General features: G+C 40.5%; 1 protein-coding gene and 1 long non-coding RNA gene across 3 annotated transcripts; both read left to right on the top strand.

Moving 5' to 3' along the window:
* Positions 1-38683: 38683 nt before the first annotated feature.
* On the top strand, positions 38684-60548 carry LOC148008685 (V-type proton ATPase subunit B2). The gene is made up of 15 exons (XM_087674078.1): positions 38684-38953; positions 40270-40341; positions 40439-40494; positions 40680-40778; positions 52608-52667; positions 52808-52919; positions 56419-56618; positions 56704-56832; positions 58041-58178; positions 58252-58402; positions 58487-58569; positions 58655-58702; positions 58785-58838; positions 59764-59847; positions 59937-60548. The coding sequence occupies exons 2-15, from the start codon at positions 40290-40292 to the stop codon at positions 60120-60122; spliced, it is 1452 nt and encodes a 483-aa protein (XP_087530204.1). The 5' UTR covers positions 38684-38953; positions 40270-40289; the 3' UTR covers positions 60123-60548.
* LOC148008686 (uncharacterized) lies at positions 53672-56412 on the top strand. Of its 2 annotated transcripts, XR_015689974.1 has the most exons (4): positions 53672-54061; positions 54500-54592; positions 54883-54906; positions 55007-56412. It is a non-coding gene; the product is annotated as an uncharacterized LOC148008686 (long non-coding RNA). The 2 variants fall into 2 exon arrangements; XR_015689973.1 differs by having other exon boundaries at positions 53672-54592.
* Positions 60549-72089: the final 11541 nt, after the last annotated feature.

Below are 72089 nucleotides of genomic sequence, written 5' to 3'. Positions count from 1 at the left end.
TCTATGTCCATTTTGTTGAAAAGGTTCATTGTCCAAATACATCTTATGGTCTAGAGTGTTGTTCTCATCTAAAAGGGCCCAATTATACAAAATTTTTAGATTGTTACCTTGTTGTCTTCCATTTATGAGTGTCCAAGATACCCTTGAGAGGTTTCAAGTTTGTGTTAGGATTATCTCACAATTCTTATCCAAGCTCTAAGGCCAAAGCTTATCGCCCTATTGGACAAGGTGAAGTACATATGGCCAAGGCCTTCTAGTAGTGGTTGTGATTATGATAATTATGGTCTAATGATTATGGTCCAGGTCTTCTAAATATGCTCGAGTATGGGTGATGTGGACATCAAAGCATGTTGGGGCCAAACAAGTTCCTCAATCCAAGTGATATGGGGTGGCTGAGGCAAATGAAATTGATGTTAATCGCTTGAACTATAGGTCCCAAGATGGTGTGAATCGAGATCTTAATGGCCAAGTTGGTAAGGACCCAAAAGGGCTCATTCATAATGATCTTGGGCCTTCAAGGTCAAGTTGCTATGGGCAAGGCCGAATTATAGTGTCTAAGGCCTATGTGGTTGAGCCCAAGTTGGGATGGCTAAGGCTAAGATGGTCGAGGCCAACATGCCTAAGTCTAAATGGGATGGCCAAGGCCAAAACAACTAACTGAAATGAGGAGGGGTATGGTTATTGATGTTGACATCAAGACCTTACATGTTCAAATACCAAGCATAAATCCTCTTGGCCTATGATCATCAAGGCAGTGTTTGTATTATCTATCTCAAAGCCTATGAAGGTCAAGAAGTAGGCGAAGGAATGAGAGGTAGAGAATGGAGCAATAGAAAGATTATTCTATGCAAAAGAAAGCATCAATACAATAGGTCAGATAGAGGCTATGAGGCTCATACCTATGTTAGCCTGAGATGGAGTGGAGTAGGCCTTCATCATAGTCGAATGCGACTTTACCTCCCTTGATGAACTATTGCGCCTCTTCTTCTTCTCCTCCTATCTCGTTCCTTACTCTTCGATGCTACTAAAGATGATTCATATCATCAAATTGAAAAATCAAGTCCAGAGACAAAGGCTAAGCCTTTCATTTGAAAAGCAAAAGCTACAAGACAATTAAACCCCCAACTTTTTCAAACCCCTACTTTTACCCTTGCTTTTTGTTTATCTTTCTATGGAAAATTAAAATGATTTTTAATCTTTAGACCTTAGCTCTCACAATTCTTCCAAATCTAAGCTTAATTTAGTTAAACAACACAAGCTATGATTTTGACATAAATCTAAATGGACTGATTTTCTTGCAATTCACCTTCCCAATGCTAATCTGCACAATGTTTTAGAATACATGCTCCTATTCCATTGCTTCACATAGAGATTATGCATTGAGTTAGCCAGTTCCATTGGTTTGGGCAATGGAACCAAAATGAAGGAGCACTTCTAAACTCAATGTCAAAGTTGATAGAATGCTTATTGATTCAAGTGCTTTGAACAATGTGGCTATGGCTATCTCTCACATAACCATTACCCACTCTCACAAATACCGTAGTGAACTCACCAATTTACCAATGTGTTGCAATCTATCTATAAAGGCTCGTCAATGGCTCCATAATTCAAGCGACGCTCCTTTATGTGTGCTCGACCTCCACCTCCATACTCCAAGCTTGCTCCACAAATAAGAGTAAGAAGAAGAAGAAGGAATAGGAGAAGAGGTGACAGTGACAATCGATGGAGGTAGTCCTATATGTCAACCGTAACCATCGGCATAGTACCCTTGAGTATGTAGGAGGGTTTTAGGGACCTTTCATTGCTTTGTGTCAGCTCTTTATCAATGCTTATGATAGTTAGCTCCATGTGTCCTCCTTTGTTTTGTTCGAGCTTTTTGGTAAATTTTTCATGGTAGTCTTGGAGTCTAATTTCATGCCCTTAGCAATGTTGGCCGTGTTATTTGCTTTGAGAGGAGTCATGCTAGTTGGTTTATTATTTTCTTCTTGCACTTTAAACAACTCCTTTAGCATTTCCTTGTTCTCCTCACTAGGTTTGTATTTGATTCAAAGAATGTTGACTTGCCCTTTTCTCTTTGATGAGTAGGCAAGATCACCTACACTAAAAGCTAAAACTATATGAATATTTGGCAAAGTCAAGTGTATTCATAATGGGATCATCAATGCAATCTCAATATCACATTTTGTCATATACTTGAACGGTCTTCGAAATAGAACTTCTTTCCATGCATCCTCATGGTTGGGCAGCACATAAAACATTGTTGGTCCACTTGTGGCTCTCCCATTGCTTGGATTGTGGATAGCCAAGCTACACATCATATGATTGGACTTTATGATATCTTCAACTCCCAAGCCCCTGCAACTAGGAATGTTTGACATTAGAATAACTCCTTAGCCAAGATTTAGGGTCTCATTCACATCAAGTCTAATAGTGATACCGACTTTGGTCTCACCTTATTGGATGATGATTATTGTATTTTGTGACTTGGGTGAATCTTCTATATCTATATCATCTTTGAGAATTAGGGCAACCATATGTTTTTATACTAACCACAGTCAATGTGGAATAGGCTCCGCCTTGGTTGTCATTCATTGGCATTTGGCTTCAAATTGCATGTTTAGGACCGGTTTATGCCTATTGTCACTACTTAACATTTAGGCTTCTTGCATTTATGCTTTGGTCAAACATGGATGCCACTTGGTTTGCCCATGCTTGATAGTTACTTGGAACTTCGTCTTCAGATGTATTTGAGAATTTTGGACCTACTGGGCATTACATTTGGTTGTCAGTTACATGCTCTTTGAATGCTTTCAGGCTTATGCTTTACGGGTATGAGAAAACTTGGGATTTATGCTCCAGATGTACCCTACTGGGATTTCACATGTCTGATGCTATGTATTCATCGTATTAGAGTGTTGCTTGCTCTCTTTACATCTGACTTCACTTCCAGTGGGAGCCTCTTGGTATATTTGGATGTACACAGAGTCTTATTTACACTTGAGCTTGAGCTTGTGGGACAGTTACATGCATTTTCTCTCTTAAGAGCTTTATGTCTGTAGTTAGTCTATAGTGGGCTGATTTGATATGCCTATTGGGGCTTGCACCTATCTTTGTCACAGGTTTGTCAATTTTGTATGCATCTTGGATGGTTATGCATTGAGCTTCTTGCTCTATCAGTTGTGCTTGTGCTTGGTCTCTTCTCTTACCCCCAAGACCCATTACATGCATGACTTCTACACCTATGAGATGTCTCTTGCCTGATAGGCTATCGGTTTGACAATTCTTGGTACTTTCTTGCCCCTTGATACCCACTCTTAGATGTATCTTGCTACCTAGCAATTGCAGTGACATATGTATTAGTGATTGCTTCATTTTGGAACAGTTTTACATACTATTGTCATTTATTACAACAAGCTAAAATCTGTAGATTTTGAGCAATTCTATGAGGGTAATGCTTACTATTTAATGTTATCTTATTCATATATTGGTGGACAAGTGCTTCTTTTGGTAATATCCACTCTTTCAGTCACTTTTAGCAGTGGTCTTAGTGCATTTTTTGCTAATTACAGCAACCTACAATTTTACTTTTTTGCTTTGATTTGGGGCAGTATGGCTAGTCATTTGAAAGACACTGCTCTCTTTAACATTGTCAACTTGGATGGTACCAACTATGGGTATTGGAAGTCCCAAATATGGCAGGTTTTGGTGCAAAAATTGCATATTAAACCCTTGCATTTCAAGGGTGTTAAACCTGAGGATATGGATGATGATGTTTGGATGGAAGTTGATGAGCTATGCAAGTCTACCATTATCTTGTCACTCTCAGAAGAGGTCCATCATAATGTTGTTGAAGATGAAAATCAAAGTGCATGGGATTTATGGGAGAAGATTCAAGAGCTTTATGCTCAGCAGAGTCATGTGTCACAGATGTATTGGCTGAAGCAGTTAATGGGCTTTTGCATGAAGGAGGGGACCTCCCTTTCATCTCATCTCAATCAATTTCATGCTATCTTGAAGAGTCTGTTGTCACAAGGTATTGAGTTCAAAGACAACTTGCACCCGTTGTTTCTGCTTGGCACATTGCCTAAATCATGGGATGTCTTCCGTACTGCCATATGCACGAACAAGCTTGATGGGCTGAAAAGCAAAGATGTTGAGAGTGCTTTATTGACTGAGGAAATCAATAGGAGAAACAATGATGCTTCCCGCTCTTCACATGCATTGACCGTTAGAGGTGGCAGACATGATAATGATCATAAAAGTAGGGACTCTCACAAGTCTAGGTCCAAGTCACGTGGTCACAGTAAGTTCCGTGGATGGAAATCTGATCTTACCTGTCATTATTGTGGGAAAGCAGGACATATTAGGCTGCAGTGCCATTAGATGCGTAATGACAAGCACAAGGAAAAGGGAAAAGAAAAAGTGCAGGAAAAGTCTTCTGAGCGCAGTATGGTACCTGCAAAGTCTAGTGTGAAGATAGAAGAGGTTAATGTCATGTAGGCCACTTGTTCAGATGATGATTACATACTTGCAGCTCCTTCATGCGATGCCTTATAGGCTTCTGAGATACATTCTATGTATGCGTAGTGCTGGCTCTTGGATTCGGGTGCGTCATTTCATGTGACACCCTGTAGAGATTGGTTTCATACCTATCGTACCATGTCTGGTTCTGTGCATCTTGGTGATGACATGTCTCTTGACATTGTGGGCATTGGAGATGTTAGGCTATAGTTTCCTTTTGGCAGTTCTTTTGTTTTGCATGATGTACGCCATGTACCTGCATTGACTCATAGCCTTATGTCAGTTGGACAGCTTGATGATACAAAGTATTTTGTGTCTTTTGGAGACTCTGCATGGAAGATTACTCATGGTAGGCTTGTGCTTGCAAGAGGTGCCAAGTCTGGCAGCCTCTATACCCCTTACTTGTATCTAGAGCTACCTTGGATCATGTTTTGTCTGTGGGTTCTATTCCCCATGTATCTTTTTCGCATGCTCATTTGGGGCATATGTTCCTTAAAGAAATGAAAATGCTTCGTGCTTTGCAGTATCTTCCACCTTTTGACTCTTCACATTTTGATTCTTGTGATCATTGTTTGTATGGCAGGGAGACTAGAAACGCGCATAAAAAGTCTGGTAAGAAACACACGGGTGAGCCCTTGGCTCTTGTCCACTTAGATGTATGTGGGCCCATGCCATGTCAGTCACTCAGTGGGGAAAAGTACTTTGTTACTTTCATAGATGATTACTCACGTAAGGTTTGCGCTTATCCCATAAAGAGAAAATCTGATGTCTTAGACACATTTCAGTGTTGGCTTGCATTGGCAAAGAACTAGTCTGGGAAAAGGCTAAAATACCTAAGTTCAAATAATGGGGGTGAGTATGTATCACGTGCTTTTGAGCGGTTTTTTGATTAGCAGGGCATTAAGTGTCAGTTGAATGCCCCTTACACCCCTCCCCAGAATGGTATGGCTGAACGCATGAATAGGACCATTCAGGAAAGGGTCCATAGCATGCTTAGCTAGGTTGTCTTACCGTAGCACTTTTGGGCTGAGGCAGTTACTACTACAGTGCATCTCGTTAACAGGTCACCTAGCATTGGCATTGACTTTCAGGTTGCAAAGGAGGTATGGGCAGGCAAGCCCCCCTCTTATGATCATTTGCGTGTCTTTGGATGTGAGGCATTTTACCATGTACCCAAGGACAAACGCAATAAGCTGGATCCTAAAAGTGTCAAATGCATTTTCATTGGCTATAGAGATGCAGGAGAGATGGGTTACCGTCTATGGGATCCGCAGGCGCGGAAAGTGATCCGCAGCCATGATGTCATCTTTCATGAAGACAAAATGCATATACAGCCTGAGAAAGTGGTTGAGGTATGCAGAGTTATCTTTTAGGAGGAGCACCTGCTCCCGTTCAGCCCACTCCATGGCCAGCTAGACAACGTGCAACATCACCTGATGCTCATGGCCTAGATGCTAGACATGCTGATGTTAGACAGGATGCTGGTCAGGCAGCAGAGCCTAGGTTGAGGTGTTCTTCTAGAGATAGACGACCTCCTGACCGTTTTGTGCTCTCTATGGATTATGTACTAGTTACAGATGCAGGAGAGCCTCTCACTTATAATGAGGCTATGCACAGGGGTGATTGTCACTTTTGGGAGAGGGCTATGCAGTCTGAGCTTGACTCATTGCATAAGAATTAGACTTGGGATTTGGTTTCCTTGCCTCAGGGTAAGAAGGCTTTGCCATGCAAGTGGGTGTACAAGTTGAAAAGTACCCTTGGACACCCCAAGCCGAAGGAGGGTATTGTAAAAGCTAGCTTAGCTGATATTTTGACGTATAAAGAACCTATTGAAAGTGCAGCTATTATAAGACGGAAACTAATTCTACATCCACAATTTCATGAGAAGATGAAGGATAAAGATGCTACCTTGTTCTTTTATGGCAGTCACAGGAGAGTGATGAAAAAGGGAGGACTAGGTTTTGTCATTATGGACACTAAAATTTGAGAAGCCTTTTCTGGAAGTCAAGAAAGTAAAGAGATACAAAGTAGCAATGAAGCTAAATATGCAAGTTTACATGCTGGCCTGAAACAGTGTATCTAGGATATAGGAAAATAGTTGCAAAAGGAGATGCTATGTTGGTGACCAAACAAGTTCAAAATGTTTGGAAAGCCAATAAAGATATTTTGAAGGATTGGCTATTTAAGATAAAAGGCCTCGTGAGGCAGCTACCAAAATTTGAAATTTGTCATATTAGCAGGGAGAACAACCATAGAGCTCATGAATTGACTGAAGATGCTCTTTCCCAGTATGTTGCTGCCATGAGGGTGGATAATCCTAGATATGAGGGCAAGGAAAGCCTTCCCCTAATTGAAGAGTTTCTAAAAATTGGGGAGTTAAAGTCATTGGCTAATAAATACAAAAGGTATGCCATTGTCAGAAAGGCTAGGGCATATGTGCTCATTAATGATTAATTGTACATGAAGAGAGGGAGAGGGGTTCTACACAAGAAAATTAGCGTATCAAAGAGAGAGAGAGAGAGAGAGAGAGAGAGAGAGAGAGAGAGAGAACAATCTTTAAATCTGAAGAGAAGGGAGAAATTTGATGCTCAGAAGAAGAACAACAAGTTTTTAGAAGAAAGAGACCGTGCAATTGAAGTTATTGGAGCCGTAGAGCATGATGGCAATATATTAAAGACGGGGCTGTTGAAGCTAATGGGTTGATGCAAGTTCTCAGCTTTCAATCGATGGTAATAAGATTCTTCCTTTTGTCTTGTTTTCTTGTACTGTTGCGTGGGGCACATAGTATGCAGATCCATTCTGATATATGGATATGAGTGAGAGACAGCAGAGGGTTGTTCTTCATCGTGTTGAGACTGATGTATGTTAGTTTTTTGCATAAGGTTTCCCATCATGAGAGAAGAATGAAAGTAAAGGATCTCTACATCTAAAACTGGGTGTGTGGCAAAGAATATGTATTATGGGTAGGCATTGAATGCACAGACTTGAGTTAGTGGGAATCTAGAAGGATTTGTAGCCAGGAAAATGATGGATCAGAGCTCATAATGTCCAAAGCTCTGTAACTCTTCATCAATGCAAGATATGATGAGATGTATCTGTTGTTATGCTGAAATGATAATCTGAAATCAAAGAAAGTGTCCTCCTGTTTGCAAGTTTGTGCTTCTTGGACCAAATAAGTTATGTGTTTGCTACATAGACTAGCAATGTATTTCTGTAGTGCCCTATGAGGCAATTTCTATGTTGCATGCGGCAACAAGTGAATTCAGTAGCATCTACACCACCAACTTGGTTTCCCATGAAAGTTATCATGATTATCCATTGCTATATCAATGTAAACTCTACTTTATTGCAGTAAGGGAATGTCTACAACAGTGAAATACTTGTAGTAGTTGAATTGGCATGAAAAATTGATGTATAAAGCTTTGGTTACATGGGTTTTTGGTTTGTATTTATGTGTGCTCTTAGAAAAGAAGAATAGAAAGTATCTACAACTGATTTTGCACTACTTGAGGCAACCACACTTTGTGGGGCAATTTTTGCATGGGGTGGAGTCTCGGCCATGGTTGTTTCCACATCAAATTCTCTCTAAAAATGGTAAATTCTAAGCTTGAAGGTTTAAATTGCTTGTGTTGAGTTGAAGTCTCAGTGAGGAGTGAGTGATTAGGAATATTTGATAATGTATTCAGTGGTGCTATCTCGTGGGTTTTGTTGAGGGGAGATCCTTGATCTTTATCCTATGGTGTTGTCTTGGGGGTTGTTAGAGGCCAACTATCCAATTCACCTACCAAAAAGCTTCAGCGAAAATCTTAATAAACAAGTCTTTTAGTAGTACGAAGGAAGCCTTCTCCATGGCATCTAGACCTGTGAACTAGGTGTGCCCTTTTTCACCTAGGCAAAGCTCGAATGCTTTGGGCTTGCTTGGCATTGCCCACAAGGTTACTTTCTTCGCAAATTATAAAATTATTGATGTTTGTCGGGTTGTTTGGTCACTAAAGGGATTTCTTTTTGGACTCTATGGGTCAGGGTGGTTCTTATCCCAATCAAAATGGTATTTGCAATATGAGTTCTAACTTGGAGCATATGGCTCCCAAGTTATCCATAGCACTTGTGGTGGTCCCCATGGTCTCTAAGCTGACTAGGTTGATGACATGATTAATGAGGTTGTGTAGAAGTGTGTTTTCTAAGTCAAGAGTGTGACTAGGACTTAGATCCCTATTGTTAGGTGGATTATAAAGCTTGTGACCACTTCTTAAGCACATGCAACTCTTGTGTTGATCCTACTCTATAAGTCAAAAACATGTAGTGGTGGTCACTTTGATCATGTGTGTGAAATGTATGATTTCTCTTCTAGGCATTGTTGTTTGATTTTGTTGTTTTTATTTTGTTTTGTTTGTTGATGTGGCTTAAATTTTTTTGGTTTTGTTGTTTTGGAATAAATTTTAAAAACAAAACTTTCTTACAAAATATACCCCGATTGTTGTGACATGCAAGGCATAAGAGTGTGTGTGTCACACAATGAATGAATGTGGGCTAGTTCAATGCCATGCATGTACCTAGGCATGTAAATCTAGAAGAAATTGTAATGTGTCTAGGATGCAATGTTTTCAATGCATGTGCATGCACACGGGGTACATGTGGGCACACTCACATAAGCACAAAAACTCACAAGGATACATGAATGCACAGACACAGCTACACATGTACACTAATGCTCACTCGTATTCACCTTGTGGTTATGAATGCACCTAAGTTCTTGTACGTTTGTAGGGTGCTAGGTGAATGTGTATGCATTATTGAAACTTTAGTTATGCAAGGCCAATGCACAATGTTTGTGGGGGCACTTAATGAATTATGCAAGTCTACTTATGTGAGTTATGATATCTTATGTGCAAAATAAGTGATCTAATTGCCATGAATCCTAGGGTGAGTGCTAGCTATATGCACAATGTTCACAAGCACACATGAGTTTCCACAAGTATGCATGAATGCACATTAGTGCACACACTTGAAGATGCATGGTTACTAGTATTTACTTGGGCTCAAGGGTGCACCTAGGTGTATGTTTATATGTAGGTGCCTATGTGCACTTGTGTTATAGCCAGGGTTCCTAGTGCTCACTTGAATACAGAAAGGTTCATATATTTGTGTTAGAGGTGGGTACCAATTATGATGATGAAGTACCAATGGTTTATGCATGTGTAGTGTTTATTGTTGTATGCACTAGGTGTATGCATTGAGTGAATGCACTATATGTGTAGGCAAATGCACACAATGTATAGTGGGTGGATGCACACAATGTATGGTTTGTGTAATGATGGATACACTATGTGTAGGTGGAAGTACACAATGTAGGAAAGTGGATGCATTGTAAGTATATGAGTTCCTAATGATTTTGTGGGTGCAAGATGGGTTTTTGGGTTCCTAAGGTGTGTGTTTATGGTTGCTCAGTATACACAGTGGGAATACTATGAGGTGGATGAAAAGTGGATACTCATTGTGGATGCACTGTGTGTTGCTATGGATGCACTAAACAGTGAGGGTGTATGCATGGATACACATGCATCACACTAATGAATCACCAAAATACTACATTTCTTGCACTTCTTGCTATCCTCTCTTTTGGTAGGGTGGATCTAGGTAGTGGAGAAGGGGTTATTGATGTGCACTAGTATGAGAGGTGCCTTTGTGTGTTAATGCACCTTGTGGATGTAAAGTATGTGTAGTCAATGTGTATGTATGGGGTGTACATGTGGGCGGATGCACTATGCAAGGGAGTGGAATTCATAGTGCTATGTATGTGTGCTACTATGTGGGGTGAGTACATAGTGTGTGCAATGGGATGCACTACATGTGCTTATGGATGCAATATGTGCAAGTGAATGCACAATGCATTATGGAAGTAAGTAAATGAGTGCCCAATGTGTATGTCTATGTATGCTTGCACGTGCGCGCGCACACACGCACACACACACACACACACACACACACACACACACACACACACACACACACACACACACACACACACACACACACACACACACACACACACACACACACACACACACACACACACACACACACACACACACACACACACACACACACACACACACACACACACACACACACACACACACACACACACACACACACACACACACACACACACACACACACACACACACACACACACACACACACACACACACACACATGTGTCTCCAAGGTTTCTTCCTCTCCTGCCTCACTTCCCTTTGTCCTCCCTTCTTAGTAGGTTGGATCTGTCTTGTGAAGAGGGAAAAGTCTCCTATGAATGCACAATGTGTGAGAGGGAGTGGGGCCCCTTAAAGAGAATAGTTGGATGCACAATGTAGACGTGGGTGGATGCACACAATGGATGAATACACAATGCAATGAACCTGTGGTGTGTGCCACATAGATGCCTCATTGGTTAACCCTTTCCTTGCCTCACTCCCTATGATCCTTCCTTCAAATAGGTTGCATGTTACTTTATGGAGAAGGATAAAGGCCTCTAGATACACCTAGTTGCCTATGTGTTTTTTATATGTGCATAGTATATGCAAAATGTGTGTGTGTGTGTGTGTGTGTGTGTGTGTGTGTGTGTGTGTGTGTGTGTGTGTGTGTGTGTGTGTGTGTGTGTGTGTGTGTGTGTGTGTGTGTGTGTGTGTGTGTGACAATGGGGTGAATACTTTATAGTGTGGGGTGTGTGTCATAACATGTGTGTTTGTGTAGCCAATATACACAAGATATTCAATGTGTTGTGTGCAATCATCAACCTAGGAATTGAAACACAACAATGTAATGCATGTATGCCTGCATGCACCTATGTGTGCTAGTGGTGCATTAGTGATTCATCTTATCTTGCCGCTACTTCCAATCCTTTCTTCTAGTCAATTGTTGGATGACCAAGTATGCAAAAAGGCAGTCTCTATGCTCACATGGCTCCGCATTTGGGTGCGTATGGATGCACATATTGCACCAAAAGAGAAAACATTTTTAATTACACAAAAATATTGAAAAGAAAATTTATTCTAAAACATAGAATCCTACTAGCAATAAGTGCACCACAATAACTACATCACACAAAGTAGATGCCCATACATTAAATTCTTAGTACACTAAATCTTTTCCTTTCAATGCATGCACTAAGAGACAAATAACCACACATGCTATATTTAATGACTACCCATGTCTAGTGCATAGGCTGTCAAGGGACTTAGCTTCTTTCCATGGTGCACTCTTTCCCCACCATGAGGGGATTGAGTCACATGTGGTTATTGGGGGTGCCCTTTGATAGCATGTGCCTCCATGTCTTTATAAAATTAATGCCTTGCACCAGAGGTTTCGAAGCATATCTATTGTAGTGTTTCTCATCCTTAAAGGCAACTCCTCCCTCTCTACAACGCCAGAGAGGAAGAAGGTGATAGTAGTGTTAGGGATGGAGGTGATGTAGTTGGTGGTGATGATGGAGGGGATCTGACAGAGGCAAAAGCAATAGGGTAAGAGAAAAAGAACAAGTGGAAGAGATGAAGCAAATGAACACGCTTGCAAATGTAGACGGTAATTTTGAAGAGGCTCAAGCTGATGAAGAATACTTTTATGGAGATGAGAAGGCAAAGAAGATGAAGATGGGGCTTTCAGTAAAAAGAAAGGGGTACAACTAACACAAATGAAGATGACTCTTTCGTCCACAATTCAGTAGTAGAAGCATGACTAATGAAGCTTATGCTACCCACAATATTCAACCATCAAGGAGAACAATTATGCTACCCATAAATAGTAATTAGAAGGCAAAATCTCTAGAAGATGTTGATAATTATGGTGCTATTGATGCTACCCACAACTAGTAGGAAAAGAATACACAATTGAGTATGATTGGTAGCAAGAGAAGATGATGGATGTGCTGTTCGCAGCACCTAGAAATAAGACACAATCTTGCTACCCATGATTGGCAGTGGAGGGCAACAACATTGAGCAATAGTATGGCATAGTTTTGAAGAAGATTTATGGTGCTTTTAATGTCGCTCTTGCTACCCACAATCGATAGGGAATGAGGTGCAATTTTCTAGAGGGGATGATGATGATTACATGCTACCTAGGACCAATAAGAATAGGGTGCAAAGTTGCCACAGATAATTATGAATTGATGCTTCTCTTGCTGCCCACAATCAGGCAAGAAACATGACACAATCTGTCATAAATGGGGAAGATGTATATGCTACCTATGTTGTCCACATGATCGGGAAATCAAGGCGCAAATTAGTAGGAGAAGATGATAGACACGTTGATGCCCCTTGACACTCACAAACAACTACAAAAATAGGGCATAAATTGATTAGGAGAGGTGATGGATGTATTGTCCACAACTGGCAATAGTCGCATACTAATTTGTTGTAGAGGTGCAGGAGGTGATGATCAACCTACACATTGGCAATAGGGAAAAAGTAGGCACAAGTAGTGGATAACACACAAGGAGACGATGACGATAATAATAACCATGAGGTGGAGACACACAATGCTTATTATGCTAAACATGGAGTGGAGTTGCTAAAAGCAATAGTTTACTTTTTTTATCTGATTTTCTTTGTTTTTCTTAAATATTCTTCCTACAAAAGTAAGCAACCCCCACTCTTTGATCTCTACTACGTGCAGAGCACCTTCGTCTCGATGCATGGTGATAATTTACTGCTATTGCTACCACTTAAAATCTGAAATAAAAAATCACGCTACTATTCATATTTCTAATCATATTCCATGAACCCATAATTTCAATCATAAAATCTAAATGCATAGTTAAATCATGAAACACCAATCTAATTACTTAAAAGCATTTTGGAGTTGGTGTGGTGTCCTCTCCTATTTGGCAACCATGAAGCATGTAAGCGACTTTATGGTTGGTCCCAACAATGGAACCAAAATATTGGGCAACATGCATTCGACATCTTTGGGATGTTTGGATGAACTCCCAAGAGCCTTGACCACTTAATTTGTGACAATCTCTCACATAACCTATTGTACACAATCACAAGAATTTTTTTTAGTGAATGCGCAAAGCATACCTTCAATGATGAAGGACACTTGATGCACACTCCACAATCCAAGATGCACCTCCTAGATTCTCAAACCCTTTATGGCCTTCATCATGCTAGAGGAGAGTATGCTAAGACATGAGAGAGCATGAGAAAAGATGGAGGCTTCACCCTCTTGGTCCCACATCCCCACTCTCACTCACTTGTGCTCTCTCTCTCTCTCTCTCTCTCTCTCTCTCTCTCTCTCTCTCTCTCTCTCTCTCTCTCTCTCTCTCTCTCTCTCTCTCTCTCTCTCTCTCTCTCTCTCTCTCTCTCTCTCTCTCTCTCTCTCTCTCTCTCTTTGTGTGTGTGTGTGCAAAAGCAAGAAGGTAAGAACCGAAAGTTGACACACACATGAATAGCCATTTCCATTATTTTTCAACCTTTTTATACATAAATTCTAGGGTTAGGGTTTCCCTTATGCCCTTGGGCATCTTGCCCATCATTTGGGCCAAAGATTAGTCTTCTCCCTTTGTATGCACTTAGATACACATTCCCATGTTGAGTGCTACCAATTTGACCAATTTGAATTACAATTTGCATGGAGTGATCCTAGCTCTCATTTACATCAAATGATTTCCTTTCTCAAAAGCGTAAATTTCCCAAAAATTGGAGGCTTCCATATCCTTCTCTTCTTTAGGTTTTCCTGTCTTCAAACTAATTAACATATGCTAAGACTCTTACTGCAATTCACTAGAGCAATCACTGATTAAGACTAAAAAGAGACATCTTGCAATATGTAACACAATGCCTAACTTGGCAATGAGTTGAGGGAGAAAACATCAAGGTGCCCAAGGAACTACAAATCTTAGACATTCCACATATGAAGGGGGAGTCTATAAACATGGATTTTGTGGTTAGATTGCCCACTACTATTGGTAGATATAATCTATCTATCATCATAGCAATAGACAGATTGTTAGCCACTTAATTTTGAGTAAGACCACTCACAAATCTATTGATATCGCCCTGTGCTTCATGGGCTCTCAAACAATATTGTCCATGATAGAGACTCCAAGTTCACCTCAAAGTTCTTGACTTGCTTATTCCAAGCCATCAGAACTGAATGTGCTTAAGTATTTCTTATCATCTATAAATTGATTGCCAAATTGAGAGGGTGAACCAAACCCATTAAATACATTCTAAGGTCATACTGCAATATTGAACTAAGTGGAGGATCAAATGTCTATCTCTTGTGGATTTTAGTCACAATGCTACATATCAACAAAATCAAGATGCACCTATTTCAAGCTTTGCATGAATATCATATAGCCTTAAACTTTTCTAACACCACTCTTAAGGTGGAAATGTCCAAACCTTTTCTTCAAGAGACGTACTAATAGATTCATGCCATCAAGGGCCCTGAAGAGACATGGGGAGAAATACTCATACCCCCACCATCAATGAACCCATTAATGAAGTTAAGAAAATCCATTCCACATCCATAGTCCTAGTTGAGACTTTTGAAAATTTCCTCACAATGTAAGTGGCCTATTCATCCCTATCAATCCCAAAAAGCAAGGTTGATATGGACTAATAACAAGGTTGTAGGATTAAACTACTTTCTATGTATGCTTTCTAGATAATCTAGCCATCTACAATTGTATCGTGTGTAAATGTTCATGGATACAATGTTTATTTACAACATCCATAGATTGTAACAAGTTATTATACAAAAAGTAGAGTGGATTGCACCTCAAGTTTGTTCCATCCATTGGCTTTTGCATGTATTAGCCTACTATCATTCCATAACTATTATTTCTATTGTGTATTGTCTCTTTCCACTTTATAAACAAGCATGACAATGACATGTGATAGACTAGCCAACATTTAGACGTACATGTCATTGGTATAACCAATATATTGATTGGAGGGTTGTAAACCTATCTCATGCTTTTGGTATATTTTAGAAATATATTGGATAGTTTCATCAATTACTAAGTTAAATTATGGGTTGTGGCATCTTGAATTAATCACCTAATTATTTACACAACCATACCTAACTTTTTCCCACAACATGTAGAAGTAAACGCAATGCATGGGATTAGGTCATGAAGACAAACACATTTGAACTTGTAATAAAGAGGGAAATCTTGGAATGTATGTGTTAAAATACATGAGTACCTACTAGAAAGTAGTGCATCACATTGTGACATATGGAGCTTATACTTGATCTTTAATATTAAACTTTCATGTGCTATTTGCAAAATGATAGTTCTCTAGAAGTTTTATGATTTGGAACAAATTGTTTTTATTATTTTAATTACTATGAAGTGATTCAACTATCACAACAAACAATGCTTTGAGGGGCTTGATAATATGCTAAAATAGTTATTGGAAGTATTATTCAAGGGTCTTACATCCTCATGATACAACAATAATTGAGTGGAGCCAAAGCAAACAGAATGATTGCAAGAATGAGAAAGAACTTAGAGAATGTCATTGTGATCTTTCCTAGCTTTCCTAGATTCCTTAACGGTGATAAGCATAAATGTGGCTATTAGGAATAAATAAAAAATGAAAGACTCCATTCTAGCCTTCTCTTCAAAATTCATAGAAAATGAATGACTCTTTTTATTTCCCCTATAAATGAAAATGTTTTGAAGATGAGGACAAGGATCATGTTGATATGCTTATCTAACTCTTAGCTCCTCTACTAAGATTTTGTGTAGAGGGTTCTTTAGCCTTAATGCCATTTAAAACATACTATAGCATACATAAACCCACGTGCATGCTCAAATATGTGTGCACATGCACACACTTTGGGCCCACAAATGGGAAAATCTTCTATATATTATTTATAGCTTTGTCTTAGGGATCCCCAACCAACCAAAAGGTTCCTTAGCCTATGTGGCATAAAAGAAGGAGAGGTTTGGTATTCAAGAAATAAAGAGGGGTTTTTTTGGAAGAGTGATGTAATAATGAAAATGGAAAATCTTTTATGTGTTATTTAGAGCTTTACCTTGGGAATTCCCAACCAATCAGAGGGTTCTTGTGCCTATGTGGCACAAGGAAGAGAGGTTTGGTATTCAAGAAATAAAGAGAAGGTTTTTTGGAAGGGTGATATAATAATAAAAAGGAAAAAGTTGAAAGGCAAGTCTTTAAAAAAGTTGTGCATTGCTCTCTCTCTCTCTCTCTCTCTCTCTCTCTCTCTCTCTCTCTCTCTCTCTCTCTCTCTCTCTCTCTCTCTCTCTCTCTTTATATATATATATATAGCTTTATCTTGGGGATCTTGAACCAATCAAAAGATTCCCAAGCCTATGTGGCATGAGGAGGAGATGTTTGGCAGTGAAAAAAAAAAGATGTGATTTTTTGGAAGGGTGCTATAGTAGTGAAAATGAGAAACTTGAAAGATAAGTCTTTAGAAATTTGTACGTGGATCTCTCTCTCTCTCTCTCTCTCTCTCTCTCTCTCTCTCTCTCTCTCTCTCTCTCTCTCTCATCGGTGAAGGGTTCAAGTAAGTGTCAAGTAGGCATTTATGGATCCATAAGCAAGTGCTTTGCCATGGCTTGCTCTCATCTCTTGATTTTCTTTTTGCATATTTGTTTCCTATACCACCATTGTTGCTGAGCTAGAGAGGGATCTAGGCATGGTTAACGGAGTGTAGGGTGCCATCCCTGTGTAGGATGTTTGTGATAATAAAGCCCAAGAAACTTGTGAGGGAAAAGAGGAGGAGGAAAGTGTCATCAAAGGTGGCATACTTGCAAAAGAAGACTCTCTCAAGCCCACACCTACAAAAAGGAGTCCTCACATTGAAGAAGAGGAGGCCTCGAGATCAGTAGCACTCAAAACTCAAGTATTTAGTTGACCAATGAGTTGTTGGACTAATCTTGATTCCAGTACAATGGGGATCCATGGAAGGCCAAATTCATCTACTCATTTTGATTGGAAGTTGCATAGGGTATCATCAATTAGACATAAGTCAGTGGTGGTGAGGTGGCAAGCTTGGCATGGGTCCATAAGGTTGGTGGGGCAAGTACCACATGGAAGTGGTTGTGGGGAGATTATAAGGAGTGGGCCAACTCGAGTATTATAGTAGCTATATTGCAAGGGAGGATCATGGAGGGATCGTGAGGACACACATGCTTGAGATTCTAAGTAAAGTGCAAGAGAAACTTTCCATGTTTCTATCTAAAATTATATGCCCTCAAACCTTTGACACTCCAAATCTTTGACAAGTCAAACTTCAATTCAATTGATGACATCATATCAAGCTTCAATGCTGCAAAAGAGATGCATAAAATCTCCAAGTGCTACAACATATCTTGGCTAGATTGAGAAGTTGTTGGGCTATTGGATTAGATGGCAATTGCAAAAGCATGAGTAGAACTATGTTCGCTATAGTGCTTGATCTCATGTAGAGGATTAAGTCAATATGTTTGAGTGTAGTGCTTGATCTCATGTAGAGAATTAAGTTGACATTGTTGAGCCCAAATATTTGGTATGCCTATTTTGGTTATGCCTTGTGTGATATGGCTTTTTTGGGTATGCATTGGACATTTGACTACATTGTTACGAATAAGCAATAATGTAATCGCCAATGAAATGCAAAGCTAGATATCAAAAATTACTTACAATTGATAGGCCTTCATGTAGGCTTCCTAATGAAAAGAGATAGTGTCTTTAAATCCAACAAAATTGTTTTCAAATGAATTTTAGGCTATTTGATGAGATATTCTAATTCACGCACCTTCTTCTAATTTAGGTGATTGGAACTATATTTTCTATTACATTTTGTTTCTCCTTTCACACAAGTCCCCTACTAACAAGTGATTTGCCTTTCAGGAAAAAGGAAGTTTAGAAAAATGGATAATTGCAACAATTCGTACGGAATAAACATGCAAGCATCACCATTGCATAATGTCACAATGCTCACTGACAAATCCATTTCACAAAAAAAAATAAAATTTGAATAGCTATCATTCTTTTTGTTCTCATTTTGTTGTTCTTTCTTTAAAGCACAATTACATTACACTTCTAGTACCATTATTCAATCGCTACTTTAGCTTTACATCATTCCATCCATATGTATTTGCTAATGTGCTTGTGTTGCATTGGTCTCCAATATACTCTTTGCACTATATTTTGAGAGAGCATTGAGAACGATTTTGTTGAAAAGTGTATTTTTCCTCTTCTTGGAAATTTCTACATTGGCTTTATTTTTACTGTAGAAGGTCGAAGTTCATATGTTTATGTACACATTGCACCTTTGAGAGCTAAGTTTGTTGAGAAAAAACATTTGTTAGGACAAAGTGCAAAGTGAGCAAGGCGTAGCCTCGCAAACTTCACAACAATGAACATTTGCGAAGCATGGTAGTAGGTGTGGCTAGTAATGCAGGCCATGCCAGCTAGTTGCATCTTATTTATGTAAACATGTAAGCCTTGTATGAGGATGTGCCCCTATACTAAGTAGGTGTCAACCTATTTATAAAAGGGTTCATCATTGCATGCATCTTATTTTTTTGTGTACCTTCAAGGACACCTAAGTGCCTAAGGAACTATCTAGTCCCTTTATGTAGTGCACAATATGTGCATATTGTTGATTTAGGAAATGGAAGATAAAAGATTGACAAACCTTAGCTTTAACATCTTCATATTCCTCAAGTTATAAACATAACGCCAACCACAGTCACATGAGTGTGCAATATTACTCCCTTTTTGTAGTAAGAAATAAATGATATCTTTCTATGCTAATGGCTCACAAATGGAAGTTAAAAACATTAAAACTTTTTTACATGCTTGTCATGATAGAAGTGAAAATTTTGATTAATGTTCGAATAAAAATGTCCATGTATTATAAAAGTAATACAACTCTTGAAATACATTACATGCTTGTGCACTTAAAGTCACCAATATGTTTTGTTTAATGTTTGGATGGAATATAGAATATGTGTATAGAAAGTATGATAAAGTAATGATTTCTCACAACAAATTTCATGGCTCTACAACAAGGCATGTGTGCTTTATTAACATTGAGTAATACCAAGCTTGTTAATATGGCATATCTTACCACTATATTATTTTAGCTATAGGTTCGGAAAACCCCGAACCTCCAAAGGGCTTCGGAACCTACCCCCTTTTCCATATCTTATCTTACTACTATATTATTTTAGCTATAGGTTCGGAAAACCCTGAACCTCCAAAGGGCTTCCCGAACCTACCCCCTTTTCCAAACCTCCCTCCCTTTCCCCTCCCCTCTTTCTCATGTGTAATATCTCATTTCTCTTCCCCTTCCCTTTTTTCATTAAAGCCTCCCCCTCCCACCCCCCTCCCACCCCCCCCCCCCCCTTCCCACCTCCCTTTTTTAAATTAAAACCCCCTCCCCTCTCTCTCACTTATAATCTCTCTCTTTCCTTCCCCCTTTCTTTTTTAATTAAATTCCTCCCCCCTCCCCCTTTCTCTCTCATGTGCAGGGCCTAGGTTCTCTCTCTCTCTCTCTCTCTCTCTCTCTCTCTCTCTCTCTCTCTCTCCTTATTTTAAAAGTTTAATTTGAGAGAGAGAGAGAGAGAGAGATACACAGAGCAAAAAAGAAAGAAGATAAGAGGGAGGGAGAGAGAGAGAGAGAAAATAAGAAGAAGAAGAGAGAATTTAAACACAGTGAGAGAATTATAGAGAGAGAAAATATAAAATTTAAAAGAAAGAAAGAGAATTATAGAGAGATAAAATATAAAATTTAAGAGAGAGAGAGAGAGTAAAAGAAAAAAGAAAAAGAGAGGAGAGAGGGGGGAGAGAGATAGAGAGAAGAAAATGAGCGAGAGAAAATAAGAAGAGAAAGAATTTGAACAGAGAGAGAGAATTATAGAGAGAGGAAAGATAAAATTTAAACAAAAGAGAAAAAGAAAAAATTTAAAGAGAAATAAAGAAAAAGAAAAAAGAGAAAAATTCCAATATACATATATACATACAAAGAGCAAAAAAGGAAGAAGAGGACAGAGAGGGAGAGAGAAAAAGAGAGGAGAGAGGGGGGAGAGACATAAAGAAGAAAATGAGAGAGAAAATAAGAAGAGAGAGAATTTGAACATAGAGAGAGAATTATAGAGAGAGAAAATTTAAAAGAAAGAGAAAAGAAAAAAATTTAAAGAGAAAAAAAGGAAAAAAGAGGGGAGAGAAGGGAAAGAGAGGAGAGACAGAGACAGAGACAGAGAGAGAGAGAGAAAGAGAGAGAGAGAGAGAAAGAGAGAGAAGAAGAATAAGAAGAAGAAAGAGGAAGAGAGATGGGGAAAAAGAGAAAAGAGAAAAGTCTTTTTAAAATTTAAATATTTTTTGAGAAAGAGAGAAAAGGAGAAAGAAGAAGGGGGGAGAGAGAGAGAGAGAGAGAGAGAGAATATATAATTTAAAAGAGAGAGAAGGAGATAAGAAAAAGATAAAATTTAAAAGAGAGAGAGAGGGAAAGAAGAAAAAACAGAAATTTAAGAGAAAGGGGAGAAGAAAAAAGGGGGTGGAGAGAGAGAGAGAGAAAGGAGAAGAGAGAGAATATAAACATAAAGAGATAATTATAGATAAGGAAAAGATAAAATTTACATACTTTAAGAGAGACTAAGGAGGTGGAAGAAAGTGAAAGAAGAAAAAGAAGAGAGAGAGAGAGAGAGAGAGAGAGAGAGAGAGAACATGTAGAGAGAATTATAGAGAGAGAATAGATAAAATAGAGGAGAAAGAGAGAAGGAAAAGAGAGGAGAGAGAGAGAAAGAGAAAATAAAAAATTTTAAAAAGAGGATGAAAAGAGAGAGAGAAGAAGAAGAAAAAGACAAAAAAAGGAAAAAAGAGGAGAGGGAGAGAGAAGGAAAAGAGAGGAGAGAATAAAGAGAGAGAAGAAAAGCGGAGAGAGAAAAAATGCAGAGAGAAAGAACCAAGAGAGGAGAAAAAATAAACTAAAATAGAAGGCAGAGAAAGAGAGAGAGAGAGAGAGAGAATTAGACATAGGGAATTTGGAGGGGGGAGAGAGAGAGAGAGAGGAAAAAGAGGAAAGAGAAAGATGAGAAATGGATTGTTGAGTGAAGTTTCGTGCGATAGCACGGCTACTTCGCTCGCCGCTTCGAGGCAACTAAATTGCCGCAAAGCGGCCTAGCATTCCGTGCGCACGAAGCGCGTGCGAAATGCTAGTATACATTTACGCATTTAAAAATACAATGTTGAGACATACCATGATTGCTACAATATCACATGCAAGTAAGTAACCATAACCATGGACAAAGTTGCTTTCTTTGATTCATGAAATTTGGTGTTGCATTTTGAGCAAAATTTGTCTCACAATTCTACCAACCGATTGTTTGAGTGCAACAACTTGCTAAGTCCATGACTTAATTTAATGCCATTGAATTTTTATGTTCAAAACCTACAAAGTTCACAATCACTTTTCCATTTTAGTTTCCATCATGAGTAAGATAGACATGCATTCTCCTGGAAAAAAGGTTTTGATGTAAACTACAATAGATGTCATTCATTTTTCAAGCAACATTTTTAAGAGTATGTTGTAATATGAAAGTGTGGTGCATCAAATACATGATTAGCTTGTATTCACAAAGAATGAGACATACACATAATGTTATGTGCATTGAGAAATTATTAAAAGGTGTCTATAATGTATAAGGTACTATAGAAAAGAAACTAATTATAAAAGGAGCTTTCGTCTTGTGAGGTACATTGGATGGTCATATGATGAGCATACAATATCAACTTATCCATGCCAAATACAACATATATTATAGTGACACCAAGAATGGGGTCCCACTTTACTATTTTCACTAGTCTAGAATGCCTAGAGTGAATACCAAAAGTTATACTTATTCTTGACATCAATATGTTTGAGTGTGGATACCACATGTTTAGGTTGATATGTTCTTCAAGTCAACCGTTTAATGTGGGTACTATAAACTTTTTATGAATCTCCACATTATAAGCAAATGTAATGCCAATAATAAAAGAGCTTTCACTATAAGGCTAGAACAAGGTCTCACCTTTAATCAAAATAACAATTAGCTCAATCAAAGCGTTCCTTTTTTAGTCTCTTTCCACATTTTTGTTTGCTAGGAGGTGGATATAGGATTTTAAAAAGGTTTTCCAGAGAGCAATAAAAAAACAAAGATTCGAATCATATGACATGTGATAATAAGCTTACCTTTGTTTTAGCCTAATTTTGTCATGTAACATGGTGATTACTTAATTTCATAAGGTTATATGATATAGTGACAAAACTATAGAATTGAGGATGTATGATTTGAACATGAGACACAAATTTAAAACTTAGTCTTCTACTCCCATGTTGGACTTCATAGAGAAAAAGGTCACGATCAAGTGCATACATTTACTTAATGGCACACAAGTGGAGATTTAGGGAGGGCCACCCTATTATAGCCCCTAATCTATGCAAAATAGATAATAAGGTTGCAATCATGTGTATAAGAATACAATAAACTGTTGTAGGCAGTGCAGAAAATAACCCGTACCATATTAGGCAATCAACCTAAAACTCAAAAATAATATCATAAAACTATGAGAATACATTCCAAAATACTCATGATAGCAAAACAAAGATAGAAATCATAGAATATAATGAGAACATGTCAAAAACACAGAGATAGAATATGGTGCCAACTGTCAGAGATCATGATCGCTCAAAAAGTCCCATCATACATCAAGTTTTGGACAGCCAACAAGACGTGAATAATAGCCTTTCATGCCACACCTATAACATCATACATAAACATAACTTCATAAGGTATCTAAAGTCTACCCACACAGGAAAATACCAACAACTAAGGTATAAACCATACTAAGAGTAAATATCATGTGTCAAACACACCATTAGCTCGTAACTAAATTTGCTTCTAAACAAAGTTGCTAAATTCAAGGAGATACCAAGTCTTTGCCCCATGTCAATATAAGTAAGAGACCATCATATGTTTTTTCCAATGTAAGTATGCCACACATTTTTTGGGTTAGAGCTAAGGATTAGTTCCAACACACAATTAGTTTCACATTAATGAATATCAAAACTAAGTTTTTTTGGGAATAGAGCCATCTTGGTTAAAGAAACTCTTAAGGTTACTTAGGATAGTTACCTACAAATATCTGCGAGGCAATAGAAACAAAGTGCTTATGCAAAAAGTCCCAAGCATTCCCTTAAGGTTTTGGGGTATGTTTAGAATACTAGGTTTGTATGCAAGGTTATATACAAATCTAATCGCATCTTCAAGGTTCTACGTAAGTCTAATAATGTCTTCAAGGTTGCCTACAAGGGGTTGCATAATTTTTTGGTTTATGTTACCTCTTTTTATTAAGCTTATGTAAATATCCCCAACAATGTATATTACCTTCACCCTACAAAGAGAAGAAGCCCATATGTTTATTGAAATTTCCAATAGCTTTGTCATAACTTAAAGCTTAACATAGGGTACAAAAGATTATTTGTTGAAATTGTTGCTTCACATGGTTTTTAGATTTTGCATAGAGTATAGCTCCTTCCTAATATCCTACTAGTTGTACTTACATCCTCTTGGAAATGTAGAATTCATTTAGTTTACTCTTAGAAAGCTATGCTTGCTCTAATGGAGAATGGGATGTTAAAAGGAAACGAGTACTCTTCAAAACAATTGTCAATAATTCTATGATTGAGGGGAAGAAGAGTATAGCTAAAGCATGGAACACTATTTTTGGTTCAATATATATTGTTTTAATCGATGAGAGGCTTCCCTTCAAATATCGATTGACCAAACAATGTGTAATATCTTCTTGTTCATTTTTTCATGCTTTAAGTGTGCTCACTTTATAATGAACCATTATTTGCATGGATTAAATTGTGTAATTTGAAGAATGCTCCCATGCTATGTTGATTCTGATAATTTTTTAGTTATGTAAGTTTCAATATTTACCAAGCATTATAATTACATATTAAACTCATTAAGATCCCTCTTATGTTTAATTGAAAAAAGAACTCCTTTATTGAGCCTCCACAAAACTTTTTTATAGTTTTTTGTTTTTAGCTTTGTATTTCCAATCAAATACATTTAATCATATGTACGTGTTCTAGTTCCTTATTATGATGTTGATGAGACAAATACACTTATATCGTCTAGTATGTGTTGATTTTACCAAGTATTATATTGGTAAGAGTTGTTCAATATCCATTGTATTTATTCTAGCATCCAATACATATGTGGTTCTAATATTCTTTCATTTCTTCTTAAATGTGAAGTAGAAACAATCCTTATTAGCAATAATATAAAAAACAGCTTCCATCAAGAATACAACGTAGAACTTGCTTAAATCTCTCACAGTGACCTTATCAACAACCTTATATGCGAGGGCCCTAGTCCTCACACAATGGAAAAAGCTTATAGCATCTTTAACAATGATAGGTTACATATCAAGGGGAGAGTTTCTAAGGCAACTCTTCCTTCCCAAAGGCCAAGTACTCTTCATGATCAAACCTCTACATACATATATGGCTTTCTTAGACTTAAGGTTCATATTTGTAGCATCACTCAATACAACTTGTTTCCAAGAGATCAATCGTGGATGCTTATTCTTTTCAAGCCTTGAAGCAGCTAGTCTCACAAAGAGTTAACAACTTCAAAGACCCAAAAATGGTGCTCAAAACTTTCCTCTTCTTGATGCAGAGTGGGCAGAGTATCGACACTAGTAACCACTTTGAACAACCTACCCTTTAGGGGCATGTAGTGCATCTGAACTTACAAAGGAACTTACAAAGGAAACAACTTGAGTTACTAGAGGGAATTGCTTCCCACACCCCTTGACTTGTTTTTATAAAGCAAGCATAGTTCCAAATTCGTCCCCATATTTCCAATACTTAGTAGCCTTGTCCACCCAGACCTGTGCAATAGTAGGGGAGAGATGTTATCTCACACACCACAATATCATGCTTTTACCCTACTAGTTTACCTTGTCACCTAAAGCATTTTCTCAGTTGTGTACCATCAAAATGGTCCAATTGTCATGCTTCTTTTGAAGCTCAAAAGTGTGAGTTGTACTCTTTAGAAGAGAGGATGTGTTTATTCCCCATATACTAAACTAAGTGTAGCTTCAAGTTGGGCCCACACATTAGCCTATGGTTAAATACACTTACTAGAAATAGCATTTAAAATCCCTGGCTTTTCAAATGTAAGAATAAAGCATTCAGAGAATGAAATTAATTGCAACCAAACGTCATGCCCAAGGTAGGTTCTAGTCATCACAAGCTAATAGCTCCTTCCAAGCAATGATGAGATTTTATCCCCTCAGAACCTCCAATCTCAAACATACCTTTAGAATGCCAAAGTGCAACCCTCTAGTCTAATAGCCCCTTCCATATGCTACCTAAGAATCTAACTCTAGCAATCAAGTACATTATCATGGTCAACAAAGGTTGATCAAAGTCCATACACTAAAGAAGACCAAAGTAGAGCCTCGCACCTTCTTATCTCTAAAATCCTAAGTCCAAGCCCATTGTTGGATTTGGTGGCAGTAAGTTATGATCGATTAATAGCATGCTAGGAGTGAGTGCCTTTATAAGACCAAACAAAGTCACATCTCCAAACCAATCCAACATTTCTCATCGAAGGGAAAGACGGTGTTGACAAAGATAATGAGAGGATAGAACTAGCTTGGTAATGGTAATTTTGTTTGCTAGGGGATGTGTGCCCAAATCTTCAGTTTGCCATGAACCTTTTTTCCAACTAGCCAAATCTTTGAGCCATGGTGATGCCAATACTAGTAGGGCAACTAGGGTACCCAAAGACCTCCCCCAACTAGATGATGCTTACTTGGGATATCACTATCCAACGAGGGCATAAGATCTAATCTAGCATTACAATCTTGATTTGGTCCTTGCTAGTCTTGGACCTAGAGACATCAACAAATTGCTATTGGAAGGAGCTTTCTAATTGATGGTTCCTTTGGAGCAACATTGTTTGGGTTATCATATATAAACGTCTAAAACAAAGAAAAACACCATATGGCAATGAGAGCCCTTTAATGCTATGAGCCTTGACTTTTATCTCTATATTCTTAAATAGCAACTCAATTGTTAATAGCAATTTGCCTAATAGAGTGCTTAAGCTCAAATCCATTAGTCAGATAACTATTGATGCAGTTAGAGATATACCCAATAGGGAAGAGATAAATCACCATCTTGCAAAACATATCCAAAAGCCAAGAGTATCTCTAGTATGTTAATAATAAAGCTCCAACCAACCCTATCATAGGCATTCTAAAAGTCTATATTTATGAGACAGTACTCTCCTTCTATTGCATGGCCTGCTCCATACCAAGGACTAATTTCAAGTTAGCATCAAAGTTCTTCCTTTTGAATATAGAGGCACACATTGCCTTTGGTGCAATCATATTGGGAGGATAAACTTGATTCTACAGGCCAAAGGCTTGGCCATAACTTATGGGGGCAATCAAGCATTGTTGTGGGTGGGGGGAGGGGGGAGATGCATGAGTGACGAGGTTGTCTCCTCTTTACACCTTTGGGTATCACCTTAATGACTCCCTCCTTTGTGTGCTTGGCCATCTCACCAAGTGAGTGGACATCATTGAGAAGGTGACATAGGTCCTTTTTTCATTCTACTTGTGACAAAATCTAGCTCCTCTATTGTTAAGAAATGATAAGAAGGCATATCACAATCAACCCTAGTGTTGATGCAATTGAGAAAGCATTCATCCTCTCAAAAAGGCTCACTCTTTAATCAGTTCTTTCCCAACAATTGAAATACAATGTTTGCTAAATATAGTAGCTATAAGTTCTTCATCAGTACCTAAGTGTCCTAACTCGTCCTCTACTAGTGTCATGGAGTCTTTTGATTTTACATTTGAGTAAGCTCTATCAACTACACCTTAAGATAAGAATTTTTGTGTTTTTCCCTCTCCTAAATAAAATTTCCAAGACTTTGTAAGAGGTAAAGTAAAATTACATCATTAGCATTAAAAGCAATAGTAGCATCAATAGAGCAATGGCATTTTGCAAAACTATCATCGAGCTTGCACTACATGCAAAGTGTCAATTCTCCCATGATGCTTGGAGAGATTCAGAACAATAGCCATGCAATAGGATCACTTTGCAAAGGGGTCATCATGCATGCATGACTTGTGCTTCCAAATTCCTCAGATAACTCGAGTCTTATATAAAGTTTACATTGAGTCTAGAAGGGGGGGTGTGCATTGAGGGTAGCCTTATTACAAAGTACTGTTAAGATTATCATAATACACAGATAATCACAGTCCACTCCACCAACTAATGCCCAACATATGCAACCAAGGACAATCCAAGCACTTATATAATGCATAGGACCAGTCAAGTCAGGCTAGCCCTCCAATTCAAGCCTTGTTGCTTGGTATGCCAAGTGTAAAGGGGCATTAACTCATCATTAATCAAAGTTGCAACATTAGCTAACCAATTCCAAGTACCAAAGCATTCCAAACATCCATTTCATTCTGGACCATAAACAAACTCACATGTGATCTATCAATCAAATCCTTTGTCATATTTCAATCACCCACAAGGATGGTAGGCCATGACATCATGTAGCTAGATCCACTTCCTTGGTTTGGCTATCGAGCCATTTAATGCATGGATCAAGAGAAGATTGTATCGTTCTCAAAGATACTACAATGAACCTTGAGGATGTGATCCTTGACATTTGCAAATAAGAAAAGGGGATTAAGCACAACCTTGACCAAAATCAGGGCACCTCCTTTCCCAAGGAGAAGCTTCCAAAAACTATTTATAGCACTGGAAATCATCCTTCTTGACATCATCTACTACAAGCTTGATCTTATATGAAGCTAATAGATCGAGCTTACACTTCCTTATAATCATATGGCAAATAGACATTCTTATCTTTGGGCATAAGCCCCTAATATTCCAAGATAAGATGTGGCAATATAATCCTTGGCATCCTCAAGCTCTCAATGCATATCATAGACATTCTGATCCACAAGGGACTACCAAGTAAACTTTTTGAGATTAATCTTAGCCTTTGCCCAATAGCACCTTCACTCATGTCTTCGACAACATGATGTTCTCCTAGTTCTATAGCTTGGTCAACATTGCATTGGAAGAGCTTGTAGAATACTCTGATGTATCCTAAACTTTTTCGTTGTTGATGGGTTTGGGATCCCTCCATGTCTCCTAGCCCACAATCATTTGCCTTTAGTATTCTATAATTCCTTTGTGATTTGGGGAGGCTCATGCACCTCAAGTTTTTTAACATCAAAAGCAAGACACTTGGGGCATTCATCTAGTGAAAAGAGTTCTATATTGGTAGCATGTCAAGTTGCTAGTTGCATAAAAGATTAGTAAAATATGGTCCATAACTTCACCCCAACTTTTGAGCCATAGCCATGGAGGCTCCAACTTCCATCTCCACTTCCATAAACCAACCTCATTGCAAGGGTGCTTGAGGAAGGAAGACAAAGATGCCTATATGGATCTCCACCACCAAGCAAACAAATGGAGGATGAATGAGTATGTGTGCATTGCCACCAACCTCATTGCAAGGGTGCTTGAACAAGGAAGACAAATATGCCTATATGGATCTCCACCACCAAGCAAACAAATGGAGGATGAAAAAGTATGTGTGAATTGACACTATCAATGGAAATAAAGGATGATTGGCCCTCTCAAACCCAAAATATTCTAACTATAAACTTGCATTAGGGTGGATTTATGCTTTCTATTTTGTACGCTTACAATTCCATCTTAATGTGCTTAAGATGTGAAATTGGCTCATCAAACATTAGTATTGTATAACTAACATACATGTCAAAATAGAATATAAATTCTCCACCAATCCATTAGTTGATTGCAATGTGCAAGGAACCTTACAAGAAACTCAAAATTTGGTTTTTCATTCAAAGTTCACTTTGTTTCAACAAATAAAAACTCAAAACTTGTGAGAGTAAGCAATTTTAACAATTTCTCTAAAGGATGAGATGACTTATTGGATCATAATAACCTTGAAGGCATGTTTCATGAATCTTAATTGCAAGGGTTACAAGGTTTACATACATGATTATAGATAACTCACTAGGTCTCCAATTATTCTTAAGAGATTCTCTCACATGTACAGTGCACTTGTTTCCAAAGGCTATATAAGTTCACATAGCTTTTTAACCTCTCAAGACCACATTGTTATGTTTCAATAGCATCTATTTTCCATTTACACCAACAATTAGGTAGCTTAGAGAATCTAACATTTCAATAATATTATGCTCTAACATGAAAAGGGCAAGCTTAGTGTGAGAGCTCATTGTGACATTTGTAAGTTAGGTCATGTTCACACTTGAAATTGAGATGGCACATATTGCCCACACTTCAGGAAAAGTAGTAAGACTAAATCAAGCACAAACTTGTCAAGACATTAGATTTAACATGGAATTGGTCACTTTTGGAGCTAAGGTCATTTGAGACTAGTGTAGTAGTTTGTAGGAGCATACACTAACACCATGTACATATGAGAGGGATAGGAAGTGCTAAATTGCTTGGCTTAGATGGTAGAGAGATAGCTTCCAACTATTGGAAGATGGGTTCAATTAATACTTTGTAAGAATGAAAATTCACTTAATCAGGTGGTCTTACTACCGTGGCTATATGAAGGAACATCAATCTCCTCATTTCTAGGTACACATGACATCACAAACTTTGATACCTATTGTAGATGTTTGCAAGGAAAGCTGCGTAGGGTTCTAAAGGCCATTCCTCTTTTATAGTAAAATATATATTTCTATTAATCTTCTTTTAACAAAAAGAGAAATGAGATTTTGGAGTTGCACAAATAAGTAAACAATGTAGGATAGGAAGATAAAGGCCATTGCTCATGACAAAATGAGAATTTACTGTCAAATGAATTACAAGAATTGGAAAAACCTCTAAATTTTTGGGGATGATATTTTAAACAGACTTCGCTTTAGTTATACTTCATGGATATCCATTTAAAGTCTCACGAGAAACCTTTGAATATTTAAGTTGAAGGTTTTGGAAATGAGTCTAAAACATTATTTGTGTCGAGACTAGTGAAGATGAACTAACCGTGTCGAGACTAGTGAAGATGAACTAACTGTGTCAAGACTAGTGAAGATGAACTAATTGTGTTTTCACTACTTTGTGCATGTGGGAATCACAGTTATATGCATGGCTTTGCACATACCAACACTGACCAAGTTGCTCTGATCTTTAGACAAACTTATACTCCCTTTCCCCATTCATGTGGCACAATTTACAAACTTTTGCCTTCATAGTAATGCTAATATCAAGCACATGTTTTTCAAATCCAAGACATGCATAGTTTCGAAATGTGACGTCTCTCTTAGAGCCCCTCTAGGTGTTGGTAAGCTTAACCCATACATGAACGACCATCTTAACTTGGACCCATTGTTTTTAGAGGTAAAGTAGAGTGATGTAGTACCCCCTTTAAAATGAGGTATTCAATTTACTATGTGTAGTTGATGTCGTGTGATAGGATGTTGATTGCTAATCCATGTTGTCTCTATTGGTCTCATATGCATGTGTGTGTGAAATTTGTCTCTACCTTTATCTTTGTCTTTGTCACCCCCCCCCCCCCCCTATGATGCACCTACACTCGTTACACACTCAACATGGCACAGAAATGTAACACAATATGTGAGCGCAAGGTATACTCTTGTATTATTCAATCAAAGAAATGGTACAACATAGGCACATCCCAAGATTACACCCTCATAACGCCGCACATAAGAGGGTTCACCACTAGGTATAGGGAATCACACGTAGAGTGGAAACCAGGCAGAGCTTTGAGTCACTACTACTCCCTATATAGTTGTTTTCGGTGGTAACACTATGGTATAGCTACAAAGCCCTTACACTCACCCCCGCTTACTGAATTGCTATCCTCAACAATCTAAGGGTACCGTTTATTTGACTCGTCCAGGGTTTCAACACAGCTTCTTCTAGCAAGTTGGCTAGTGTCTGCCAGTCTAAGAAGTTGTTGGTGGGACGACCGCGGGGTCTTAACACAGTCTATACTATCAGACTGGTCAATGTCTGTTGCACTAGGACGGATCTTAACACAACCTTTTCTAGCAAGCTGGTCAGTGTTTGCCCATCTAGACTTTGGTAGGGCTCTGAGTTTATTGTTGTTGGGATTACCATGCGAGTCCATCCTCAACTCAAGTACATTTGAGGTGTGGAGGTGTTGTAGGCCTATGATTGAGGACCATTTGTTTGGAGAGGCTCAAGGGGCATTGGAAGGAGTAGTGGGATTCTCCTTGAGCCAAAGGGCGAAGGTGTCTTTGTTGCACTCACATGCCTCCACTTCTGAAATCCAAGTGGCTTCCTTGAGGGGATGCCCACGCCACTTGGTGAGGTACTCGAGGTATCCTCTTTCTTCACGACGTCGGAGGAATGCTTCTACTTTGAAGGGACTATTGGAATGGAGCATTGGTATGCGCCATCCCCATTAGTTGTCAGGATAGAACCTACGCAGAAGACGTGCATGAAAAGCATTATGAACACATACACTTTCTGGCAGATCGAGTTTGTAGGTGACTTCATTCAGCACTTGGGTGATTTGGTAGGGTCCATAATAGCGGTGGTTGAACTTGGGGCTCATATTCTTGGGGAGTGACATATTCTTAGAGCTGGCTAGGACCATGTCGCCTTTGGTGAACAATACGGCCTTCCTCTTTTTGTTGGCTTGCTCAGTCATGGTGATTTTGCTTTGTTCTAGGCTCTGCTTGGCCGCCGCATTCCGATCTCTCCATTTCTTCAAGAATTCCTCTGCATCTTGATCTTCAGCTTTGGCCGCTCCCGGTGCTAAGGCAAGTGGGCTGATGACTTCTTTTCCTATGGCCAATTCAAAGGGCGTGTAACCCGTGGCCGAGTGGATGGAGCTATTGTAGTGGAATTCCAACACATCAGGGTACAAGGCCCAATCTTTTTGATCCATTCGAGCATAACTCCTAAGGTAATCTTCAATGCCTTGGTTGACTCGTTCTGTTTGTCCATCTGTTTCAGGGTGAAAGGATGAGAAGAATCTCAATTGTGTTTTTGGAGTCTTGAAGAGTTCCTTCCACATGTCACTCATGAATCTTCCATCTCTATCTGACACTATGGCTAAGGGTAAGCCATGTAGTTTGAACACATGTGTGAAGAAGAGGCAGGTCACCTCCTTAGTGCTCAACGGTGGTTTGGCATGGATGAAGTGGGCTTGCTTAGAAAAATAGTCCACCACTACAAAGATGATTGTGTAACCATGGGATTCGAGGAGCTCCAAAATGAAATCCATATTGATTACATCCCATGGGCGGCTTGGTATGGGCAATGGTTGAAGTAATCCTGCTGGCTTTGAGAGTGGTGCTTTTACAAGTTGGCAAGTAGGGCATGTTTTGATGTAGTCAATGACTTCTTCCTTCATGTTGGACCAAAAGAACTGCTTCCTAAGTGCCTCCAGGGTTTTCCTTTGTCCTTTGTGTCCTCCTAGTTTTCCATCATGTATTTCATGGAGGATGAGTTTCTTTAGCTCCACATTGTTGGGGATATACAATTTCTTTCCTACAAATAGAATACCCTCCTCGAGGGTGTATATTCCATGCGGGGTTTTGTCAACTTCCACATCTTGGATAATTATGTGCATGTCTTGGTCCTGTTCCAAGGCCTCCTTGACTAACTCCATGAAGTTGCTACTAACCACACTAACGGCTTTCAAGTCGGCTTTATGGCTCAAGGCATTTGCTATCTTGTTGGTGGAACTGGGCTTGTGTTTTATCTCCAAGTCAAATTCTGCTAGAAAGTCTAGCTAGCAAGCTTGCTTTGCCAATAGCTTCGGTTGTGATTAGAAGTATTTGAGGGAAATATTGTCGGCGAAGACTACTGTGTGCTTGTCTTGAACATAATGCTTCCATTTCCTGAGGCAGTGAATGACTGCAAGCATTTCCTTCTCATGTGTACTCCACCTTGTTTCAACATCTATGAACTTCTTGGATTCATAAGCTATGGGGTGGCCTTCTTGCACCAGTACACCTCCGATGCCGTAATTGGATGCATTTGTGGAGATCTCAAAGGGTTTGGTAAAATTCGCTACCTTCAAGATGAGGGTTTGACTCATGCATTTCTTCATCTGCTCAAAAGCTTCCTATTGCGCACTACCCCGTGTAAAAATGTTGTCTTTTTTGGTGAGGTGGGAGAGGGGGGCTGTGATGAGGTTGTAATCCTTGATGAAACTTCTGCAAAATATTGTGAAGTTGAGGAACTCTCACACTTCTCTTATAGTTTTTTTTTAGAACATGCCATTTTTGGACAGCTTCCACTTTCTTAAGGTCCACTTTGATACTAGCTGCTCCTACAATGAAACCTACAAATTCCAACTCCTTTATTGCAAACTCACATTTTTCTGGTTTGGCATATAGCTTATGTTGCCACAACTTCTCAAAGACTAAGAGTAAATGTTGCTTGTGTTTTTCTAAGGTTTTGTTATAGACTAGTAGATCATCAATGTAGATAATGATAAAGACATCTATTTCCGGTCTAAAGACTCCATCCATGAGGCCACAAAATGTGCCTGGTCCATTACTTAGGCTGAATCCTAAGACTAACCATTCGAAGCTACCATATCAGGTGCGAAAAGCCGTTTTAGGGATATCTTCTTCTGCTATGCAGATCTGATGGTAACCTGACCTAAGATCTATGCAGCTTAAGTACTTGGCTTCGTGTAGTCTATCTAAGAGATCCTCCACTAGGGGCATAGGGTATTTGTTTGTTATGGTGATTTTGTTAAGGGTCCTATAATCTACACACAGTCTAAGTTCCCCATCCTTCTTCTTGACAAATAACACTAGGGCACCAAAGGGGGATTCGCTGGGGCGGATGAAACCTTGTTCCTCTAATTCATGTAGCTACTTCTTCAATTCCATGAGTTCGGTGTGATTCATGTGATAGGGTGCTCGGGCTGGTGTGGGGTGGATCCTGGAATCAATTCGATCTTATGATCCACATCCCTTCCAGGTGGTAGACCCTTGGGTAGTTCCATTGGCATTACATCTTTGAATTTCTCAAGTATCTCTGCCACTTTTGTGTTGCTGCTCTGATGTTTGGGCTCCTTGATGTCCTCTTGCCCAATGGGTCGAATCATACATAGGTAGACCATATCTCCTTGCTTAGTTTATTTCTCCACCTGCTTGGCACTGCACGTCATGATGCGTGGCCTAATAGTGGTTCCTTGACCTCGGGTTGGTACTCTTGGTTGATTAGGACTTGACTTCAATATTTGGCATGAGACTCCTAGCTTGTTCTCCTTCATTTGCACTTTGATTAGTGTCCTGCATGGCAATTGCATTCTTTCGTAGGGTACTCTGACATCTTCTCCTTGCATATCTAGCATCATCTCATTAACTCCCTTTCCAAACATTGCAATGACATATTTGTCATAGAATTCCAAGCCTAGGATAACTTTAAAATCATCCATGGGGATTACTAAGAAGTTGAGTTTTACTTTCCATTTTTCACCTTCTATTTGTAATGCAAAGACTTGTTTCACTTCTTTAGCCTCTCCTTGTGCGAATGCTACTGTTAATCCTTCTGGGGCCTTAGATAGTTTCAATCCATGTTTAGCTGCGCACTCCGGGGTGATAAAGTCGTGAGTGGCCCTTGTATCCACTATGATAGCTTGATTCCCTTTTCTCACTCTGCCTTTGATGTATAGGTGGTGGACTGTTGCTACTTGGGCCACCATGCATTGGGGTTGTGCACTGACTGTTCCCACTCTTGGGTGGTCCATGCTTTCATCACTTCCGCTTGGGATTTCTTGGATGCGCAGTGGTTGTGGTTCTTCTCCTCCATATGCACTAGTGGCGTTCACCCTCAACCCACTTGAAGAGGCTGTATCTTCCACGGGGCATCTATTTTGATAGTGTGGCCCCCCTCATCTAAAGCATCTAATCCTTGGGGTTGGGCTTGGGGGTCTCCACCATGTTGTGTTTGATCCTGTGGGTCCGTATGCTGCAATGGGAGTTGGCTTATAGTGGTTGTTCCCCCATCTGCTTGCTGCTCCTCTTGGTACCAATGCATACTATGATGCGGCTGGTGTGGTATTGAGAGTTTGGCTTCGCATGTCCGTGAATGACCCTCTAGGGGCATTGGGTCTTGGGGTCCAGGAATTGTTGTTGAGGTTGGTGTTGAATTTATTCTGGTTCCCCTGGGCCGTTCTCTTGCCTTCCAAGTCCACTAGTCTTTCGATCATTCTCATGGCCTTTGCTAAGCTGGTTAGCTCCTATCTCTCCATATCTCTTCTAGCCCATTCTTGCATCCCAAACAAAAATCCATGTATTTTGGTGTCAGTATCCATGTTTGGTAGTTGCAGCATAATCTGCCTATATTTACTGACGCACTCCTTCATCTTCCCTTGTGTTTGCTTGAGGTTCCTCCATTCGTCTCTAACTTTGAATTTCTCCATCTTTGAAATGAAGTAGTCTTTGAGTTCCTCCTGGAGTTCTTCCCATGAAAAGACGGTGTGACCTTGCTCTTGTTCCAGCAGGTACCAACTAGCAGTGTCCTCCTCCAAGTAAATAAATGGATGCCACTTTTGCCTTCCTATCTTCGGTGATCTGGGCATACTTCAAGTATCTGCCTACCTCTGCAATCCATTTCTTTAGGACCAACTCGTCTCTCTCTCCTTTGTACTTGGATTGGGGCATCTTGAATTTGCCATAGTCATCTTTTGAGCTGTCACTATCTTCCTCTTCTCTACGACTGTGCTTCTTATCCTTCTCCTTGTTTCCTCCTTCTGCTACCTTCTCCTTTTCTTTCGACCATTCTCATGGCCTCTGCTAAGTTGGTTAGCTCCTGTCTCTCCACATCTCTTCTAGCCCATTCTTGCATCCCAAACAAAAATCCATGTATTTTGGTGCCAGTATCCATGTTTAGTAGTTGTAGCATAATCTGCCTATATTTATTGACGTACTCCTTCATCTTTCCTTGTGTTTGCTTGAGGTTCCTCCATTCGTCTCTAACTTTGAATTTCTCCATCTTTGGAATGAAGTAGTCTTTGAGTTCCTCCTGGAGTTCTTCCCATGAAAAGACGGTGTGACCCTGCTCTTGTTCCAATAGGTACCAACTAGCAATATCCTCCTCCAAGTAAATAAATGGCTGCCACTTTTGCCTTCCTATCTTCGGTGATCTGGGCATACTTCAAGTATCTGCCTACCTCTGCAATCCATTTCTTCAGGACCAGCTCGTCTCTCTTTCCTTTGTACTCGGGTTGGGGCATCTTGAATTTGCCATAGTTGTCTTTTGAGTTGTCACTATCTTCCTCTTCTCTACGACTGTGCTTCTTATCCTTCTCCTTGTTTCCTCCTTCTGCTACCTTCTCCTTTTCTTTCCTTATATCTTGTGCCTTCCTAGAAGTCTCATCTCTACCTATTCTATCCATCTCCTCTTGCATTTTGTGTCTCTTCTCCTCCTCTTGTTGCTGTAACACCCAATCTCTATAGCCTTGCTCCACCTCTAGTTTTCTTCTTCTTTCCTCTTCCTCTTCCTTCATCTGCATGTTCCTCCAAATTGACTCCAGCATGCCTGACATGCCCTCCAACTGCCTCTCCAATTCGGCTACCTTCTCCTCTTGGGCTTTCTCTCTACTTATCTTCCTCTTTTCCATTGTTGGGAGGGGTATATTCTCCCTATTGTCCTCCATGTGGTTGGTGGTGTTGTCAGCGCGGGGAAGCCACGTCGTGGTCAGTCATGTTGTCGGCGCGGGGAAGTCTCGTTTCGCCTTTGGTGGCGGTGTTTGTGCCGTGGGAAAGCCAGGTCACGTCTTCATATGGCGGATGGTGTCGAGGTCGGGATGTCATGCTGGGGCCGACGTGACGGGGGTCGATGTGACACGGGGCATCACGACGTGGGTCGTTACAACTTGTTCTCTTTGGGGCACTGGATCTTCTCTCCTGCTTCCGTGAGCACTCCTTCACTCCGAGCAAGAGTTGCTTTGATACCAAGTGTGATGCATTTGCACTCGTTACGCACTCAACATGGCACAAAAAGGTAACATGATATGTGAGAGCAAGGTATACCCTTGTATTATTCAATCAATGAAACGGCACAACACAGGCACATCCCAGGACTACACCCTTGTGACGTCGCACATAAGAGGATTCACCACTGGGTATAGGGAATCAAATGTAGAGTGGAAACCAAGCAGGGCTTTGAGTCACTACTACTTCCTATATAGGTGTTTCCGGTGATAACACCATAGTATAGCTACAAAGCCCTTACATTCCCCAAACCCCCCCATAAAAAAAAAAGAAAAAAAAAAACCAACACACACACAAATGCATGGAACCACTATTGCCTCAACTTGTGTGCAAGCATTTCATGAAAGAAGTAAACCTAGTATGGCTTGTGGCTAAGCTATGGTTCATGTGACCTTCTAGTTTCTAGTTCCTAGTTCCAAGATGGTTGGCAAGGAGATCAAATACAATTTAGGCCCAAGTTGATGGCTTTGGTGACATTGGTCATGTGATTAGTTGCTCCCTTGCACGCAAGGGGGAGAGCAATGATAGCGAGTGCCGCCACTCCAAGAATGCATGAACAAGTAGGCCTTGACAACACACACACACACACACATGCACGTGAGCACACACACATACACACACATAAACTCCCTCTCTCATTATCACCAAAATAGTCATTTATGTAATTTTGAAACATGAATTAAAACACAACTTAAAATGAATTTCTTCTCCCATATACTTTGAGTTTTAGAGTGTGCAACTGATTGGTCTTGTAAAATTGGTTTTCAAAATGGTACGTCTACGATAACATCTCCTAAGCTTTTGCACACATTTTTAGGGGGTGTTACAAGGCATCGAAAATGTCCAAAGGCACCACCACTTTGATGTGCTAGATAAGGAAGATGGATTGAAGCCTCAAATTGGGGCTTGCGACGAGTAGCAAGAGAGATGTCCAATTGAAAATCGGTTTCCAAGCGCGGCGCCCATGAAAACACATCCTAAGCATGCACACATTTGGCTTTTTTGGGGGGGGGGGGGTGCTATAAGGATGCGAGCCAAAATGGATATTCCAAAATAGGGGCAGCTTTTTTACCAGGGTTGGTCTACTACTTCTTGCAATTATACTGGAACCAAGAGAGAGTACCGAGCCTTCTACTGCTGGGAAGAAAGAGAAGAGAACGTGTCACAGGCTGGCTTTTCCTCATCCGTCACGTTCTTCTCCTTCTCCCTCCTCCTTCCTCCTCTTCTTCTCCTGGCCGTGTGTTTCGTTTCGGGAGCCAGACTATCGTCATCTCTGTCACAATTTTTAGGGCTTGGCTCCCCCGAAATTTCCACACTTCAGCATTCCCCTGCAGCAGCAAGTCTCGGTAAGCCAGCCTTCCACCCTGCTTTTTTTCTCTTTGTGTTCTTTTGTTTCTTACTAGAGATTACTCTTCATCCAAGTGAGAGAGGCCGAGATGTAGCCGTGTAATACGCCAGTGATCAAAATGCGCCGAAGCATCGAATCGATCTCTTCAATTTTATCAAAAAAGGACGTAAGCAGTGATCTTGGCAGCGATGGAGAAGAGAGGCCGAGATGTAGCCCCGTAAATATGATCCACTGCTCAAAGCAGTGCCCTTGGTAGTGTCGGAGTCTTCATCAAAGAGTGGCGAAGATGTGGCCTTGTAAATACTATGATCCACTGTTCAAAATGCTTCTAGCATCAAGTCGATCCCTTTAATATCATTCAAGGACACACGCATTCATCTTGCCTGTTATGGAGGCTTTTTATATATAGCCTTTCTGAGGCGAGTCAGTTACAGTTGACTCTCACGTGACTAGATTAACTAAGTTGGAGTCCTTTTCAAAGACTGTTCATCTGATAGGCGCATTCTGAAGCAAGGCTGTTCCCTTGTTTGATCAGCTAATGTGTTGCCAGTGATCGCCTTCCAAAACATTTGTCTCTTGACTTGCCTGCTTTGCTGATTAGTTGCAGTTGTGAGTTCAAGTTGCGTACAGCTGACAAATGTGATGCCAAGTTCAGATCTTGGAAGTTTTTGGTAGTGTTCTTATATTGTTGTGATGCCAATACTGCTTGGCAAGTATCTTTTATCATTGCTTATCTATTCAGTTGCATGCTGGCCCAGCATTGTATGTATGCTGTCAAACACATGGACGATGTCTGTGTAGGCCTCTATCAGGATTCAAGAACAGCTTTCTATTGAAGGATATATTGATGTGAATGGCTGCATTTTTGTAGGCTATGCATAGCAGCCCAAAGTCTGAACTGCTGTTCATGCTGCTTTAGATTACAAAGATTGGTGTATTTGCAGCTAGGGTTCAGCAGTTGATCTTGCATAGCTTGGCAGACCACAGTCAAACGTTTTGTGGTTCACATTTAAAGAATGTACCGCTCAGAATCTTTGGATTTAACACATCTAGAATCCTAACTGGAATCTGTGAAGCCCGTGGTTAGTTTCTGGAACTTTTTGGACATCTTCTGTCTGGGTTCAATCAGTGCAGTGGTAAGTTAGCTCAGGAAAGAGGCAATACATTTCTGTAATATCTGCTCTTTTGCCTATGGTATTGCTTGACCATCTCTTTTAGTGAGATTCAGGTTTTGCATTGCAGGCTTGCTGCAAGCTTCTACCCTTGGTATTAGTTGACCATCTCTTGTAATGAGATTCAGCTTTTGCTTTGCAGGCTTGCTGCAAACTTCTACCATGGTGGCCAAAGGACCTGCTCCCCGTGAGTATGAATGCCAGCCACTTCTCGGTAAGGTTTAGTTTTGTCCTTTTTTTTGGGGGGGGGGGGTTTGTTTGTTTTAACTACAGATTGATTATTTCATGTTTTGTTTCTACGTAACTTGCAGAATATAGAACTGTGTCAGGTGTTGCTGGCCCTCTTGTGATCCTTGAGAAAGTGAAGGTGATACTTTCTAGCTTTAAACGGATGCAGTTTTTACAGTAGCAAGCTCTATGTTCTTTGTTGTGCTGATGGCTTTGGTTATATTATTGCTTTTTATTTTGATCCTGTGCGCAGTGTCCCATATATATGCTCTCTTATCTACATTTGGGGAGCTAATTTAAGCGAGATGATTGTTGCATTTGCAGGGCCCAAAATACCAGGAGATTGTAAATTTGAGACTTGCTGATGGCACAGCACGCAGAGGACAGATTCTAGAGGTTGATGGTGAGAGGGCTGTTGTGCAGGTAACTTTTTAGTTTAATTAGATATTCAGTAACTCGTTTGTGTTGTATGTTTGTGGATCTTGTCTTGTGTGACTTGTCATTTCTCCGCGATTGTTGGATTTGAGTGGTTCCAAGTATCTCTCATTTTCTCTACTTGACTTACTTTTGATTGAAATTAGAGAACTCTCTAAGGGTGAGAGATCACTATGCAAAAGTAGATGTCAGTAAAGGAAAGGAACCCGAAAGGGCACTACTTGATACATTGGCCAAAGGTCGAGTGGTGTGAAGGTCACCACGGAACGTTGATTTGCTCCTATATCAACTTGTGGGTCAAAGAGGCTTTGGACAACCCACGTTGGGGCCTAGGATGGAGATGAAAATCCTCCATGGCCTAATGTCTTAGACATGGGAAGACCTTATTCTAGATAAAGGGTGGAATTATTGATTGCGTCCATGGGATTTGGACACGGGTCCTAAAGAAGATTGGAAGGGCAAGCTGTGCATATACACCTTGGATTTTTGTGGAAGCACTATTGAGGTTGGAAGCTCAAATGATAATTCAAACTTAACGATTCCATTTAAAAGATTGCAGCCTATTGGTTTAGGAGAGATCTTGAGACTTGAGTGTCCATGATTCAAGTACAAAGGTGAAAGAGGATGCATACCTTGATGCAAATATGGATTGGGATTCAGATGATATATATTGTTGGTCGTAGGGTGTTACTTAGACGCATTTTCAAAGAGGCCTTATCGGAAGTCACCTCTTGTAGGGCTAGGGATTCCTCGAAGGTTTAGGCAAAGCTGTGTGACTTATAGGATTATGTAGTCTGTCGCATTATATGGTTAGCTTTAGACTCTTGGCATTGTACAAATTTTACATTGCATGGTCAACTTTAGACTCTTTACATGGTATGTCACATTTTACAAGCTACCTCTTGAGGATGATGGTGTGGCTAATGCATTAAGGGCTATCTTGATGATGAGTTTTGAGCATATGATATCTATGTTACTTGAGTGTGTATCACAGCTTGGCCTTTTTTAAAGGAAAGGGCAATAAAACTTTAATAGTTTTATAGATTCAACACTTGAATAATTCAAAAACCAAAGCACATAATTAGAATGCTCTTGAATAGTTGCACAATTCACCTAGACATGAAGACAAATTAGCGCAAAAACCTTGTGCCCCTCATGGTATGTTTTATGTATTTAACTTTATTTCATGAAAATTTGTCACAAAAGATAGACATGCAACATATGACCACTATCTACACGGGCAAACCTTGATCTTTGCACCATAGTCTTAGAATACGGTTCTAGATGTGCAGCTGTCCTTGATGGCTAATTAGACAACTTTCAGCCTCCATGTCAACTTGGACTATTGATGCTATCCTAGCCATGTCTTCAATTGTATTTTGCTTCATCCTTAACACTTTGTTGCTCCATCCCATCGTTGCTAGGCCCACGTTGCCTACCTATTGTTTGTTTGACCTATGATCTGTCTCTTGCTAGTAGCTCTAAGGAGTATGAGACAGAAGGCATGCCTTTAGATGATGCTAAGTGACTCTCATTAGATGATAGATTATGATTCGTAGACTTGTACTTTGTAGACTTATTGTTAGTTGATCATGTTCATGTAAAGAAATACCCTGACATAGAAACACATATAGAAATCGTACGACAAAGCACAGACTGATAAAAGAATACAGCTAGGGTTAGGGTAACTTTGAGATAAAGAACACAAAAAATAAATGAAGTGATATGACAGTTGAATATACAATACTCATGCGGCAAACACACTATGAAGTGAATGAATATTGAACCTCGAACTCCTGTATCTCAAGGATTAGGGCAGGGGTAATGAGTTGGAGAGTGTGTTGTACTCCGAATGGATCTCGAATCGTAGTAAGGCAGCCTCAATGATGGCGATAGAAGACATGAGAGAGAAAACTGTAGTAACATCAATCAGGAGAGAGAAAATTGTGCTGATGGCAGCTAGGGCCTGCAAATGCAGTAGCATGTTGACGTGGTAGGCTGTACGATAGCTGCTAGGGCTTGCAAATGCAGCAGTATGCTGACGTGGTAGACTGTACGATAGTTGTGCAAGTGGTCAGCAATAGTCGCTTGGCTGGAAATAGCAGCAAACGGAAGGTGGAGGGCTGGAAACAAGCGTCAGATTGTAGATGACAAAAGGGACAGTTGAGACTGCGATGTCCTCTGCGAGAGGGGTGTGGGCAGCAAGCTGAAAACACCTGAAACTTGCAAAAATGAGATTGAGAGTTGAATGGAGGGCAACATACTTATTTATAGAAAGTTTGGGCCCTCCCAAGTGGGTTTGTGCATATGGGACATAGACACTCTCTAGGAACACATTTCTTTTAAATAAACAAGGTTTCTTCATTAATTAAGCATGTTTTGGGGCTGTTTTAGTAAAGCTAATGTATTTTTAGCTCAACAGTTTATGGTTCATTGGTATTTGGATGAGATATTGTGATCACTTGAGTCTTGACATTGATACATGATACATCATAGTTGTACTTATTTTTCATGCATTGTTTATTGAGTACTCTCTTTTTTGAGTCTATATGACATATTATGAGTCTATGGCTATTCATTGTTGAGTCTTCAATCTTGACATTTGTCATCACCATTCATGGGCCATGGGCCCATGGCATACAGTGGTCTTTGGTATTGAGTTTTAAATTTTGATGTTAAAAGTTTATTAAACTCATGGATTATGATTTTATAGTCTTACTACCTTAAATCCTTGGTAAAATCATGTATACTTTTGGCGTAGAGGTTTAACATTTAAATGGTATTATCCCTTTATATATGTCTAATATTAAAATATTCTTAGAAATAGACATAAAATCCGTTTCTCCATTTCATTGTTTCGGTCTCCAGTTGAAACTCCGTTTTGCGACTCTGAAACTTGTTTTTGTTTCACCGTTTTTGAAACTCCGTGCAACTATGATCACCTTGGAGTCCTCTTTCTAGTTATGTAATTTTATATCCAAATTACATCCTTGTGCAAAGTGGAAGACTTTGATTTGTCTTGATATCCATAGAGAGAGTGCATAGTAAAGGATTACGAAATTACTTAGGGATGTAACAAAAAACTGCCTTCTCAGTTGGGAAGTGGCTATGCGACAACACTTTCAGATGGAGAGAGGGAAGAAAATAAGTGTGATGATACTCTAGGATTTGGAGAAAAAACACAGAGCTTATGAACATGGCTAACCACTAATGAACTCAGACAAGTTCTTAATAAAGAAGGGACTGAAGAATCATGGAATGCTGTAATTAATGAACGATGAGGGGAAGAGACACAACAGAGTGTGCTCAAGGGGTGGAGACTGTCCAGCCATTACCTCTCTTGGGAATGGCTGAAGGAAAATGCCAACAGGGAGTACTTTGAGAACAGACTTTGAGTGCAGCAATCCACCTGATCTCGAGGCTGAATGAAGAGGATGTATTGGAAGGATGTATTTGAGCAAAATGCAGCAATATCAGCTAGATGAGGGTGGTCAGGAAACAAATAAAATAATTGAAATGCAGCAGGTAGGAGCAAACTGCAGCTATTCAGATAGTTGCTGGGTTGAGATGACACAAGACTGAGACGAAGTCAGCAGCTGGAGTGTTGGCGAGGATGAGAGTTGGCTATAACAGCAGGAAACACATCAGGTATGAGGTTGGAGCATTGTCTTGGAGGTTGCCTAGGTGCAAGAGGGGTAAACAGTAGATATGAGTGGAGGTGATGATGGCAGCAGGCTGAACAGACTGAAAATGTAGCTGAGAGAGCGTAAAATAGTGTATTGAGAGGAAAATGTAGCTGAGAGAGCGTACAATAGTGTATTGAGAGAAGCTGCTAGGGCTGTATGCTGGATAGCAAGGCATGAGCATTGATGATGAGATGAGTTGATGATGATAGATGGTTGGGGCTGAAGGCTGAAGGTGAAGATGAAGGATAAGGGAATGAAAGTGGAAATGTACATCGAGTCTACTTTTAAAGTACATTTCGAGCTAATTGATCTATTGAAATGTCTCTATGTCATCTAAATTGCAGCTTTGTCCCATTAAGAGGCCATTATTTAGGTGTGTTGTGGCTGCTAGGAGGACATCATTGTTAGCAATTGTTGAATGTGGAGCTTGCTTTGTTGATTGTGATGTTTTCTTAGTATGGAGCTTGCTTTTTTGATTGTGATTTTTTCTCAGTTGGTGAAGTTGATTCTAGCAAGGTGGAGCTGTGTTGGGTTGGCATAGTTTCGAGGTTGGGTGGAGCTATCTAAGCATTGGGTGATGTTATCTAGGGCTGGCCAATCGCTCTCTTGTAGTGGGCAAACACTGATTTATCAAGGTGGAATTGTCCTGGGTTGAGCAATGTTGCACCAGGACCACTTGAGAGGTTTTGAAGCTGTTTTTTGTTGATTACTGTGACTTAAGGATTTTAGGAGAGAATTGTTGTGATAGAGACAGGTACTTTACCTTTGTAGATCTATGGGTAGTATTGGATTGGCCTATTGACCATTGGGTTTGGAAATGGATTGGCTTTTTGAGGGTTGGGTTCAGAAAGCTAATGAACACTTTTATGTTTGGGTGCAAGAGGATTGATCCACAACTTGATTTGTCTTTTTTTGTTGCTGAATTATTGTTGTAAAGGCTTAGTGCATGCCAGTTAGTAGCCCTTGTTGCAGTTGGTAATGTAAAGAAATGGTATTTGTGGAAAGGAACGTAGAGTATGTATGGCAAAACATTGAGAGAGAAATCTTGAAAACATGAAAAGCGAATGAAGTAATGAATCATGTATCAGCATTGATACATTGGAGGAGCCTTAGGGTTTCGTGTCTTTGGGACCAAAATTGAGGTGAGTATGTCAGAGTGCAGCGGTGCGGAAGCGTAGGACTGAGAGAGAGAGAACGCAGAGAGAGAAGGGAGAGAAAGAGACAGTGTACAATGAAGATCTGCTGTATAAAGAATGCTGAATACAAAGATATACACGGGCGCAGTGCGCTGGACTGCGTGTCTCCACCTCGACGATGCGACCTGCTGTCCACCTCGAAGTCTGCTGCAGTCTGCACTGTCTGCTGTCTGAAATCTGTGAACAGAGACAGAAAACTGCACAGCACCGGTCTGTAATCTGCGACAGAGAAGAGTGGGTAGACTGCTGAAGTCGTCGACAATAAATAGGCGAAAAACCACCTAGAACGGGGCGCCAGAAATAGGGCGCAGCCTGGTAAAAACGGCTGCAGGCAGTCGGACTGCCACGTGGCAGTCCGACTGCACAGTCCGACTGCAGCTGCTGGTCCGACTGCTGCTGCTGACTGTGCAGCTGCCTAAACAGGCTATGATCTCTAACACCCCCTCTCAGAGCTTGGACAGGGCAGAAGCTTGAGGGATCGGGAATGATGCCGAAGTAGAGCCTGAGGAAGCGCCTTCGTAAACAAATCTGCAAGATTATCCTCCGTCTTGCAATACTCCACAGTGATGGTCTCATCCAGAAGCTTTTCTCGGATGAAGTGGTACTGGATCTCAATGTGCTTCGTCCGGGCATGAAAAACAGGATTCCTTGCCAAGGCAATGCAACTCTCATTGTCACATCGCAGCAATGTAGGACGAGTCTGGGGGCACCCAAGCTCCTCCAACAATCTCCGAAGCCACACAACCTCGCATGTGGTGGAAGACGCGGCCCGATACTCCGCCTCAGTAGACGAAAGGGCTACCGTGGGCTGCTTCTTGCTACTCCATGAAATAACACCTGCACCCAAAGTAAAGCAGTAACCTGTTGTAGACCACCTGTGGTCCACGTCACCGGCCCAATCCGAGTCGCTCCAACCTGCAAGTACAAGATCTGACCCATCTGTCCCTGCGGGGTAATGAATCCCCAAATCAGACGTCCCCCTCAGATACTGAAGTATCCTCTGAGCAGTCTGCCAATGTACCGTCTTAGGTTCACTCATGAACCCTGCCAAGAGCCCAACAGCAAAACATAGATCAACCCTGGTGTTGAGAAGCCAAATCAAAGACCCTATCAACTGTCGATAGCGGGAAGCATCCGCCAAAGGAGAAGCTGAATGGGAAGTGGCCTTCCAGTTCGGATCCATAGGAGTAGAGAGGGCCCGACAATCTTCCATCTCAAAAGGCACCAAGAGCTCCTGTACATATCTCTGTTGGGAGAGAAAGATCCCCCTCTGAGACTGATAAATCTCATGGCCTAAAAAGAAATGGAGTAGCCCCAAATCCGTCATCTCGAACGTCCGATGTAAAGCTGACTTTGTCTCCTTGACCTGCTGTGCATCATCACCTGTGACAATCAAATCATCAACATATAATACAAACAGCACACAACCATCCTCGGAAGTGTGAACATACAGCTGCGGATCGGCCTTGGACCGCCGATATCCCACCTGAGACTGGAGGAACGAATCAATCTTCTCGTTCCAAGCTCGCGGGGCCTGCTTGAGGCCATACAGGGCCTTCTTCAACCTGTAGACTTTCCCATCTGAAGAACCAAAGCCAGGAGGCTGCTCGACGCAGATCTCCTCCTTCAAATCACCATTCAGGAAGGCCGACTTCACATCCAGCTGATAAACAGGCCATCTCCTATGGCCAGCCAAAGCAAGAACAGCTCTAATGGTTGCCATACGAGCTGTAGGGGCAAAGGTGTCATGACAGTCAATCCCTGGGCGCTGGGCAAAACCCTTAGCAACAAGGCGAGCCTTGTGCTTATCCAAAGTACCATCACTGAGATATTTGGTCTTGAAGACCCACTTGACTCCAATCACCTTCTTCTTCGGGGGGCGTGGCACAAGTGACCAAGTGCCATTCCTCTCAATAGCCTCCAACTCAGCTTCCATAGCTTTCTTCCATGGGGCGGACTGTAAAGCCTCCTTCACGGAGGTGGGCCCTCGATCCTGCATAACTCGGGACATCAAACAATAATTGGAGCAAACAAGCTCCGAAGAATGCGCCTGGTGCCTCCGTGACCGCCGCGGACCATCCTGCGGTCCCCACTCCTCAGGAACCCCCTCGATCCCTGAATCATGGAGTGTGTCACGGGCCCAGCGAGGAGGAGGCCGAACCTCCCCTCGTCGTTCTCCATCAGTAGAAGACTCTGGAATGTCCACCGGAGGTAACTCCTCAGAAGGATCCGGTGGAACAGTAGACTCTGTGTCAGAAACAGAATCATAATCAAAAGGCACGGGCTCCAGTGGAACTGTAGAAGGAGCCCAACTCTCCCCTGGATCTCCAAGAACGGGGTGCTCCTCACCCGTTGAAGAAGCCGGAACCTCCACAAACCGCACATCACGGCTAGTATATACATCCCGCTTGACGGGATCATACAGTCGGTAGCCTTGGGACTGGGAGCTGTAGCCAACAAATACCTGTTTTCGGGAAGCCGCTTCAAATTTGTCACGGTGAGCCTTGGGAATGTGAACATAGGCATCACACCCAAAGACCCGAAAGTAAGAAACATCTGGCTTCGTCCCAAAATAAGCCTCAAATGGAGTCATCCCTTCCACGGCCGAAGTAGGGGATCGATTAAGAATGTGGACTGCAGTAGCCACAGCCTCGGCCCACAGAACCTGAGGGGTCTGTCGGTGCTCCATCATGGTGCGCGCCATCTCGATCACACTGCGGTTCTTCCGTTCTAGAATACCATTTTCTTGAGGAGTATTGGTATTAGCAAACTCCTGGTGAATTCCTCTATCTGCACAAAACCGAGCAAATTCATTAGACACAAATTCACCTCCCTTGTCGGATCGCAAGGTCTTCAACTTCCGGCCTGATCGGTTCTCCTCAAAGAGAAGCCAATCCTTGAAGTGCGAGAAAGCTTTTGATTTTAGTGTCAAAAAATAGGCCCATGTCATCCTGCTATAGTCATCCACGATCAGCATGAAGTACGAGCTCCCACGCAGGGACTCATTCCTCATAGGGCCACATAGATCCGTAGATACTAGCTCCATCGGTGAAGTAGACCGCCGCGAAGCTGTGTGGGGAATGGCATCCCGATGCTGCTTCCCCCGTATGCAGGAGACACATGGATGCTGGCTCACCACTATATCCGGCAACCCTCGAACAAGCTGTCCACGTGACGCCTTCCGAAGATAGTCATAGTTCAGGTGACCAAACCGAGCATGCCATAATTCAGACTGTGACTGTGAGGTAAGAAGAAGAGAAGAGAGGGCAGTGGAAGACTTCAGTTTGTAAATGCTGTTCTCCTCATATCCAGATGATAGAACCTTCCTCGATTCACGATCAAGGACTCGCACAGTAGAACTGTCAAATTCCACCAAAAGACCAAGGGAGCAAATCTTATGAACTGAAAGGAGATGGTACCCTAATCCTGGTACATGCAAAACCTCTGAGGTATGGGTGCCACCTCGTCCATCCGGAATAAGCTGCATCTTACCCCGACCTGCAATAGAAACTGAAGAGCTGTCTCCAATGAGAACCTGCCCACGCGAAGGTCGCAGCTGGGCAACACCATCTGATGAAGGAGTCATGTGCCGTGAGGCACCACTATCAATAATCCACTCTCGAGCTTGGGGAGCCGTCATCGCAGCATCAGAAGCATTCGGTGAAGTGTTCTCAATGACAACTAAATGTAGAAATGCAGCTGATGAGGGTGCAGCCACCACTCCAGAATCCTTGGTTTCCTTCTTCTTGGTGTCCTTCGAGTCTTTGTCAGGGCAATCCTTCTTCCAATGGCCAGTCTTTCCACAAATATGGCATGTGGAGCCTTTGTCCTTGTCCTTCTCCTTGTCCTTCTTGGACTTGTTATCCCCCTTCTTTTTCTTTTGGTCCTTCCCCTTCTTCTGAGAGGCTTGACCTGTCAACGCCTCCGTCTTGGAAGCATTCTGTCCCTTTAACTGTTCCTCTTGGTCCAAGACCATAGGAACCAACTCTTCCCACCGAAGAGTAGACTCTCGCCCCGAAACAATAAGGGCAGAGTAAAATGTACCGAATCGTGGCGGCAACTGGGACAAGAGTGTGATCGCCATGTCTTCGGAGGAAATTGGCTTCCCCGCATTCTGAACCTGCATCTGTAGCTGCCTTAGCTTGTTAATGTGTTCCCTTAGCGAAGAAGACTTATTGACGGACAAGGTCCGCATCTGTACCTCCAAAGAAACCCTCTTCATCAGGGTCATCCGATTGTACATTTGATCAAGCTCCAGCCATATCTCACGAGCCACCGTCAAGTGCTCGATGTGAGCGATCATTGCTGTAGTGCATGATAGAAAGAGAAAGGATCGAATCCTGGCATTCAGTTTGTCCCAATGAGACTGGGCCCTGGCCAACTCCGTACGAGCATCGGAAGAGAGTTTGGACTCATCTCTTACCGAAGGCCGGTCAATATCCTCCTGTACCAACTCCGCCAAATCATAGGACTCAAGGATGGCCAACATCATAACGCGCCAAATGCGGTAGTTGTCGCCGTCGAGCTTCTGATCTGTAGGAAGAGCCGGTAGGACAGGCACCTTCCGGTCCATAATCGCCTGGAACTCCAAGTCCATCTCTGTAGACATCTTCACCTGCAATGCCTTCTCAAACGCAAAAGCAGCCCCCTCTGACTGGGTAAACTCAGCCTGCTAAGGCTCTTCCGCGTCCTGAAGCTTCTTCACCCGCCTGAGGCAATGAAAAAGCAAAACCTGCACTTTTAGGTTGAAAACTCAAACTTTCTCCGCGTCAAACAGCAGTAAACAGCAGCAAATCCACCACCTGTACTCCTTTTCTGTGCGCCCACACTCGTTTCAGCCTTGTTCCAAGGCGCAGCCCTCCTGTCTGCCCTTAAACGCAAAAAACACAAATTTGTGTCGCGATGGAAACTCCTCTTCAGGTTGATTCTGCGCTCAGTCAGCCCTCAAACACTGCTCTGATACCATGTCAGAGTGCAGCGGTGCGGAAGCGTAGGACTGAGAGAGAGAGAACGCAGAGAGAGAAGGGAGAGAAAGAGACAGTGTACAATGAAGATCTGCTGTATAAAGAATGCTGAATACAAAGATATACACGGGCGCAGTGCGCTGGACTGCGTGTCTCCACCTCAACGATGCGACCTGCTGTCCACCTCGAAGTTTGCTGCAGTCTGCACTGTCTGCTGTCTGAAATCTGTGAACAGAGACAGAAAACTGCACAGCACCGGTCTGTAATCTGCGACAGAGAAGAGTGGGTAGACTGCTGAAGTCGTCGACAATAAATAGGCGAAAAACCACCTAGAACGGGGCGCCAGAAATAGGGCGCAGCCTGGTAAAAACGGCTGCAGGCAGTCGGACTGCCACGTGGCAGTCCGAGGCAGTCCGACTGCACAGTCCGACTGCAGCTGCTGGTCCGACTGCTGCTGCTGACTGTGCAGCTGCCTAAACAGGCTATGATCTCTAACAGAGTAGGGTTGAATTGATGATGATGATTAAGGCTTGAAGATGATTGCATTGTCTTGGCTGATCAGGCAGCAGCACTTGTAGATGAGAGTGCTTTGTGGGGGGAGCGCGAAACACAATCCTTTGGTAGGGGAATACCAAAGAAGACATTGGATGACGATGGACGGCAATAGAGGGAGTGAAACATAGTTCTCAAGAGCTGTAGGTGATGAAGATGACGTAATCTCTGGCTGATCAGGCAACATCACTTGTGGATGAGAGTGCTTTGTGGGGGGAGCATGAAACACAATCCTTTGACAGGGGAATATCAGAGAAGATATTCGATGACGATGGACAGCAGGAGTGAAACATAGTCCTCAGGAGCTGTACGTGATGAAGATGATTTTGTAATCTCTTTGAATAGTGGCTGCTATCATCATTATATACTGCATTGTATTGATCACCCATGATCTAATAGGTGTTATTATTGTACATATCATGGTTATGAGGCTTAGATGGCTTGTATATAGTGTGTGCATGTGGTGTCCTAGATGGGCATTAGTTTGGCCCCAGTGGCACTATCAGGGAGTTGCTTGGCTTTCCCCTAGCAGCTTATGTTGGCCAATTTGATATCTCTCATGCTTAAAAGCGAGTGCCTATCCCCTCACAATTCTGTAACTTTTGGACACACACACACACGTGCGTGCGCGTGGTGAATTTACTCACTGCAGCTTCCCCAAGGGTTAGGAACATTCTTTCCAAGTCAGTGGAGTATTTATGCACAGAATCTAGACTCCAACTATCATTTTTTCAATGGTGTTCAAGGAGTAGGAACCGCCACTCTAACCTCTCTAGGAGGATTTCATCCATAGATTCAGAGTCTATAGCTGACTGATATTGGCCATCACCACTAAGCCATTGCTGTTGTGTTTATCATTGCTAGATTTATGTAGTATTTTCTACTAATTTTAAAACAAAATATATTGACATTGAGGATGGGATTGAGAGAGAGAGAGAGAGAGAGAGGAGAGCTGACATCTTTGTGCTTTGTGCCTTGTACTCGTGTTAATGGTATGGATGCCATTGTCTATCTTGGGTCTATGCTTTGTCTTTTGTTCATGTATCTTTGTGATTTTGTTTTGCTGCTTATTGTTTCTATAAGGGGGGCAGAAAGCTTTATGTCTCCTGTAGCACCAGTTTGTTCACCGTACACTGCTGCATAAGACTCACACCCACATCACACAACAAACCCCCCAACCTCTCCTTCCCCTTCTCTCTTGCAAAAAACAAGAGTTAATGGATAGAGTTACTGTTTAAATTGCTTTATACTTTATAGACCTATTTTCCATTTTTGTTTAATCCAACCTTTCAGTCAGCTGATGTGTTAAGTTGATGTATTGAGCACATGAATATGTTTTAATTTTTTGTCAGGTGAATCAGATTCATTTTTCTTTTTTGGTTAGATGATGTTAATGGTTGAGATTTTGGTTATTTACAGGTTTTTGAAGGAACTGCAGGCATTGATAATTTGCATACTACCATACAGTTCACAGGAGAGGTTTGAAGCTAATACAATCACATTGGTTTTTCTTTATCCTGTTCTGTAAACTTATTTGTTTGTAGTTTGTCTTGTTGGCATCTATGGATTTAGGTTCTTTGTGTGCGCTATAGATATAATGCAAATGCTTTCTATGATAGGTTTTGAAAACACCAGTCTCTTTGGATATGCTTGGAAGGATATTCAATGGGTCTGGAAAACCTATTGATAATGGTCCTCCTATATTACCAGAGGTCTATTTGGACATTTCAGGTAAATTTTGCATTGCCATTCTGGTTCTTCTAATGAGAAGTGCATGTTAAGTTCTTTCTTTCCACCAGTTTTTTGCAACACATAGAGGACTACAGTTGTTATTGTTACAGGGAGCAGCATGTCACAAGTATTATAGTTTCTAGCTAGTTAGTCACTAGTCATTCCATTAGTCTTGTGTTTAATGGTTCTCTTTGTTTATCAGTGGGACAAAACCTATCTGAAGTTATGCAAGCTTTATATGTATAGAGATGAAGTTCAGCCACTTGAGGTGTCAATCTATTGGAGGAATGTGCTGGTTCATCATTTAATCTAATGCATTAAGGTGCCCAAGAGTAGGTTGGGTCAATTTCCAAAAGCATGGAGCCTAGATACTAGAGAGATGTATCCATGGTTCATGTAGTGCATGGAATACTTCTCAATTGTTGGCATGGGGCTCCTTCATGATTGGGGTCATGGTATTGTGAACAAAAGCTACATTTGTGTTCATGTTCAAGGAGGCCACTCGGTGTAGGTGTGAATAGTTCTAAACGTTAGGGCAATTAAGGTGTTGTATGAAAATTGCTTACGGTGTGCAACGTCTTATGTGATCACCATAAATTGCTTACAATGTGCAACGTCTTGTCTGATCACCACACTTTATAAAATGAAGGATAAAGAGCACTCTATACTCTAGAAAATGAAGGATGTAGAGCAATGGTACCCTGAGTTGAGTGTGAGATAGTACAGTCCTCTTTTGGTTTTGCAGAAGGCGAGTGAAGTAGCTTATAAGCTGAAGCTACTTGATCATTAAAGGATTCACTATGAATTTCGTGTGAGTATTCTCAAACCTTTTTGTGGAGACATGCTAGAGGATATGGCCAATGAAGTATAGCTAGAGGTTGAGGAATGGGATGAAATCTTGGTTTTTGATGGAGGATAAAGAGCACTTGTACCCTAAGTTGAGTATGAGATACTATGGGCCTTTTCATGTTTTGCAGAAGATAAAGGTAACCGCTAAACGTTTCACTTCTTGGGAGCTCCCAAGTGAAATGGCTGTACATAACACACACACACACACACACACACACACACACACACACACACATTTTGGACAACCTTGAGAGAGAAGACTTATTGTTGATCACAACAACTGCTGGTGCCAGGTAACATGTTTGCCTGTTCACAATGTCATTGGCTAGTGTCCACAATGAGAAAATTGCCTGTCTTGACTTGATGATTGATGTGCTTCTCATTCCAAGGTCACTTTTATGCACTAAACAAAAATAGTTTGACCACAACTTATCCAACCAAAGAATTTCACACTAAAAATTAGCTTTTCTTGGAGGTGAAACATTTGGGTGTTTCCTGCTTGAGTGAAATGATTCATTCATGAAACGTGTGAAACATTTGGGTGTTTCAAACTTGAGTGAAACATTTTCATTCATGAATCACCTTTTGTGTTTCACTGTGTGAAACATGTCTTTTCATGGGGTCGCCATACCAAAGATTAGTAAAGTGGACTGATGCTACTTGATGGTTGAAGGATTCACTATGCATTCCATGTGAGTCTTCTTTGACCTTTTTGTGGAGCTGTGCCACAGGATATGGCTGATGATGTATAGCTAGAGGTCGAGGAACTTGTTGAAGTCTTGGTTTTTGAAGAGATATGGTACATGAGAAAAGGAAAGCTAAGGGTAAAGTTTCCCATCACTATCTAGTAAAAGAATTGGACAATGTGAACAAGATGAGCAAAACTAGGGAAGGTTTTTCTAAATTATATGATTGGAAAGAGCATACACAGACATCTCATTGGACTGTAAATATGGCCATGTTCTTGACATAATGATGTCGCAGAAATTTAAGGCTTAATGTTCATTCAACTGAAAGTTGGCCAAAGTTGGGCTGCAAGATATTAATTTAAGCATTTGGACTGAAAATTGGGCAGGCACTTAATATTAATGACTGCCCTTGTTAATAAATGCAGCTTGTGAAGATGAAGAGCGAGCTGGTATGCATTTGGCAAAAGAATCTTGCTGCTCTCATCTCTCTCCCTCGCTCTTTCACTTTCTCTGACTCTCACAGAGCCGCTCATGGCTGTTTTTCTGCAGAAAATTGTAAGATTTGCAGGTTTTGGGCGAGGAGAACTGAGAATCAAGCTTTGGGGAGTGCTTATATGGTTCCTGGAGCAATAATGTGGTCTACAACAAGAACAATCGGGATCAACAACGCAGCAATAAAGCATTAGGAATAGCATCCTATCGCTGCAAATGACAGCATTTGGCTGTGCACGCTCTCTTCTTATATAATTGGGGTCGTTTGAGGCTGAGATTCTTGTTTATTTTCGGCGTTCTAAGAGCCTTTTGGACAATTTTGTCACATTAAAAGTCCTAGATTGTGAATCGGATCAGAGGACAAAGCTGGATCAATTTTGGAGGGATTGCTGTATGGATTTGGGGCCAAATTGGTGGCTGATTGAGTGCTGTGTTTTTAGGGTTTGCAGGCTGAATTGCAATTGATGCTGCTTGTGATTGCTAGGGATGGTAGTTGTGCAAATAGACTCCGATAGGTCTTAGATTCAAAAACCGGTTGTAATTCAGCAATTTGTACCTTGAACAGGCATCTCTCTATGCAGTCCAAAGAACTACTGCAAGAGGTACCAAGTGGGGGGCGACAGGTGTTATTGTGTCAGTTTGTGAGCACTCTAGCTCCCCATTTGTGGGTATTTTGTTTGCTGAATTCTGAGTTTTGTTAATATTTTTTGCAAATGTAGGTGTCTATTACTGTGTGGTTCCATCAAAGGCCAGTTTCAGTTGCCTTTTCTCCTCATATGTGAACACACAGGCTAGAAGGGATATCTGGCTTGGTGATGGAAACTTAACAAATGGCCATGGATAAGAGTAGAAATTGAGATGATTTTGTTCAGGGAGATAGATTCTTGGATGAGTTCCAATATAGGATAGGGTAAGACTTGGAGTTTAAGTAATAGATGAGACCTGTTTAAGGTACTCCTGGGATAGAAAAATTTCCTTGAATCTTCGGACAAGGTGAGGGTGGAAATTAGGTAGAGATGAAGATTGATAAGGGGGTTTTGGGGATAGAGACATGATAATCTGATTATGAATTGGGGGGTGCAGGGGTGGCAAGGGGCGAGGAAGATCAGTGAGGGTGGTGGGGATGGGGAGGAGATGGGTTGATATAACTCTCCAATTTGTAAGCTGTGATGATCTCCTCATCTTCGATCTCTTCTCTACTCCTCTCTATCTTTTGAAGTGTGTGTGAGCACACTCTTCACCTCGCATTTAATGTGTTCAAGCCATAGTGACATGGGATGGGGAATGGCCAAATGCAGGGGACAGGTATGGGGATGGGACAGCATATGTAACTAACACTTCAAATTTCATGGGCAGGAATGCTGTGGAGGCTCGTAAATGCACTATGTCATTAATTAAGTGATCAGACCATCCATCGTCCCATCATCCATCTCTCACTAACTTTGATATCTGCATGTGGTATTTTTCAGGAAGTTCTATTAATCCAAGTGAAAGGACATATCCTGAGGAAATGATTCAAACTGGTATCTCTACGATCGATGTCATGAATTCTATTGCTCGAGGCCAGAAGATCCCTCTCTTTTCTGCAGCAGGTCTGCCTCACAATGAAATTGCAGCCCAGATCTGCCGCCAAGCAGGTCTTGTGAAACGACACGAAAATCTGATGGATGTAGGTTTGAGTTGTGATTTTATATGTTTGAACATGAAATTGTCCTTTCTGCTACTTATTTTTTGTTGGTTTCTTCCAAGTACAGGATATTCAAGAAGATAACTTTGCTATAGTGTTTGCGGCCATGGGAGTGAACATGGAAACTGCTCAGTTTTTCAAACGTGATTTTGAAGAAAATGGCTCAATGGAGAGAGTTACTTTATTCTTGAATTTGGTAAGGGCATGAATGCCCAAGGGTATTGCACAATAAGTCGTCAATATTCTTTCCTTGCAAGTTTCTATGAGTTAGTAAACAATCAATTAAAACAATTTTGGAGGATTTGGCCTAAGTCATGGCAAGTATGAAATGAATAGTGACCAGAAAATTGACTTGTAGGCATCAATGTGATCCCATGTTGGACCTACTTTAATACTTACTGAGAACAGAACATTTGCTTGTGTCTGACTTGAATTTGTATTCCACATAGCCATGCTCTTCTATCAGTTTTCCCAAATGATATCACATTGATTTATTCTAGGATGTGTGCCTGAATTTTGAGTGCATCTGCAATACATTCCATGAAAAGTTGGGCGATTGCTTTAAGCCATGGCAAGTATGAAATGAATGGTGACCAGAAAATTGACTTGTAGGCATCAATTTGATCCGATGTTGGACCTGCTTTAATACTTACTGAGAAAAGAACATTTGCTTGTGTCTGACTTGAATTTGTATTCCACATAGCCATGCTCTTCTATCAGTTTTCCCAAATGATATCGCATTGATTTATTCTAGGATCTGTGCCTGAAATTTTGAGAGCATCTGCAATATGTTCCATGAAAAATTGGGCAATTGTTTGGAATATACATAGCAGATACTTGGCCACAAGTCTCAAGAACAGTATTATGGTAGGCAATGCCATCTTGCCACTTCATGGTATGCACAAACATCAAGCTATATCGTCAATCATGAGTACATCGAAATTGGTGCGAGTGGATGATTGTGAAGAGAAATGGCTCAAATGCATGGAAAACTAGTGATAGACGCGCAAAATTGGCTTGACATTGTGTGATTGGTATATGATAGGTTTGGTTAAGTAATATCACTGTCAGACCTAAGAGAGAGATGGTATGGCCTCCAATAATGATTTTTGGTAGTGCATACTCCGGATTGGTCTTTGTATATTGTCAGGACTGTCTGGAGTCTAAGCCATAAACTGCGTTAAACTGTTGCTGTATTTACTATTAATTGATTGTTTATCAAACGTTACTTGTCCATTCTGTCTTCAGCCCGTCTTAACACTTCTATTGTTGTATTCAGTCTCGGTCTAACACTTTCAGCTATTGTACTTCAGTCTAACACTTTCTGTGATTGTATTTTGCTCTCTCTTCTATGATATCTTCTCCTAAAGGCTGTCATTTTGATTGACTTTACTGTCTTTGTAGGCAAATGATCCTACCATTGAGCGTATTATTACTCCTAGGATTGCCCTCACAACAGCTGAGTATCTAGCATATGATCTTGGCAAGCATGTGCTTGTTATTCTCACAGACATGAGTTCTTATGCTGATGCTCTACGAGAGGTGCTTTCAGAACCTTACATTTCCTGTGTTGCTTTTGTGCCACAAGTTTATAGTCTAATGAATTCCTTTGCAGGTCTCTGCAGCAAGAGAGGAAGTTCCTGGCCGTCGTGGATATCCTGGTTATATGTACACTGACTTGGCCACAATTTATGAGCGTGCAGGAAGAATCCAAGGGAGAAAGGGATCCATTACACAAATTCCCATTTTGACCATGCCAAACGATGGTAAATATATCTCGAATGCTTTAAAATTTTACTCAATTTATTTACAGGGATCCTTGCTTAAATTGCTTTCGTTGTTGTTCCTAGATATTACTCATCCAATTCCTGATTTGACTGGGTATATTACTGAGGGTCAAATTTACATTGATCGACAACTTCACAATCGACAGGTATATCTTTATCTTCTGAGAAGGTAAATCTATGAAGTGGACCTTTTAATGCATCAGTACTAATTCTAGTGCTACCATTTGGCAGATTTATCCTCCAATCAATGTTCTTCCATCTCTTTCAAGATTGATGAAGGTCTTTGTCCAGGCCTTAACTCGTAATTTCTAATATGAGAATTGCAAAGTGCATTTCACAGACCATGTAATGTTTTGTGCAGAGTGCTATTGGGGAGGGGATGACAAGAAAAGATCATGCGGATGTTTCAAATCAGGTCAGATGATCCTTATTTTTCATGTAAGCTGAGTGTGTAGTCTCGTACGTGTTACCTACTGATTGGAACTAAACGTGTTACTGGAGTTTGCTGTAAGACCTACTAAACCTCATTTTGCATGTCGGCCGAGTTTCATAATCTCCTACTGATTGGAACTAAACGTGTTACTGGAGTTTGCTGTAAGACCTACTTAAGGGAACTGAGCCTGTGACCGAAGTTCATTGTATGACATGCTATCAAAATTTTGATGTTATTCTTGGGCTGCAAGTTGTGCAATGCAGACCGCTTATCATAGTTATAAACCTGTTATCGAAAATTGTTGTAAGATGAACTAAACCTCATTTTGCATGTCAACTGAGTTTCCTAATTTCCCATGTGCTACATAAGGGGACTACACCTGTTAGCAGAGTTCGTTGTTGTAAGAGATGGTATCACATTTATTAATGTTATACTTGGCTGCAAGTTGTGTAATACAGACCACTTATCATATGCATGATCTGCAACCTGGTCTTTGCTGGAAAGGCAGTTAAGTTGCCTTCAGTCATGATCAGAAGTCAGAAGCCACACTGTCTGCTGGGAGAGGTCAGACTGCTAATTTAGCAAAGCCATTTCTTGGCAAACAGGCTCAAATGTAATGGAAGCCTATTGTTATAGTAGAATAGACCTATTTTGCATGCCCCAAAATCTTGTACGTGCCCAATATTCTTATCTTGGTAAAGAAAATTTCTGCTCCTTTAAAAGTTATCCAAATTTGAGTGACAATTTGAGGAATTGAGTGAGGGCTAAATCCTGCCTACAAATGCCTGATAAACCTGTCACTGCTGAATATACTTATTAGTAGTTCATAATTTAAAATAGAGCAAGTTTTTCTCTCAATAAGGTATTGCATACTGAGTAGGTGCTTCTTTGTCTAAAAATTGTGCAGCTCTATGCCAACTATGCAATTGGGAAGGATGTGCAAGCAATGAAGGCTGTGGTTGGAGAGGAAGCCTTGTCATCAGAAGATTTGGTAAGGGGCTTTTTACACCTGTTCCCATCTCATGCTTGATGACTCCAGCAATGGTTATCTAATTGGAAGTCCTGACTGTTTGTGTGTAGCTATACTTGGAGTTTTTGGAGAAATTTGAGCGTAGATTTGTGGCCCAAGGAGCATATGACACGCGGGATATCTTCCAGTCTCTCGATCTCGCCTGGACTTTACTGAGAATTTTCCCAAGAGAGCTGCTTCGGCGAATTCCTGGGAAAACCTTAGATGAATTTTACAGCAGGGATTCCGGGCATTAAGGCACTATGTTAGTAACCCTGGTTCATCACCTGTACAAACGCAAAGCTCACAGTTTTGGTTCTGATAAAGAATATTATGACATTGAGAGTTAATAAAAGATCATTCTTTAGTTGGAAGACAAGAAGACAGTTGTAACATGGTGAGCTATGTAATTTTTCTCCAGTGAGTTGTATCCCCGGGGTGGCTGAGGCTGAAAATTCACAAAGTGTGGCTCTTGCTACATGATTTTGCTGTACTAATATTTGTCACTGTTGCCATGTGCGGAGGATGTGGCTTGACATGCTCTGATGAGTTGTTGGGTTCATGATTATTCCGAGGCTTCCATTGATAGTAGATTGCATGAAATATCTCTGGAATAACGAGTCTCTGTTGCATGCACTGAAGAATATAATATTTTAGTAGCTTTGGCTTCTCTTTTTGGGTTATGGAGGAAATGCTTAGTTAACTTACCAGGTTATGTATGAAATATGTAACACGGTTGTTGTGGGATCAATTTTGATATGTTGGCTGCTACAATGACTCTCCCAAGGAACAACTGTGTTTATCTGGAGCATTAGGGATTGGACATACAGGAGGAAGGGAGGTGGGGAGATAGACATGTCATTCACGTCTCTCTTCTAAACATTCGGATGCCCATCAAGGTGTTTCTGAAGGCTGCACCTAAATGTGTAAATCTGAGTGTTCATGGAAGCCTGCGCCCGAATGTGTAAATCTGAGAGCTACAAGTCAAAGTGGAGAATGATTGGAGAGTTGTCTTGTCAGGAAAAAAGGACATCATCATATCTCGTCAGGAAAAATGTACAATGATGTTACCCGTCAATGTATTCATGCAAGACTGGGTCTAAATGTGAAAATCTTAAGAGCTATAAATGAAATTGGCGAGTTGTCTTGTGGATAATGTCTAATGACACCTGGCTTGGTGCTGTACTTATTGTGATGTTGTGGCGGGATCTGGGAAAACGAAGGGATGGGTGTCTGACTAAGCTGGTACTATAGTAAGGAAATCTTGGGGACATGTTTCAAATTGCATATGGTGGTATCCTCTGGTTGATGGAAGTGTGAAAGTGGTTCTATACTGAAGGTGAATGTTAGCACACAACTGCTGCAAGAAGCTTTAAGTATATATTAAAAATCAATGGAGTTGTAATGGGGAATAATCATACACTTGATTGCCTTAAGAATTTTGATATTAATGCAAAAGAACAATGGACAATTATACCATTTAAGCAATGCATTTGTATCATGATTTCAAACAACTAGATGAAATTGGAAAGTGAATGGCTTGTAAATGAGTGATTTGTCATTTTTAGGTTGCATGGCCACAATTTTAGAATTTGTAGAAGAAAAGATTAGTAACAAGAACATTAGTAAAGTTGCTAATAATATGATCGGGTCTAGAATTCTGGCCCAGTGGGCTTGCATGTTGATTGGTTTGGTGGATATTAAGGACACTATAGGTTGCTCCTTTACCCCAAAGGCTGCACTAGAAAGCTTTTGTTTTGAGAGGTTCCTACATCTAAAACTTATTCTTTCATGTACACAGGACATGACCATTTCATAAAGTTAGTACATACTGTGCTTCAACAAAGTTGACAAACCCTTGTGAGGTACATTTATGAAAATAAATGATTTCAAAACTCCTAAATTTTCAGAGGCCTAGGCTTGAGAACAATAGGTGAAAATGTGAAGATTACTTCATTCATAAAAGTAGTACATGAAAAACTTTTTAGCTAGAAATATGGCAAGGTGTTGGTAAACACTTGGTTAAGTATAAAGGAGTCTAGCTATGTCAAATGTGGTTTCGTTTATAAATATTTGGAGTGCCATGACGGTTATATGGTGAGAAGATATTGGAACTATTGATTTTCTCCATTGGTGATTGTACCTCAATAGAATCATTCTTTAGAGAGCTCTTATTATTGGCCTAAAACACCTAAGGATTTAGGGATACAATATTAAGTTTTGTAATTATTCAATCAATAAAGATTGAATGCCTTAACTAGTTGGGTTGCTAAATGTATTAGAGCATGCATTGAGTGAATGGGTATTGAATCTCGTGTGTATTGGATTGATTTGAATGCCTCAAAGTAGGCAAGTTGCCAAATTGATAAGAGATTGCATTGAGTGAGTGGAAAAGTATCCTAGTGGTTCTAATATTGGTCTATCTATAACCAAGAAGGAAGGTGGATGTCAAATGGGTTCTTATGGATACACTAACAAAGATACCTCAACTCCATAACAATGTTGCACATTCTACCAATTCCACAATTTTCTCTAATTTAAGTCTTCTTTTTCTTGTTGATTAGAAGACCACTTAAGTTGAGAGCTCTTGTTGTTAAGATGAGAAAATTTGCTTAGAGGTGCCTCAACTTGTTGTACTAGAAACATTGGCGATTGGGACAATTTGCTTGGATGACCCAACTCAATACATTTGAAGCACTTACAGTGGGGACATTTTCTTGTAATGCTCTAAGTTGTTACACTTGTAACACTACAAATAACTTAGCTCTTTTAGGGTTGCTATTGTGGGACAAGTTCAACCACTTACATCAACTACTTGGGACATCGCAATTTAAAATGGTCTTATGTTTTGTAGCAACAAGGTTGTGCAAGTTGGGATTGCCTTGCAGGTTAGCCTTATGGTGGTTTACTTAGCAATCATGGACTAAAAAAGGTCATCTCAACCTCAAGTATGATGTAAGCACACATATTTGAAAAATAAAATCATATAAACATACAACTTATTCAAATTAGATTACATATCAAAGGTTAACACATGGATTCTACATAACATGATTTTGAATTTAGTTTCCTTGGATATCTTTTGTTGCTTTGTTCATAAACTTTTCCTTGGATATCTTTTATCACTTTGTTCATTAACTTTATATCATTGCACTTGATAGCTCTCTTTGGGTTAATAACTACTATATTTGGAACAAGGCCAACCACTGCATTTGTATACAACTTCATTAGTATGACATATGACAGTGAAACTAAGTTCATGAGGTAGAAGTACTCTACTAGGGAATCAACTATGACTATATACTTTCCTTTGTGATAGATGTGCAAAAATCCTTCTCTTGTGTTGAGTTTTTAAGCTCAAATAAGTGCTATGTCTTTTCAACTTTTCATTGTTGTATTATGTTTATGATGATGTTAAGGCATTTGGTAACTTTGGATCAATAGAATAGATAATTTTTTAATAATAGCAAAATCTAACATTAACACAAATGGATGAGAGGGAGTTGTGGATAGTCCTCCATGCCAAGATAACAAAAACTTGAATGCATGTCAACAATAAAACCATTCCAAAAGACTTCCAACATTTCAATGAGGGGATGGTTTTGACATTGTATTTTCATGTATAGATATCAAATTTGGCTGCATAGTATGAAGCAAGGGTACATGACACATCTTATTTATGCTAGACGGGTGCACCATGTAAACCATTTATATAATGTGCATTCAAAGGTATTAAAGAAACCCCTTTTTCAATGTTGTTCTTGAATTTTGTATAGCTCTTTGATGAATTTTTGAGCCATTATCTAGACATCCATTGAGGTATTTTCAAGCTTCAAAAAAGCCTCTTGTTTTTCACAACATTTCAATATCCATCAAGCTATGTATTTGTAGTAGCCTCATAAATTGACAATTGTTATGCCTTTTTTTGGCTACTTTTCCCATCAAAACAAGTTTAAAAGAATTTGCATCTATCAAATCACACATCTTGCTAAAGCATATGCATGCCATTTTTAATTGAAATGACATATAACATACCTAGATTTCTAAATGATTTTAGGATCAGTCCGTATGAATGAAAGGCACTTAAAAAAACTCAATTCTCACATGAAATAGTGGGCATCTCATCAAATTTAGGCCTTGTTTCTCACATTGAAGCATATTTGCTTCTCTTTCTTCCTCCTAGTTTTTTATAAGATCTCTTACTTTGCATGTTTGGCTTTAATTCTTCTAATCGATACACAATCTTCCTTTGGCCATCCATCTCTATCCACATGTGCATCTCCACATAATATATGCAATTATCTCTGTTTATTTGGGCACATGATGCTATGGTACTGGTGGTGGCTATTTTTTTAGTTTTGGTGATTCATGCATTTAATGGCTTCATAAGAAGCCACCTCAAGATATGAAGACAAGTATAGGAAGCTCATCTCTCTATTGTGGATTATGTATGGTTATAATGTATATTTGATGAAAGCATTATGCGAAAAATGAACCAAAATGAATGCCCCATAAAGTCATTTGTCAAGATATAAGCTTTCACAAAAATAGTTGTGAATGGTATAGGCTAAATATGTTTCCAACTCAAATATAAAGTAGATGGGACTCATATATTGGTGATGGTTAAATAGTGATTTAAAAGTTGCAAGATTTCATAGAGGGTACATGTAGGGAAATAGCCTAGCCTTATGTACCTACCCATGCCAATGAAGAGGATTGGTTCACAAAGTTTCTTATGAGAGAAAAGTTTGAAACTTCTCCCCCTTTTAGCCCACATGCCAAACTGAATAAACCTATTTCTCTTGTAGATTCTTGTCCCTTTCTATATTGAAACAAAATTTGACCATTGCTCACACACACACACACACACACACACACGCACGCACGCACGCACGCACGCACGCACGCACGCACTCACTCACTCACTCACTCTCTCTCTCTCTCTCTCTCTCTAATACACACAAGTTAAATATGACCATTTTCTTCAATGGTGCTTTTTACATCTCCTCATCTTCATGGGCATGACCACAAAGCTACCACAATATTGGGTAAACTAGAGAGAAATTCAACATCCAATCTGTACAACACTCCTAAGCATAATAGTTTTCAAGCACAATTCCAAGAGATATTAGAAATAAGGTGAAGTAATTACAAGGGCATGCCTAAATGAATTATTATGGGGCAAGACTAAAGAATGTGTCAAAAGAGAATTAAAGTAAAAGGAAGGCAACATGGTTTAAGATATGATTGAGTATAGGCTTAACAAATAATAATCAAACCTTAAGAAAACAAATGTCTTGTGTGGTATAAATATTAGGTATTGTTGGTATATAGATTTTTTTCTAGAGAAGTAAGACATGCCATTCTTTGTTGAGCAAGCAATGATAGAGGATTCTTTGTTGAAGCAAGCATTTCTGGATTTGCTTGCTTTTACCTACTTCTACCTCATGCATTTTAAACTCAAAGGGATAGAGCATCATGTTTGAGGATGTAAATCATTGGTATATCCACACAAGGAAACCCCAAGATGCAAGAATGCATAAGAGATGTGGCCAAATAATGATTGTCAAACTTCACCAAATGGAATCTAAGAGTAATATCATGCTAGGATCCGCATAAGAAGGCTTAAGAATAGGATAACAAATTACTATGTTACAATATTTTGAGTAGAAAAGCTAAAGTACATTGAGATGCAGTAACCTAAGCATTTGTAAGCGAGTTTGATTCTAGTATGTGGCTAGGCCGCTTAATGCATTCAAAGAAAAAAAGAAATATAGCCACAAGCAACTACCACATTACATTTTGCCTCCTTTCACACGCACGCACATGCGCGCACGCACGCACGCACGCACGCACACACACACACACACACAGAGAGAGAGAGAGAGAGAGAGAGAGAGAGAGAGAGAGAGAGAGAGAGAGAGAGAGAGAGAGAGAGAGAGAGAGAGAGAGAGAGAGAGAGAGAGAGAGAGAGAGAGAGAGAGAGAGAGAGAGAGAGAGAGAGAGAGAGAGAGAGAGTTATTAATGCCTACAAAAGGCTAAAATGACCTATGAGACCATGAGTTACAACCATTTGTAAAATGGTATGATTGTTTGGAAAAAAACTTGAGTAAAAGCTAAATGCTAAAAGAAAATCATAACTCATACTATCATAAGTGACAAGGGTAAGCTTCCCAAAGACTAAGCAAAAAATACAAGGAATAGGTCTAAGGAGATTGTGAAGGTACATATCATTGCAAGAAAGCCCTCAAGTTGTTGCCATAGAGCCTCACTGTCTAGCCATGTCGAAAAATATGGGGAGCTCCAAGTAATAATCTCATGTATCCTTCTATGCATGCGTCATTGACACATTATTCAAGAACTAAGATATTTAGATTTACCAAATTCTATTGATTGATCAATCCATATCCCTCAAGTAGATGCAGACTAAGGTTGTGCTAGGGCCTCCTTAGTACTCCTACTAGATGCAAACTTAGATTGCTTTAAAGCTGTGTGGGTACTCCTCGTAAATAAATATTTGAGCTATCTCTAGATAAGGCTAGTATTCTCTAAGAGCTCATATCTCCACAAGAAAGAGTCTGAGACATGTCCAATTAGTGTAATCCATGGATTCAACAATGGACCAAAACCATGTCTAAACAAATAGTTAAAGCCACATTTAATTGGTTTATTAGTGGCTAAAAACCAACAACACATGGTATTCTGACAGTGGAGCTTTCAAGCATATAGCATCCTTTCATGAATTGTTTGTATCATATGCAAATGTACAAAAGAGGGAGGATTCATTGTATGTGCAAATAATGCTTCATATGCAATTCAAGGCATTAAAGATATTCCCATTATTGCATTAGATGGAAAAATGTTTGAAAAGACCTTGTATATGCCTAGCATTAAAAAAAACCTTTCTTTTAGTTTCAACCATTGCATGTGTTGGTTTTGTGGTCAAATTCCACATGGATCAATGTAGTGTCTATGACTACAGTGATGGGGATGCCCTCATTGTCATTGGCACATTGCACAATGGCCTATATCAGCTTGATCTATATAAGAGGAGAGCATCAAAGGATGCATTTAAGGTTGATGCCACCATTGTGGATGAGATTGAGTTATCGCATGCTTGATTTGATCATCTTCATTGGCAGTTTTCTTTGCTTGAGAAGCAAAAATATGGTGCTTAATCTCCCTCCATTGAAAGCACCAATTCATAGTGTATGGGAGAGTTGTGTTCTTCGAAAAATGGATCGTGTCTATGTATACTGTCAGAAATTACAACTTGTGTGGAGTGATGTTTGTGGACCCATGTGTGTCAAACCCATCAAAGGATATTTGTACTTTGTTACCTTCATTGATGAAATGATGCCATTGTTGGGCATATGCTTTGAGGCACAAATCAAAAGTGTTTGCATGCTTTAAGACCTTGGCCTTGGTTGAAAATGGAATGAATGCAAGTGTCAAGGAGAGGGGCTGGGAGAGAGAAAGAAGAGAGAGAAGACTACAGAGGAGAAGAAGAAGAAGAGCAGAAGAGAGAGAAAGATAGTTACAAGGAGAGAGAAAGACTAGAAATGGAGAGAGAAATATTGGAAGAGAGGGAGAGAAGACATGAAAGCTTGGAGAGCAAGGTGAAGGAGAAAGAAGACTTGTATTATTATTTGATAATGAAAAATGAAGTCTCTCTCACCTTATATACCAACCAGTGTAGCTAGTATTTCCCTGTTATTAAGTTCCCCTCTCTTACATTCCATCCCCACTCGAAGGTTTTTGCCCTCAAAAACAAATTGGGCACGTGTGGTAACTGGGAGGGGCCGATCAGAGTACTACTTTGCAGCATTATTACAAGGGTATACTGATGAATGAAGAGGTATTATTGTGTATGATAGGTCATGGGGTATGTACGATACATAGGCCTTATTGGGGAGTTATAAACATGAGTTTTGACCCAAATATCTGGAGTAAATGCGGGCTGCAGACAATGGACAACATGCTGTTTACTACAGGACCCTGCTGTAGTGAATCTGTTATAACTTTCTGTGGGAGGCTCCAAACGGGGTGTTCTATACATCAAAACAGAGCTCTCGAGAAGTACTTTCAGCCCATGTATGGTGTGCATTGCTGTCCATAGTGCAGAATAAAATCTGCTTTAAAACAGAGTGTTGTCTGCAGTTAGTCTGGGGGAAAAGAGGGCCATAGTTAGCTAGATTTCAGCCAAATCTGCTTCTAAAAGGTATGGGAACTCTTCCAAAATTGAAGCTGGCCTCTAAGACGCTTCCTGGAGTGGTAAATATTGCCACTTAATCAAGTATTCCATGATCGAGCGAGAGCGAAGCCTCTTTTCCCTTTGTCCTATGACATTTTTGTGTATGTATTGAATGATGCCTTCTTCATCTATCGGTGGGAGTTCCTCAACATAGTCCACTGCTGAGCCAATGAAGGGCTTCAACTGACTCACATGGAAGACATTATGGATCTTCATAGATGGGGGTAATGCCAATCGATATGCCAAGTCTCCCACTCTCTTGATAATCCGGTATGGTCCATAGAACCTGTGTGCCAACTTATTCCTGGACCCATCTTTAAGGGAGGCATATCTAGACTTAGGCACTTTCAAGAGCACCAAATCCCCTTCTTGGAACTCCACATCCCGTCTTTTGTCATCAACATAAAGTTTCATTCGATCTTGACCTCTCTTCAAGTTAGCTTTACACTGCTGAAGTAAGGCCTGCATTCTATCAAATTCTTCCTTGCTTTGTGGATTTATTTTATCATTGAAGATAACCACAGGAAGGGGCACCTTGTAGCCATACAAGGCCTCAAAAGGTGAAACTCCAATGCCAGTATGCGTAGAGTTATTATAGGCAAACTCAGCCAAATGCAACCATGAGGCCCAAGCATGCTGCAGATCATGACAGGAATGCCTCAAGTAAGTTTCCAGCCATTTGTTAACCCTTTCTGTCTGACCATCTGTCTGTGGATGGTAAGCAATGGAAGGGGCTAACTGAGTGCCCATAGAGCTAAAAACTGCCTGCCAAAAGTTACTCATAAACTTAGCATCTCGGTCATGCACAATGACCTGTGGTAAGCCATGTAATTTGAAAACATATTCCACGAATTGGCTGGCTACTTGAGAAGCATTATACTGAGTCTTTGTGGGAATGAAATGGGCTGCCTTTGTGAGTCTGTCCACAACTACATAGATGCTGTCCCAACCTTTCTTGGTCACCGGTAGGCTGGTAATGAAGTCCATAGTGATGTGTGTCCACTTGCCTTCAGGCAAAGGCAATGGCTGAAGCAAACCAGTTGGTTTTAAGGTGCTGTCCTTGTTTTGCTGACAAGGCATGCAGCCCAAGACAAAGTCTTTCATATCTCTCCAAAGCCCTTCCAGTAAAAGCTTTTAGCAATTTTTTCGTAGGTCTTAAAGACTCCCAAATGACCAGCTATAGGGGCTGAATGCATCTCCTGCATGATTTTCTGCTTAAATGGGGAGGCATGAGGGATGGCAATTTAGCCATTATACCATAAAAGCCCATTTTTCAGCTAATACGAAGAGTTTTCCACACATTGTCCTTGCGGTAATTTTTGAAATACATTGTTGAAATCAGCATCTAACAAGTAAGCCTCCTGAAGCTCATTTATCCAATCACTGTGTAACTCCATGATAGCAGAGACTTTACATGCCCACATCCTGGACAGGGAATCAACCACTACATTGTCCTTCCCATGAGTGTGGGTGATGTCAAAGTCGTAGTTCTATAAGGTGGCTACTCATCTCTGCTTCGGAGTCAGATTTGACTGAGACAAGAAGTACTTGAGTACTCTATGGTTGCTTTTCACTCTAAATCTACTGCCATACAAATAATGATGCCATTTCTTGATGGCATGAAGGATGGCTAGCATTTCCTGATCATAGACATTCATAACCCTCTCATTTTCAGCTAGCTTTCGGCTCTCAAAAGCTATGACCCCATGTTCTTGCAGCAAGACTGCACCAATTCCTCTCCCATTGGCATCACACTGAATGGTGAATTCCCTAGAAAAATTAGGGCATACCAAGATAGGGGCTGAAGTAAGCAAATCTTTCAGTTGATTAAAGCTTCTATCTGCCAATGCATCCCAGAAAAATGCTTCTTTCTTCAGCCTATTAGTGAGAGAGGCTACAATAGTGGCATAGTGCTGAATGAATCTGCGGTAAAATGAGGAGAGACCCAAGAATCCTCTCAAAGAGGTAGTATTTGCAGGTGTGGGCCAATCTCTGACACACTGCACTTTCTTTGGATTAGCTCTAATGCTTGCCTCACTGACAATGTGTCCCAAGTACTCAACCTCAGTCTGCATGAACGAACACTTTGTCTCCTTAGCAAAGAGTCTATGCTGTCTAAGTATATCAAATATCTGCCTCATGTGCATAAGGTGAGATTCCTTTGAGCGACTATAAATGAGGATGTCATCGAAAAATACCAATACAAATTTGAATAAGTAAGGCTAAAGTATTTTTTTCATGAGGCTCTAAAATGTGGCTGGTGCATTAGTCAAGCCAAAGGGCATGACCAAGAAGTGATAGAGCCCATGATCAGTCCTGAATGCAGTCTTTATCTCATCTCCTTTACGCATGCGTATCTGATGGTAGCAGGATCTCAAATCAATCTTTGTGAAATACTTAGCTCCCTTCAACTCATCTAACAGGTCATCCACCCTAGGAATAGGGTATCTATTCTTGATAGTGATCTTATTTAGATCTCTGTAATCAATGCACATCCTGAAAGTGCCATCTTTCTTTTTGACCAGTAAGACAGGTGATGCAAAAGGGGATGAGCTAGGCTCAATGAATCCCATATCTACTAAATCCTTGACCTGCTTGGCCACTTCTTCTCTTTCACATTTGGACAACCTATAAGGGGGTTTATTGAACGGCTTGGAGTGGGGCTCTAAATCAATGGGATGATCAACCGCTCTCTTGGGAGGTAATGCTGTAGGTAACTGAAAGAAGTCACATACTCCGCAAGTAGAGCCTTAATGGCTGAATTATCATGCATTTTTTAGGACTGATCTGCATTTTCCTTGTTTAATTGCAGCACAAAAATCCGAGAGCATTTCTTGAACTCTTTCTTGAGCTGTTTGGCTGTAATAAGCTGAAATTCACTGCTGTTTTTAATTCTCTGTAGGTGAACAAGCTGTCCAGCCCTGAAAAATTGCATGTATAGCAATGCAAAATCCATGGAAATGGTGCCCAAAGTTTTCAGCTAATCGCAGCCCAACACAATGTCTATCGGCCCCATATTGAGTGCAATCAAATCCACTTTCTGCTCATAATTTTCAGCAAGCTTAACAGGTACAGCTGGGCATACATGAGTACTAATTTCCTCACTCCCATGGGCCACTTGCACCCTCATTGATTGTTGTAAATCAGAGACAAAACATTTCAGCTTGTCCATGACTGCTCTATTTATGAAACTGTGTGTGCTACCACTATCTACCAAGACAAATACATCTTTCCTGTGAATCTTGCCTTGAAGACGAAGAGTGTTGGGGCTCTTAGATCCTATCCAAGCATCCAAGGAGATAGTACAAACAGTGGCAGCATTGTGAACCATTCTTATCACCCATATTTACATCTACATGACTGCTGGGGTCAAATGGAAAGGTGTCAGCCGGGTCAAAGAATTCTTCTTGCCCACATTCCTCTTCAACCTCATCATTTTTGACCGTGATTGCAAAGGCACTTGCATCCTCATGATCCTCATTAGATTCATCAAAGACTAATATGCTATGTACCCTTGCTTTTGCATTCCTATAAGCACATTTAGATGCATGCTTGACTGTATACTTTTCCCCGTATTTAAAGCAAAGTCATTTTTCTTTCCTCTCTTTGTAGAGGTCCATCGGGATAGAGTGTTGACCACCAAAGGCTGAAGCATTTTTACCTCTGCTATCCCCTTGTCTATTTTCAACTCTTCCTTGGTTTGCAGTCCTGAAATTACTGTTTTTCCTAGAGGCATTAAAGGTGGGCTATGTGGGGATCTTCGGGTGCTGAATGGCATATTTCCACCACCATAACCTGCCCCAAACTGCTTGGGCCTTACATCATTTCTTTGTTTCCTAAAATGTGACTACATAGGTCCTCTTTGCTGCCAAACAGTGGCTGAGATGCCCCTCTTTGCTGTCCATGCTGAAATGAAGCATCTCGGCGGTACTTACAAGAGTACCTCTCAGACAACTCAATAGCTTTGAAC

Source organism: Lygodium microphyllum, unplaced genomic scaffold (assembly GCF_053477565.2).
Source record: "Lygodium microphyllum isolate KBCC unplaced genomic scaffold, Lygodium_microphyllum_v1.1.10 scaffold_84, whole genome shotgun sequence".
NCBI classification, from domain to species: domain Eukaryota; kingdom Viridiplantae; phylum Streptophyta; class Polypodiopsida; order Schizaeales; family Lygodiaceae; genus Lygodium; species Lygodium microphyllum.
This window is presented reverse-complemented; position numbering and strand designations above follow the sequence as displayed.

Excerpts from the sequence above, each read along its gene's own strand:
- LOC148008685 (XM_087674078.1), top strand. The coding sequence starts at position 40,290 with ATGGTGGCCAAAGGACCTGCTCCCCGTGAGTATGAATGCCAGCCACTT. Across the intron at positions 40,779-52,607 it reads GTGAGAGGGCTGTTGTGCAG|GTTTTTGAAGGAACTGCAGG; the intron begins GTAACTTTTTAG and ends GGTTATTTACAG. Across the intron at positions 58,179-58,251 it reads ATGCTGATGCTCTACGAGAG|GTCTCTGCAGCAAGAGAGGA; the intron begins GTGCTTTCAGAA and ends ATTCCTTTGCAG.